Source organism: Ornithodoros turicata, chromosome 6, assembly GCF_037126465.1.
Source record: "Ornithodoros turicata isolate Travis chromosome 6, ASM3712646v1, whole genome shotgun sequence".
NCBI classification, from domain to species: domain Eukaryota; kingdom Metazoa; phylum Arthropoda; class Arachnida; order Ixodida; family Argasidae; genus Ornithodoros; species Ornithodoros turicata.
In genome coordinates, this window is record NC_088206.1 from 40,783,027 (window position 1) to 40,855,115 (window position 72,089).

The window sequence follows — 72,089 nt, forward strand, 5'->3', positions numbered from 1 at the left end:
TTATGTGACTTGTCGTCCTGGGTGACATCACTGACCAGCCTCGGAATTAATTCCGTGCTCAGGAATTATTGTACAAATCACTTTGTATGTAGGACATGATAAGCAATATGTAAGTTGCAACCCTGTCTGCAGCATTCTCGATTACCTCTTACCTTTACAGTTAGAGACACGTTACCAAACCATTTGCAGAGGGCACTTTTACAGGGGCCATGTAACTTGAGTTTTTAATTTAAAAAATTTATAAAAATAGAAGTATACAATATGTAATATGAAATTTATATAAAATAAAAAATAACATTTATAAAAAGAATTTATAAAAAAAATAAAAAGGCTTCATGGAAGCAATCCATTAGCATACCCATTGCACAATTATATATGCTTGGACATCATCTAATTAATCTTCTGAACCATATGTGTGGCTGCATACGAAATTTTTTATGCGCATGCTCTACCTTCCTATTCCTAGATGTGCACACGAATAACAGTGAATATATGTGAAGTGGCAAACAGCAACGCTAGACTCTACCATCATTGTGCCCCTTTAACTTTTCCCCATTTATGTCTAGTGAACAGGAAATATCTCAATAGAAAAGAAGACATTTGTGCATTGTTTGGCAAGCAAATAAATATATTTATTTACATTTTCCATCAATCAACAATGTTGTGACCTGGTGCAAATATTAATGTCAACAAGGAAAGTACTTACAAATTATTCCTATGTACTCAAATGCAGATATGACAATTCTCTTTTTGTACTCAGCACAGTACAGTTTCAAAATTAACAAACTGCACAGCATCAACAGTCTTAAAGTATCTCAAGAGGGGAATCACATAAATCTCCAATGATAGACTGTGCAAACAAAGCTAAAAAAAAAAACAAATTACTTCAAGAAAAATCTGAATAATTGGTTGCCGTTGTGATATGTACTACTATGCACAGTTCATGAATGGAACATGTTACCTCATTGCGTTGCCTCCATGTGAGCACTAGAACAGGCAGCTTTTTAGGTCGCTCTTTTCGTGTTTTTCTATTGTCTTTTTTTTCTGTTTTTGCAATAGCAAGCATGGCCATAGTGAAACACAAGCAGCCAAGGACAGGATGAGACATTACAATGCGACTGCTAGCTCTAAACTGATATATTTATTAGCAGACTCTGGAATATACACATATATGCTGCTAAGCAAATGACAATTTAACCAATAGAATAACAGACAAGAAAAAAGGGTTATATATCTTCCCCTCTCCTCATTCTATTTCACAGGCAGCCCTAGTATCATTCTGAGTGTGTCCGTGCGTTCCCTTTGGGATAACGTATCCCGGACAGAAGCAAATCCAACAGCGGACTGCTTACACATGCAACTGTCTTGGATTTCTCTAACCACTTGTTATTTAACCTCTGCCTTGACCTGTGTATTCTGGAAATTTAGGCAGCATCCAGAGTCCCTGCAATGTGTTGCCATGTTTGTGTTGCCAGGGCATCAAAAGTCTGTCCTTGGCTGCCTGTGTTTCACTATGGCTTTCAGATACAAAAAAAAAAACCATTTCAACACAGTAGGAAACACAGATCTGTAAATAGTATATGTTGATTTCACTGTATATATCCCCATATAAAGGATCATAGTGGATACTACATCTTGTGTGATAATGTCAGGAACACAAAAAAGGTAGATATAAAACCACTCTTACGTCGTAGTAGTTGTGTGAAGCTACGCAATTCCTGTCCTGCAAATAATTTGAACCATATGTTTCATCTGCCAGCGTGATGATCCCCTGAAAAGCAATTCACACTTGGCTGGAACTACCGGTTCTGAAACCTATCCCTGACATGTGTAGCCATCAGGGAGGAAACCCAAGGCCTGCGGTGGAAAAGACAAACACACACGGGCTATGTTCTCACTGTGTATCAGCTGCTCTGGGTACTAAGAACAACATGTCCCAAATTAATATAACATGGCTTGACATGATACGCCGGCGAAAGCTAACCAATAAAATTAGTAGTTAAATGTACAATACGTAAACACTTGCCATAACATGACAGTTTCCTTCCTGCATTCATGTGCTACCATTCAACCCACATAAACAGTGTACTGAATTTTTTTATAGCATTACACGTCGTTTGACAGAACTTGAACAAGATTATATAGCACACGATAAAAGTAGAGTGAACATAATGTGCAGAAAAAATGGCTAGGAAGCAAGCGAGCTGGTGAAGATGATGCATATGTAAAACCCCGAAACTAGGGAACACAACGGGACGTGTTTGTGTCTGTCCCTTCGTGTTCCCTAGTCTTGGGGTTTTACATCATGCATAATGTGCAGCTTTCCATTCATGCTTAATGGCCGTAGCAGTAATGCATGCATGCCACTGCTAAGTTGTGTTGAGAAACACCACTTTATGTTTGCCATGTCTAAATGAAACGTACCTGACCTGGGGCTAGATTTTGAACTTTTCGCTATCTCGTAACGCTTGCTAAACGCTCGTGCTCCCCGGTTGACGGCCAATGCGCGTGACGGAATGAGCGCGCAAATTTTGAAAAATAGCTATAACTATCGCTATGTGCTGATCAAGATTGAGCCCCTGATCCCAATTAACCGTTCTGAGTCTGGAACACACAAAGAGAAAAACGCAACACACGTCACAACATTAACAGATAGGCAAATGAGCTGTGGCGAGCTCCACCTTGGGACAAAGTCAACAAGTAATTCACCAAAAGTCAATGAGCGCCTGAAATGTAACATCTCTGACTGGTAGCAGGATGGTCCACGTTCAATTCCTGGTGCTAGCACTGACTGGCTTTTTCATGAATTATTTGTTGAAGTTTCGATGTGCTTGAGAACCATTCGTCAACCATTGTATCCTCATGAGGTGATGAGGGTTTGTCATCCCAAAGAGACTCCCTTTCTGGCATGTGTCCTTATGGATGCTCATCACTGCAGAAAAAAAGAAAAAAGAAAAAGCATTTAATGACAAGAAATGGATAGTCATATTTACTGTATAATGATCGTGCACAACAGAAAGAAGACTTTCGCACAGAAGGCTGTACTTCTTGAGGTCTAACAACTAAGTTACAAAATTGCAGAATATATGAGACATGTTGTAAGGTAGAGAATAAGTAGAGTTATTGAGTTGTCGAGATGAGTTGAGGGGGGAGTTGTATCCCCGTTTTATTTTATAATATATGATTGTATAATTATTTTTATGTCTGTACCAACCCTCGCTCTCTACATTACAACATGTTTTATATATTCTGGGATTTTGTAACTTTATGTTAGACATTAACAAGAGCAGCCTTGTGCACGAAAGCCTCGTCTCATTAAAATTTAGATGCTTCAACAGTCTTCTTTCTGTTTTGAATCTCTATCGGAGCATACCTGCACATTGCTGTTCTACGTACTGTGACTTTGCAGTAAGAGTATGGACTTTGGGTAAAAAGACTACACAGCACTGGTCAGGTATTTTTGCCTATCGAACAGTATGTATGTATGCAGTATGCACACAGTTTTGTGCACCGGACCCACTAAAAATGTAATGAATGTGGCATTGCCCACGGTAATGCACCAAGTTCAACCCAATTATTGTCGAATCCAGGTATGTTAGCTTACATGTCAATCCAGCACCACATCCAGTGCGAAGTTGTGACAAATAAATAGTTTCCATTTTCCTTAGCTCTCAGAACACAGACAGTGAATTAATAAGAGTAGACAATGTTAACATGAATTCTGTGCTATTCTTCAATTAAAGATTCACAGATAGTAAAGACACCTTCCTCAATAGACGTTGATGACACTGAAAATTCTAAAACGTTATCAGAGGCGACATCAGCTTCTGTGTGTCAAAGGATTGTATGTCCAACAGTAATCCAGCTAACAGTAACAAAAATGTGCAAAAGACAAATTAGCTGAACTAATTTAACGTACCTTCTATATCAGACAGTGAAGCTTGTAACACCCCATCCACAGGAACCAGTGTCCAGACAGCAAAAGTGCTTGAACTGGGAGATAGCAGCTAATCGGAATGGCGACCTTTGTTTTCCACCCTCAAAGAACAGGTTGTAACTTTGACGGCAGATTTAAAAGTGGTGTAAAGATGTCTGCATGCGAGCGCACATGAAAAGTTTAACATAGGTGAATACTCAAATTATAACATCACATTGTTATACCTGTTGCTGTTACTGCAACTAACGTGTCAGCAATTTCTTCATGCACCAGATGCAAGCAGATCCTGCTTCATTTCCGCCTTCAGCGTGCACCTGTGATAATTCAAAAGTTAGATTATCAATACTATTGTGTTGTTAGTCGTGGTTATATCAGAGTAAACCCAGTGGGACTGCTGCACAATCGATTCATTAGGCTTGCTATTTTTTATATCTGAACCTCGACTTACCTTTTTTGCTCTCGTTTCTTGACTTGATCCTCCGTGGCACGTTCAAAATGTTGTACGTCGGGCACCTCAGATTTTCATCAGACGATTTCGTGCCGAGATTCCAAATTGCCTCTAGAGTCGCGCGTAACCTATGATAACATTCGTGGACGAAATCCTTGAAGTGGAAATTAGCAGGCACCACAGTCAGCCAAGAGCTTCGCACTGCTTGGTCCTTTGGCAGCTTATAATAGGTAACACTTGAATGCTCCGATGAATTGTTCTAACAGCGTAGCACCGTCGCATCTTCAAGAACTTCGCCGTGGCATATCACGTATCATATCGCTCCAGCCCATAAAAGGCAAGGTCAGAACAAGGAAGTGCACTTTCCAAACGACGCCGTGCCAATATATATATATATATATTCACATGCTTTGTTTCCGGCTTAGCAACAACGTAACAGCTGTTCGCTTATGTACGATGCACATAGGACGAAACGAAAGAAGCCAAGCGGCCAAGCCAAGAGTCCATGCCAAGCCAAAGACAGATAAACCGAGAGCAGTGACGTCGGTGCGTCCGTGCGCAGGGTTTGCCGACGGTCTGACGGCCGGGCGTGGGAACTAAAAAAAACTGTTTTGTAAAAGACTACGAACAGTTGGAGCAAGATATTTCGCACACATATTCAGTGTTCAGTAACAAACACACAGCGCGAGTATCGCTCAGTTCTGCGGCACTTCAAAATCGGCATATCCGACCTTTAAACCCAGCCCCCGGTGCCTGCCTATACTTCGAACTTGCCTCCTCAATGGTTGCGGTAGAGGTTCCCCATAGAATACTAGCGATACGGGTAATGATCAGGGTCACATGACCCAGTGCGTCAATGATTCATGAACGAATCTTTCGAACCAGCCCCTACTGATATGAACGAACACATGACATATTCGGACTTCACCACTGCGCGCTGAGCTTCGCCTTGGCCTGGCTAACTCCTGCGCATGCGTTCAACACTGATTTGCAGCGGCGAACATAGATGGCGACACGCGACATCGTCGGCTGGGGGAGGGTGGAGAAATGGTGAAACGAACGCAGAGAAACCTCAAAACGGGCACGTCTAAGTGAACTGGTGAACAAGTCCCAGGCGAAAATCTGGACTGGTCTCAGAATGGTCCCAGTTGAATCTGGACTGGTTCCAGTTGGATGTTTGATGGTCCCGGAATGGTTCCAGTTGAATGTGGATGGTCCCAGCTGGATTGCCAAGTGGGGTGGCTGGTTCCACTTTGCTGACATCAGTGGTACCACTCTGGTCTCAGATGGTTCCAGAAGTTCCAACTGGAGCCTCACAGGTACCATTTTGTTCCCAGAATGGTCACTTGAGACTCCAAGTTGGGCAGCTTCCCCCTTTGAGATTTCATCTTGTCCACACTTGCCATATATCCTTCTGGTTTTGTTTGATCTATTACTCTGATGTATTTAGCACATGTGTGACCTCTTTCTATTGCTGATTATCCAGGTGCATGCGTCAGCGATGAAATATACTATATCCCTGTAACTCCAATTCGTGCACACATTCCCATCTGAAGGTGCATCAATATCATAATCTATTAAGTACCAGAGAAATGTCAAAAAATACATCTCAACAACAACAAAAATTAAACTAAATAACTAGAAGAAAGACAACGAAAAAAAGAAGAAAAGGTAATTGCAGAGGCTGATGCAATGTGAAGACGCCACGGCGTCTCGGCGAGAGCCGAGAGAGAGAGGAGAGGGCGAGAGGCGAGACCAGCTCTCCACAACTCCCCATAGAGCCCATAGTATAGCTAAATTCACACAACACTGGGCACACGACCAATGAGAGTGCAGCGATTGCTTCCTCAATCCTCCAATCAGAAGTCTTCCGTCCGGCTCGCAGCCCGACCGGTTCTGGCTGTTGCTGACTTCTGCTTTCCATACTGCCTGTACCGGCTACCCCTCGCCTCTAAGTCTACTAGCTTTCATGCACGTCGTAAAGTTATTCCGTGATTCCCAAACAACTGTGAAAAGTGTCGTAATGAACAAATTTATTTATACTGACACAATCGGCAGGTTGACACATATACATGCACTGAGCGTACCGAGTCCATTGCGTAGCGCTTCCTAGCACACTGGACAAAGTTCAAACTTGCAAAATACGCATATCGACACAGCTTATTCCCGGCAACGAACAACTGTCACATACTTGCGCACAATCGCTTGATCATCATGTCCTTTCCTGCTACACGTCAAACATAAAATGCTGCTTCATGAATCGTATTTTCTTGTCACCGCTATGCAGATCTGACGGCGCTCGAACATGTTCATCGAGCCAGAATTCACGACAACACTTCAGTTTGAAATCCGATTGGCTCTTCGTAGACCGATGCTTGTGGCGAGAAACAGTACAACACGATCAAAGGCACCATAATACACGGATAAAACGGACGATCGGCGAACGCACTTGCCTCCCAACGAAAGACACCGCCAACGCGGCGCCCACCGTTCAGATTTCAAATGAAACCGCCGAAGGAGAACGCAGCACGCAGGCGAGGAAGCGCGAAGTGCCGTTTTCAAATTCTGGCAACCAATCCGACCACGCTTGTGGCGTCCGACCAATAGAGAGGCACGGATTGCTTCTTGCGCAGTAGCACGCATTTTGATACAGATTTTGCGAGAGCTGTGGGGGGCTGGCGAGACTGGCAGGTGGCAGTTGAAACTTGGACGCGTCGCGGCAAGTTGGTTTTGTCTTCCGTTGCAGTCGCAAGGATGGTGTACCTCCCTCCTGTGCAGTATTTGCGTGTGTTTTAGTGCGCTTTGTAAGACAATGCGATGACAGTGGTTTCTGTGCAACACATTGTCAATTTCCTGGAAGAGGTCTGACGCCAAGAAGACGTAAACGGCGTAGGTGCAAGAACGCACTGTGAAACGCCAATCGGACTGCACGTCGCGAATGTTTTCAGGTATGAGTGATGACCGTGATGTTTTGATTATTATTAATTAGATGTTTCATTTAAGAAACTTAGTAGGAACTTGAAGAGAAACAGGATAAGAAGATTCCGAACGTACGGTGGGAAGGGGGTGTATGTCGCGACCTGCATGGAAAACAGGAGTGTCATGTGTCATCTTCTCTGAGAAAATACAAGATGTGAGGTGGCCAACGAACGAAAGCTCCCTGTGGTCCGTGAGTGCATCGCACAGTCAGGCATATGTTTTGCCTAGACACAGTGAGTGATCAGACTTATACTACGTAGTATGTACGTGTAGAGATGTATTGATTATTTCTTTCTGCTCAGTGTATGCTTTTAGCAAAATAAACTGTATTTACTTGAGTAATATGTGCATTTCTACGCATTATTTTCGTTCATGCATCAGTGATCCCAGCTGCTAAGTGGCCGGATCCCGGACCACTTAGCAGAGGGGACCACTGGATCAATTCCACTGGTTCCACTTCAAGTGGGACCATCGTGAAGCTGGTTCCAGTTTCTAGTGGTTGCAGTCACTAAGTGGTCCCACTCCAGATTTTTGCCTGGGTTGGGATCGGGGCCTAGACAGGTCCCACTGAAATCCCATCCGTCAAGTGGTCCCACTTCCTGACTGCTTCCAGATCCCAAGCAGTCCCCATCCCAGAGTGGTTCCCTACTGGGACCACCTGGATGTGGGGACCAGCATGAGACCTGTCTCAAAAACCACTTTGGGCTGGTCCCACTCTAGATTTTTGCCTAGGGTACGATCGACGATAGTGAATGAGTTCATTCAGTTTGTGCCCGTGATTCGTTCATTCTGAACTGTTCATTCACGAACAACACATCACTAGTTGAAAGCTGGTTGATGTGGAACGCAGGAGTAGACGCGGCTGTTGGACTGCTTTATTGCGACGCCAAGGCAAAGGTTTCTTCTTTCGTGAAAGTAAGTATGCCATACTATATCGTATACATGACGCACAGATAGAGAGCCTTAGAAAGCAAATGCAGCGTTTGTTTACATAATGGCGTAACCACATTGTTCAGAGTGCCAATTTTTAAACAATCTTCTGTCGCTTGCATTGCTTATAGGAATGCTAGCGAAGAAATACTGTGTCATAATGAGGCCGAATTAGTGCGAGTTTACTGCTGGGTGATAACGTAGTAACTAACACAGTGATAATGCGTTCCGCGATTGAAGGCGATCGGTGTGGATTCGAGACGCACTATGAACGCAAGCGCGGTTTCCACTACACACGCGCTTGCTGTTGTGAGGTTTGTGTGGCTACAACAACAAGTTAATTCTCAAATATACATCTCTTGTAGGCGTTTCTGGGTGCGGTCCTTTATGCGATTGAATGCGATAGGGAGACGCACTATGAACGCACACACTATGCATGACCGCAAGCGCTGTTTCCTTTTCAGACCTCCAGTACACACTGACGCTTGTTGTGGTTTGTGTGGCTACAACAGCAAGTTAATTCTCAAATATACCTCTCTTGTAGGCGTTTCTGGGTGCGGTCCTTACTGCAACAAGTGGCGGCGGCGTTATTAAGCGTAAGCATTGCCGTCTGTGCTTCCCATATGAACTTGTGCCGAAACGCACGACAGCTGATAGTCGGAGGGCTTCCAGGGCCACAAATAGGGTTCTTGAGCTGCTCAATGGGCCTTCACCTTCTAAAACACCTTGTCAGCACAATGTTGTCATACAGAGCCAGGATGATGCCTCCGCAGTACCTGGATGCAGTGATGCATTGCCACCAGTTTCTACTAGCTCCACAGATGGAGAAAGCAGTGACACCCCAGGAGCTTCAACACGGGATAGTGGTCCTACAAGCCCTTCACATATCCTCATGACAGGAACGTATGAACACGACGACTTAAACGTTCCCCCCGCTACTACGGCAGGCTATTTAAGTACAGAAGATGCCACAAATGACGATTCAGCAAGTTTTAGAGAAAGGTTCAGGGCTGGGGGAGAGTGAGTGAAAGGCATGCTCCAGTTCACCACAATATTCCGCAGTCTGCTGTAACTGCCCTGCTCAAGTTGCTTAAGACTCACTCCTGCCTTTCGGATTTGCCAGGGGATACAAGGACACTCCTGAACACACCACGGGCAAGCTTAAAGTGTAGCAAAGTGACTGATGTGCCCCTTGGGCAGTACTGTCACCTAGGGCTAGCTGCTGGACTTGTGTCACAGTTGAGACGTGTCACCGTTATTCGCACCGTATCACACGTCTCAGGGTAAGACTTTCTTGCATGCGCATTTCACTTGCACAGTGAATATGCTGTTATGTATGCTACAATTCCCGAAAGACGGTGTTCTTTCAGCAACTTATTTGAAATACTCTATCGCGGTCTGTGTGCTCTGCTCTTTGCAGTATGCGATAGTTTTGCCATGTACCCGCATTTTCATGATCTTTTATCACATTATAACATGGAATAATTTGCTTCTCCTTAGCACTGCACCGATACGACACGCCTACGTCAGCCTGCTCTGCCTCTGCAGCTAGTGCCTTTCATATGCTCCCACATGCAGATGAATGCATCGAGAGCTTAACTAACCATGAAAAACTAAATTACCCTTCTTCAAGAAAAAAATCAACACGGAGTGTTTGTTATAGAGGCATTAGATTTGCCCACGTAATACACGTAACACAATTTCCAGGTGACAAACAATTAAAAATTCCTGAAATTGTTTTCTTTATTACTTGTCTTCGAGAATCGTGTGTCAGCATTGTTCGGGCCAATCCTTGTTTGGAGTATCATCATTAGAAAATATGAAAAAGCTGTAATACTTGGAGTAAACAATCTCCAAGCCGAAACTACTTGTACCGAACACAGGAAGCACATCAATCACCTCTATGGCACAATTTGTGGCAAAACTCCAAACTGCAGTGAGATCGAGCCTAGATTTTCCTCTTGTGTCCGCATGACAGTTCGGCATCATCTGCAATACACAGTCAACCAGCGGTTTGGAGTGGTACAGAGTGTGGTCACAAACTATCATAGCAGATGTTCTTCCCACGGTGGTGGTTGTACTTGTTGCGCTTAAGTTACACGCGTACCTGCCGAGTTTTAGCCTCACTTTTGCAAGAAGCCTCGCTCTCAGTAGAACCCATTTTGGGCATCTCCTAAAATGAGTCTACGTTACACGTGGGTATCCGTCGATTCTGCTATACGTTTTTCAGGAACCCTAATTAAATTAGTTCATGAGTCGTAATTTGGCAGGTGCATAATTTCTCGCGTTAAAATGATTGCCTCAGCATGTAAACCGTCTGCAAAACGGAAACCCTGCAGCTCTCATAGTTTTGTTAAACTTTCAACCTGAGATTAAAAAAAAAAGAAAAAACTAATAGGTATGGAGACAAGGAGCAGGTACTCTGCTATACATACCACTTTATCAAAATTTTAAAAGCTCTAATGCCATCCACTCACAGCTAGTCGCGTAGCCAGACCTCCAGGGCAGGGGCGGGTGGCTTGATGACTATAGGCTGTGCTCTATTTGGTGTTAGTAGACAAGCAGGTAACTTACACAATAATTGTCCTTTTCAGGTGCTGACGTTGGTGTAACAAATAGCGACTGTGCTAGTCACACAGAAAGCGGCAACAGCACTCAGCATGTACAGGAGCTGCCATCACTTCGTGAGTATGCATGATTGGTCAGGGGTACTCCGTTTTCATGTTTTTTGTTGATTTTTATTTTAGGCCCTGTTTCAGGAACAGGTCTGCGACCAAACATTGCCTCTGAAGCCAACGCACCGTATCCTCTTGGTACCCTGTTATTTTCCTCGTATGCGTTTTTAATCTAAACGTTATATCACGGTCACGGTGCTGCAGTAATACGATAGTTTCACGCAGCATCATATCCCACATTCTGTGCTTTGGTTGGATTTTCTCACAAAAGATTTTCCTTGTTTTCGCTCAGCACTGGACCGGTGCAACACGTCTACATCTTCAAGCCCTTCAAATGTGACATCAGCCTGCTCTGCTCCTGCTCCTGCTACTGCTACTGGTGTCCATCATGTGCTCCCACATGCAGGCGAGTGTATCATACAGCTTGGTTGACATAGTAAGGATGCTTATGCCTCCTAAGGGTGCTGTAATATGGGTAACACCAAGCTACGTTTGCTTTTGTGCTGCAGGGTTTCAGCGTCAAGTTATCCGCCAGCTGCATGTTATCCGCCTCATACTGCAGCAGCAGACTGACTTTAATCAGCACCCATGTGGAAACCCTCGAACATCCTTGCTTTTGAAACCTCAAGAAAACATTATTAAGAAGCCATTTGATAGCCTCGAAGAGTTCAAGGCCTTTGATGCATCCCTAACCCCTGAAAAGGAAGAGAAGCTTGTAAGTTTTTATTTATCTGTTCTTGCTGTTATACATGCATATGTTTCCGGACTTTAAATGTCGAACCAATAGCGTTCTTGGGACGCAGAACAACAGCGTTCATTTGCTTCCCCTCGTCTATTTCCGGAGCCAGTTAGCGACGCACTGCTGAATGCAGTGTGCAGCCAGAGTTCTGGGAGCAGTGCGAAAATGTGTTGGCGATTCATTCTTTGTATTGAATTGGGCTATTAGGAGCATATGCTCTACTAGTTTACTTCCGCCATACGTACATCGCGTTCAGTAGACGTTACTTGCTTGCGATACAGTACACTCGTCAGCAACAGCACAGTCAAGTCTACTCCTTCTTGTGCTAGTGTCCTTGTGCAGGGTTTATTCAAGTGTGTACGAACTAGAACAGCACGACATTCCTGATGTGTAGGCACCTAAAAAATAAGTTACAAAATTGCATCACAAGTAAACTGCTGTCATGACAGGCACCGCGGTCATTGGTCTCGGACTCAAATGGAAAGAAATACATACTGCCACATTTCAGCCAGTGCTTCAATCTTTCACCAGTGAATCTCTCCCTTTGCTATAGCGACTGGGGCACTAGACACTAGTGTAGAACCAGGGACATAATCTTTGGGTCTTTTTAATGCAGACACGAGCGCTACAATACCTGGGTGGGAAAAACATCAAGGACTCAAATGGAAAGAAATACATACTGCCTCATTTCAGCCAGTGCTTCAATCTTTCACCAGTGAATCTCTCCCTTTGCTATAGCGACCGGTGCACTAGACACTAGTGTAGAACCAGGGACATAATCTTTCGGTCTTTTTAATGCAGACACGAGAGCTACAATACCTGGGTGGGAAAAACATCAAGACAACAACTCGTCGCATTCTGTGCTACGTCATGACTAAGAGAGTGGCTAAGAACTACGGCTGGGTAGGCCACAAGTGAAAAGACAAGCTTTGCCTTCTCAAGACGTGCAGTGTAATCATGAGTGAGTGGTACAATACTCCGACTAGCTTAGCATTCATACAACCAAGCTAGTGGTTCCATGATTCAAGAACGAGACAGCCTGTGCTTGTACGATCAAGAAAAATGACACACAGACGACAATTCCAAAAAGCAGGATGTCCAGGGAACACATGGTAGTCTAGCAGACGTACAGACCTGTTCTAACCCTAGACTTTAGAGATAGTGCCCAAACTAGACGTTGACTAGACGTCTAAAAGTCTTACTATTATTTAGACGTCTAAAATTAGTGATTTACTAGACATCTGGTAGACATTTAGTAATTGACGTCTAATTGTAGACGTCTTGTAGCTGGCCTTGTACATACCACGTATTAGAAATCATCAAGATTTTGTCTTATTAGGTTTTTAAGAGGTGTGAACACATTCACACATCAAATAGAGTCACTAAATTATAAGAGGTAGTTCTAAGCTTAGCCTTCAGGCTTACAAAACTGAAGCTCAATTGTTACAAAACATATGCAGGAAACTGAATTACTTGATGGCAGAGTTAACATAATTGTGTTGTTCAAGTTGTCGTGAACCGGCCTTGGTGGCTGAGTGTGTAGTGTGTTCACCTTCTGATCCCGAGATCGCCGGTTCGAACCCGGCCAAAAACACCAGCAACTTAGTGCCAGGATACAAGTTGCTTAGACATGCCATCTTCCGCAAGGGACATTAAATACGGTGTGTTGTGTGGTGAGCTTTCATTGCACATTTAAGGACACTCAGGTGGGCTATCCACAGACCGACTGCTGTGGCGTCGCTCATTATCTTAGTTGTCTCGCAATTTAAGCCCCAATTATTATTAAGTCTTCCATGCTGCTATCTGTCCACAAGAGTCATCACAAGAAATCTAAATAATGTAGCCACATGCAGAAAGAGAACTGGAATTAGGAGGGTCATCCAAAAACAAGTTTCCCGATATTTGTTATTCAAAGGAAACACCACTTAGGACAAACTGAATGGTGTAGTAGTTGGGTGTGACATCCCGGCACTGCAGACGTTGGTTAATGGAGTGCCGTTCACCTATGTGTCAGGCATTCAAGCATGGATGTAATATTTCCGAGTACGTCTGACTATCCTAGTAAGTAAGAGTTATCCATAATTTTCGATTAAAGAAAAAAGAGTGCTTTAAAGAATATCCACTGACGGTTAACACCTGTTTATACAAAACACTTTACAGGCATCGAAATCGTGTGTCCTCTATACAGGGTCGTGAAAATCTGCACAACGAACAGTACAGTGGGAGATCAGCTATAACACCACGAAACAACGTTTCTTTTCTGAAATTCCGAGAATTGTTAACGGAGACTGGCGGGTCACTGGTACTGCACTCTGATACTAATGGGAACAAATTTCCTTCAGCTTGGTCAACGAAAGTTATGCGAGATGGGGGTCACATTTGCTCGGCAACGTTCGTAAACAGCAACCAATGAATGCAGCTTGCATTTTCCTTCAATGGTACCAAGACGGTCAAGATGAATTTCTTGGAACAATTATTATTAATGAAACGTGGGTGCATTATACAAGTGCTGAGACAAAATACCATAGGAAGTCATGGTGGGTGCCCGGTGAAAGCATTCTGGAGGAGGTCAAACTCGCGTTTTCGTCTGGAAAGGCTATGCCGACAGTGTTTTAAGACTATCGTTGTGTACAACTTGTAGATTATCTCACACGCACAATCTCAGTAAATGCAGATGTACTGCGAGATCCTGGGAAAGCTTCAAACTACAATGAAACAAAAACGCACAGGACTTGGAAGGGTGTAGCGTACCACGTCAACGCTGTCTGCACTCGTCTTGAAAGACTCGGGATTTGTTCCAGAAATTCATCTGGAAATTTGCCAAAGAGAGAAAAAGTACACAAACGAGCTGGTACAACGTTGAAGTAGGAAGCATCATCTTGAGCATGAGGAGAATGAATGAAGTATACAGGAGACACACAAACGTGAGTTTCCTTTTCGTGAGCTTCCTGTATACTTCGTTCTCCTCATGCTCAAGGTGATGATTCCTACTTCAATGAAAATTTGCCCAATTTGTTGTTTCATCTTCCTCTCAAAGCGCCGCTCGGCAGTCACCAATTCGCAAGCGATCATGAAACACAAATTGATCAGGTGAAATGCCTCACTTTGTAAACAGGACATAGCAATGCACAGACAATACAGTATTGAATACTTGATATCACAGTACCAAAAATGTTCAGCTAAATAAAGTGACTATATTAGGCAGTAACGTTGAGCTCTAATCCGTACATAATTTTTTTCAATGTTATGCTATAGATTTATTATTTTGTTCACAGCAGAGGAACTTTTGTTGGATGATCCTCATCCACGAAGGAAATTCCTTATTCTGTTACTTTCCATCACACATGTGTGAAGCAGCAAGTACAATCTGTTTGCAAATGATCATACTGAGATAATAAAACTGGACTCTGTAACAACTTTCAGAAACCATGCAGGAATGGACCACATTAACTTTGTCCAATTATATTATGACCAAATGGAGAGTATGTAGTCTTTCATGCTATGTGAGTTGTATGCCCATATATTGTAACAAAAGATCAGTCAGATGAAGGCAGTCTGACTGAGGTACGTAGATAATTTAAATAATGTCCATACATATGATGATCCGAGTGTTTTTGGCTCACTGACATGCATATACACTGACAGCATCCACAACTAGAAGACATTACCAGAATCTAAGTGCTGTGAAGTAATATTTTATTTTTCTGAATGTATATCTTTTTTTTCTTAACGAAAGCCCGCATTTGTTCGGGGCAATGTCTCTTGAACTAGCGTTCCTGATGGCGTTACCGTTGCTGGTAAATGTAAATTTTGTACGTTAGTGACTCCCCTGCACAATACTACGTTACACCAACTTAAAGAAATCAGCAACTAAATTATTGAATCACTGAAACGTCAATAAAAAAGTCGACGACTCCGACGAATTGTGCAGCGCAGCACTATAAACCATAGCTCCACAAACACAGAAGCACTTTGCACGTACTGTGGGCAGCAGATAGCAGATGTTTGTTTACTGCACATAACATTTTCCCACAAGCTACACAGCAGCAGTAAAATGGAATCTGACGTGACTCAGGGATTTCAGGACACTTCAAAAAATCTTGAAACTGCCCATGGTATCTCTTTGAAACCGCTGAACAGGCAATGCGCTACATATTAGGCACACCTGTAGCTCAGTAGCAAAGGCACTGATAAAATGTTTGCAAAAAGAACAGCGATTTTCAACGCACACATCACAAAATACGACACTCGTCGCTGCAACAACGATGGCGATGGCATGATGATGATGATGTTGGTGTCACTTCCGCTGGATTGGCATATGTGTTATTTAACATTTAACCTCCACCACCCAATTATAATGAACGGCCACGGAAATTAAAGTATTACAAAAAATAAGTACTCAAAAAGCACGAGCTAAAGCAATGGCAATGACGTCTGCCCGTCTACCCAATCACCATCCATCATCCATCCATCCAACCAGTTCGAACCAGTTCAGTTTCAACGGTTGAAACTTCAAACTTTCCGGACGGGTAACGGGTAGCAGTTGGGGTCTTCGCGGCTGCATTCCACTGGTTGTTATACGAAAATCTTTCGAAGTTCTAATCTCCCGCGCGTTTTGTCTTGCAATTTTTGAGCATAGCGAGAACGTACGCCGTGCTGTCCAGTGATAAAAGCTGTTGAGCGCAGCAGAGCCCGCAGAGTACTGTGGTGGACAACGTTTCTTTGTTCTCTGGCTTTCAAGTTTAAGGGGTGAGTTCACCCTTCATTAAAGCATGTGCCTGTTTCTGTACACCAAATCGCATGTAGTAGATATGCGTGGCATAATATCGGAATATCGTTTCCTCTATTTCGGCTTCGTATCACCGATTGAAGCATATTGGAAGTGTGGGTTGACCTGACTGCACTTGCATTCAAAGTAGTGATTAACGTTGCATGTTCGGCAGTACAACGTTTCATTAAGTGCCTTGGTTCGTCTTGGTGCTAAAACAAATACGGTATCACTAATTAATCATCGAGATTCACGAGTTTTCGATGACTGTTAGAGTCTTGAGTAAACGAAAGTCGACAGTTACGGTTTGCAGGGCGGACATGCCGGAACATTTTTATTTTTATTTATAATACTTCTGGCGCAAGCGCCATAGAAGGAGGGACATACAAATACAACACTAAACTACATCTCTAAATTACAAAAACAACCGAGGGCTGTGCACTGCCCATATACTAAATAGGTACCAAGAGGAAATAAATGCACTGAAAATAAAATAAATACAAGACGAAAGGATGGACATAATCATGGCTCCCGAAGGAGTTCAGTGATGCATGCTACAAAAGAGGTGAGAGTGCCGCAGTCAATAGCTACCTGTGGCAAGCTATTCCAGTCATCAATGGTTTTGGGGAAAAAAGAATGCCGCAAGCAGTTGGTCCTAAAGCGGTATTGCACCAAGTGTTTAGTGTGCTTAGTGCGACGACTGCCAACGTTAGATAATGTTAGATACTTGCGTTTTGCAATACAAGTCTCGTCATTAAGTATGGACCAAAGGAGTTTAAGACGTTGTATTTTGTTCCTAGCATGGAGGCTCAAGATTCCTGCCTCTTGGAGCATACGAGTTGGAGAATCGAAACGAGAATATTTGTTATTTACAAACCGGATTGCTTTCCTTTGAATTAGCTCAAGTTCTTTTATCTTTGCTCCTATCTCTGGGAACCAGACGAGAGACCCATAGTCAATAATGGAACGTACTAGTGTTTCATAAGCAGTAAGCTTTACCTGCCGATCGGCATTACTAAGATTTCTCCTCAGCATGTAAAGCTTTCTACTGGCCCTACTAATGACTTCAGCTATGTGTTGATCCCATTTCAGATCCTCGCTAATTGTAAGGCCTAGGTACTTGTGTTTACCGACCTTCTGTAGAGGCCGCCCACTGACGGAATACGTGAAGGGAAAGACATTTTTCTTTTTCGCTGTTATCTTCATGTGGACGCTTTTTTGTGTGTTAATGGACATCTGCCAAGAATCGCACCAATTTTTTACAGAGTCAAGAGAAGATTGTAGGCATTCTTGGTCTTGATGTGAGCTTATCTCTTTATACAGCACGCAATCGTCTGCGAAAAGCTTGATATCAACGGAAACTACGTTTGGCAAATCATTTATATATAGGAGGAAGAACAAGGGCCCAAGGACTGATCCTTGAGGGACTCCGGAACTTACAGTAGACGTACGAGAACGTGAACCTTCAAAATATACGAATTGCCGCCTTTCAGTGAGGTATGATTCTAGGCATGATATGAGTTTACTATTTTTAAAAACGGAGCGAAGTTTGAGGAGTAGCTTTGAGTGCGACACTCTGTCGAACGCTTTCTCCAGGTCTAGAAAAATCACGTCCATCTCTTTAGAGGAATTAATAGACATCGCAATATCATGTACAAACTCGATGAGTTGGTAAGTTGTTGAAGAACGCTTTCGAAAACCATACTGAAGTCTGCTTAACACAGAATGTTCTTCTAAGAAACCAGACAAATGACAGTATACTATGTGCTCAAAAATCTTCGAACAACTAGACAGCAATGAAATAGGCCGATAATCATTGACTGATAACGCTTCAGATTTTTTTGGAACTGGTATTATCTTTGCTAACTTCCAAGCACGAGGAATTTGTCCTGAATCGTATACCTTCCGGAATATTAACTCTAAATAAAGTGATATCCACTCCGCATAGCGCTTTAAAAAGGCATTTGGGATACCGTCAGGCCCTTCGCTCTTTTTCGTATCTAGGCTGAGCAGGAGGGACAAAATACCAGGCGAATTAAAAGACACATCAGGGATTTGAGGGATTTCTTTGTCGTTGACATGCGATGGGCTACTGTTGTCGTCAACAGAGTACACTGAGACGAAGTGGTCATTGAAGGAATCTGCAGTGAGGGTCCTACTCGCAGGTATTTGATTCATGCTTCTCCTGTTAGGAGTGAGATAACGCCAGAACTTTTGTGGGGAACTAACCATAAAGTCCCGCAAGGTACTGTTAAGGAATGTATGTCTATTAGCCCTAAGCGTGTTGCGGAGCTTTTTCCTCAGCTCTCGTATAACTACGGTATCAGCGTGACCCCTTTTAGTACGCCTATTTATGCGACGCTTAAGATGGATAATCTCACGCGTAACCCATGGCCTCCTTCTGCCTGTTCGCTTCCTCTTCAAAGGAACATAAGACTGCAAACAGAACTTCACTATACCAATGAATATCGACCAAACCTCATCGCTGTCGAGTACAACTACCATTGTAGAAAATCTGTCAAATTCTAAGGCTAGATGGTCAATAATTGCAGTGTCGTCGGCTGTTCCAAAATCATGAAAAGTTACATACTTATCTGGCCTCCTATGTAATACCAAAGAACAATTAAGCAGGACAGCCTTGTGATCAGATATGCCTTCGATAATGTCACATCGGAAATCCATCATGGTTGGATTAACGAACATCAGGTCAAGCAAGGAAGATGTGGCTGATGTAACTCTCGTAGGGTCAGACACTACTTGTTGCAGATTATGTTTGAAAGCAATGTCAATTAATACATCAGCACTGTGTCTGTCCCTACAAGTACCTGAAGTTGTTACAAGAAGTACATAAGTACATACAAGAAGTACTTAACATAAATGCTGGTTAGTTCATTGTCATGTCAACCCAACTTCGGTTGTTGCATTTTTCGCTGGTAGTGAAACTACACACTGAAAATTTTGCGCAAGTACTTTTGTTTGCATATCATGGTTTTATAGCAACTGAATTTTTCTCTTTATAGGTGCTTGGACTATCTTGCATCGGTGGATATGAAAATAGTGGTAACCTACCCTACAAAACAGCTATTTGCACATAAGCTTAACAGTTCCCTGTCAGGTGAGGGGAAGCAGTTGTCTCTGACGTGTGACTGTGTTGTCCTCCAATGTTCCTGATGTTCGATGTGCCCCCGAATCTTACTCTGGAGGGAGCCTCTTTAAATTTTTTGCAAATACAGTTGGTGGAAGACTCTAACTGCTTTCCATTCACACGGTTTCGAACTTTTTTTCAGATGCTGTGAAAGTCAGCAGGGAAGTGCGATGTAGAAGAAACGACTGCCAGAAGCTTGCTAAAGAACCGCACAACATGTGTGAGCAGCAGACAAAATATTCATCAAACGGTACAAAACTAGTATTTTTGTGCTTTGTCGTTTTGAGACATCCTTGGTATTGTATGGAGAACAGCGTGACTATGTCATTCCGTCTTACTTCACCCAAACAGCTATCTGGTAGTAGTGCAAGATTTGAGTTCCTAAAAGGTTTATTCACTGAAGTCACCTCAGTGCCATACTATAGGTCCCTCAATGGTTAGTCCTTGCATTTGTTCGCTGCATTATGCTTTTTAGGTGACTATTAACATAAAAAAATATGGAAATTGCTTGGATATTCTACAAATCACAGAGCAACAAGTTTTAAACACCAGATATGCGGTGAGTGTAATATGGGTAACAGCTTGACTGAAATCTACAATAGGGCCGAGATCTACCAAGGCCGATGGCAGCAAATCTGCCTGCTGGCGACAGTGGCGGTCTCCTGCGGATGACGTCATGTGAATAAACTTGTATACTACTTGTACGTACTTATAATATTTGACGTGGTGATACAGGTTTTGCTTTGTATTGTCTTTTATAATATACACAGTGTTTATTTTTATCCTGTACAGAATTTTTGCACCAAAGTTATGAGAGCAGCACAGATGTTGTTTTAGCGTAATGCAGTGATGGAAGTGCTGCGCCAATCATGGAGTGCTTAGCAGTCGCCTGCTCGACCAGGTAAGGTTGTGTGTCACGAGAAAACGCCTGTCACGTTGGTGTACTTTAACAGCGACTGTTACATCCTCATTTCCCTGAGATCCTGGCAGCGTCCGCTAGAGCCCTGCGCAGATAAGATTTTTAGCATCTGCGTGCACATTATCCGATCCGCACCGTTGCATACGCAACCGTTTAGATCCGCAAGTTTCGAAGGACGCGTAAACACAGCCGGAAGAATGTTGGTATAATTTCGGATGCCTCCATGCTCTCATGGAAGGACTCACGCCAAAATGCCTTCTCTCCTGTCTTGGCCGTGCATGGTCAAAGGTGAACCCGGGCATGCGCTCGCTGTCGGTGCGCAATACAAATAAATTGCTAGTAGAAAAATTACAGCATGCGGTACATCCGCATCTGACCTCGAGCCATCCGATCCGCACACTGCAGAAAGTGATAAATTCTTGTCCGAATCCGCAAGTATCTTACGGATATCCGCTTCCATCCGCAGATGGTGCAGGGCTCTAGGTCCACATCAGGTGGTGACGCGCAAACAGATTTTCAGCTGTTGCTGCAATTTGTGTTGTGTAGCTGTAACAGTTCTGTGATTTTTGTACGTGCAGCTTCTTTTCTTTGTGTCTCTCAGATCAGTGTTGATACAGCTTTTACTCTTATGTGGCCAGACAAGCATCCCGTGAAAGAGTGCGCATAGCCACTAAACAAACTAGTTAGAACTAGCAGGCTACATGATGCTTTCTGATATGTTTTGTTCTATTTTCTAGCCACAGTGAGTCATTGGAGGCAGTGCTGCAGCGCCAACAGTCACTCATTGGAAGAAAGGAATGAGGTGGCCATCAACACCCTGCTGCCAGTTCAACACTCCTCAGTAAAAAAACACAAGACGCCTGCTTGGCGGCAAAGTCAATCCAGTTTTAGACAGAGTTTTGTACCGTAGACTTCGTGTGTGGTTTACTGCAAATAAATGTTTATGCTGAGATCAGTGTTGCTATCAATTATATCACATTTCTGCATGAATGGATGCCAAGACGGTAGCAGGACTAGTCATGGTCTAAAATAGGTCTAAAGGTGGCTAAAGTAAGGTACAGGAAATGTATAACCCTAGACCTGTCGCCCGAATGGAGGGATAAAATTGGTCTAGCTGTAGACTTCATGTCTAATACATGGTTAAGTGTCTGACCCTGTTCCAGACATGCAGGTCAAAAGAATGTCTAAATCACGGCTAGGTACATAGACATCGGATGTCTAGGGCTAGATGGCTAGGTGGCGTAACGTTAGACGTGTTATTTGACGTCTAGTGGACGGATACTAGACATTTGGTCTAATTGCCTAGACATTCTATAGACATTCCTTATCTCTTTTTTTAGACGTCATTTAGACGTTTACTAGCCCACCTTGTGCTCCCTGGGTGGCTTTCAAGTTTAAGGGTGAGTTCACTCTTCATTAAAAGTATGTGCCTGTTTCTGTGTACCAAATCGCATGTAGTAGAGATGCGTGGCATAATATCGGAATATCGTTTCTTTATCTATTTCGGCTTCGTATCGCCGATTGAAGCACAGTGGAAGTGTGGGTTGACCTGACTGCACTTGCATTCAAAGTAGTGATTAACGTTGTATGTTCGGCAATACAATGTTTCAGTAAGTGCCTTGGTTCATCTTGGTGCTAAAACAAATACGGTATCACTAATTAACCATCGAGATTCACAAGTTTTCGATAACTGTTGAAGTCTTGAGTAAACGAAAGTCGAGAGTTACGGTTTTCAGGGCGGACACGCCGGAACATAAATGCTGGTTCGTTCATTGTCATGTCAGCCCGACTTCGGTTGTTGCATTTTTCGCTGGTAGTGAAACCACACACTGAAAATTTTGCGCAAGTACTTTTGTTTGCATATCATGGTTTCATAGCAACTGCATTTTTCTTTTTATAGGTGCTTGGACTACCTTGCATCGGTGGATATGAAAATAGTGGTAACCTACCCTCTGAAACATCTATTTGCACAAAAGCTTAACAGATCCCTTTGAGGCGAGGGGAAGCAGTTGTCTCTGGCGTGTGACTGTGTTCCTGATGTTCGATGTGCCCCCTAAACTTACTCTAGAGGGAGCCTCTTTAAATTTTTGTAAACAAAGTATTGCAAATACAGTTGGTGGAAGGCTCTAACTGCTTTCCATTTACATGGTTGTTGTGTGGTTAACGAAATCGAACTTTTTTTTCAGATGCTGTGAAAGTCAGTAGGGAAGTGCGATGTAGAAGAAAGGACTGCCAGAAGCTTGCTAAAGAACCGCACAACATGTATGGGCAGCAGACAAAATATTCATCAAACGGTACAAAACTAGTATTTCTGTGCTTAGTCATTGTGAAACATCCTTGCTATTGTATGGAGAACAGCGTGACTATGTCATTCCGTCTTACTTCACCCAAACAGCTATCTGGCAGTAGTGCAAGATTTGAGTTCCTAAAGGGTTTATTCACTGAAGTCACCTCAGCGCCATACTATAGGTCCCTCAATGTTACGTCCTTGCATTTGTTATTTGACGTCTAGTGGACGGATACTTGACATTCTATAGACATTCCTTATCTCTTTTTTTAGACGTCATTTAGACGTCTACTAGCCCACCATGTGCTCCCTGGGTGGTTAACCTTAGAGAAACAAAGGTTAAATGTTGCTCAGAAACGCCTCATACCAAAAGACAAAGCACGAGCTGTTAGCATTTGTTTCCAACTATTAACAAGCTGGCCGTGGAGACGTTTGGTTTGGGCTGACTGTCGCCTTTCATTGCCCAAGCACAGACTGTTTTCTTCATGGTTCATGCTTCATGCTTCATAGTTACATAGGAGTCTTATATCGACTGTGCAACCTCATTCGTTACGGCGGCTCTTGCTGGCCTCCTATGAAGCCAGTAGTGGTGGCATTGCATTGTCAGTAATATTTCTTTCTGTTTTATTGTTATTGTTTGTTGGTATCATTTTCGCTTTCAGAACTTCCTGCTCCTTTCCGTCAGGATGTTAGAAAGCTAAGCAATAGCACGATTCTGCTAAATATTGAAAGTAGGTTGCATTCTCTTTTACACAATAATATCGAATCTGTATGAAACAGGTACGAAAACTGCACAGGCATGGTTTTTGTAGTCGGGCTGTATAATTGGGCGGAAACAATTTTATTTACTCCCGGATGACAAACGTTTATGAACACACCTCATCGCTTTCTGGAAGGAACCTGTATAGCAGTATTGGAAGCAATCCTCAATTAGTATTCTCATTTTTCTAAATTTTGGGCAATGTTCACATGTGGAATTAACCCTGTTCCACATGTCGCCGAAATGACACCGAACCAAGGCATGTATTGACTGCAAGGAACTCAGTCGTCACTGACGGAGATTTGCATGATATGGCAGGTACTTGATGATAATTAACTTTATACATGTACTCTTAGCAGTAGCGCGACGGAGCCACACTCAGCTGTTACCTACACACCACAACAGATTATCGCCCAGGTCTCACACTGCCGTTTCGGGTACGGGCGCGAATTATTGCGTCACAGCATATGATCGTTCGAGGCAGTTCTCCCTGCACTCAACACGGGTAGTTTTGCCTTAGGTTTGCCCCAATTTGACGTAATTTGGCAGATGGCGTATTTCATGTGTGAAGAAACTGCAAGAAACGGTACCTGTGCAGCTATGTGTTTAAAAATCGGATAAAAAAAGACAACCCACATGTATACGTATGTCCAGACATGCTTTCATTTTTTTTTCTTTTCATATCTCAGATGCGGTGAGGGGAAACAGAAGGGTCCGAGAAGTAAACGCTTTCGAGACAGAGAGTGTCATCCAGTCCTACCTACGACATGCAAACTGAGTGTAATTGAAAGTTGGACGTAGTAAATAAAATTTGCCAGAGCGCTACACACTGACTCAGGATTTGGCTGGCGCTTTTTTTATATTAAACTCATCATTTGTCCTCATATGTGTGCACTTCTGCGTGGCGATCGAGAAATGCAGCGTAATTTCACATGGTTGTACAAAGCGCCGGGCACTTGTGCACCGTACAGTATATATGTAATGTTTTGGCGCACTGTCTGGTGTTGCGGACACATCAAACAACGGTAGGTACATTAAGGGCTATTAACATCCACGTGACACATTCTTGGGATATTCCTGGGAATTTCCAAAGGGCTACCACGGGGACATGCATGTACCTACCCAGAGACATTTCTGGAATGCAGGGGGGATATTGAATATGCATAGAGGAATATCCCTGGGCTGTTTGTGGGATGACATTTTGTTGTCTGGGAAAGTACAATTTCCAACGGGTATCAATCATGCCAGCTAGAAACCTTCCAGCGGGGAATTCTAGCTCCAGGCGGAAAAACATTTTTTTCCGGCTGGAATAGATTTGCATTCCAGCCGGAAAGTAAAATTTCCAGCTGGTATCAAGATGTCCAGCTGGAAATGCGGCTGGAAATGATCATTTCTGGCTGGAAATTTGGAATCTTTTTCATGTGGGCAGAGAGGCTTAGCCTTGGCGGTGGTGCTCGACAGGTGCCTTACACATCCGTCCCGCGTTTATTTCGAGGCATCGCACACTTCCGAACACCCGGCGTGCGCATTAGTGCATTATTCTCTAGGATGCGCCACCACGTGGTTAATTGAGAGCCCTAGGTTTCGGCCTAGGTCCGGAGTCCTGCCTCATCAATACAGTGACTGTGTTGATGTTGTAAAACGTTTACGACTCCAGCTTCCTGACCCTGACATCCAGTTATGGGCTGTCAGCGATTGTTATACAGCTATCAGGCAGTTGCCGTCCGGTCCCGCAGTCCCTTCGGTGCCGATGAAGCTGTCTTGGCGTCGAATCACTGCGGGCTGGCTAGATGCCCGCCGTGCCAGTCTTCAGTGGAATCTAGCCCACGATGTTCTTCCTCTTCGCGAGCGATTGCGCCGTTTTCGTATTTCTCGTTCTGACGGTTGCCCGCCTTGCGGGATGTGTAAAACGGCGGAGCACTATTTTAGGCGTTGTCGCGTTCCTCTTTAGCTGTGGTGCAGGTTAACGCAAGTATTTCAGCTCTCGACTGTCTCCTGGGCCACCATGCGGTTCCTAGGACCGTTGCCGGTTACGCGCACTCAGCGTAAACAATTGGCTTTGTTAATTACGAAGATAAACTTTCAAATTTGGATCTGTCGTTGCCGGCTGGCTTTCGATGGCCCAGACTTCGGAGACGCAGCTATATTTCAGGCTGTCAGGGCAGGTCTTCGTAGTCACATCGCCCGTGAAGAAGCACTGTACGGCCTTCTTGAGTGCTCTCACCGCTGGCTGACGTCTACTCGACTTTTCCGTCACGTTCAGGGTGAGTGGCAAGTCATGTTCTAGCCAGCTTGCTAGGACTGTGCTCTCCTCCGCAGCGACTCTCCCGTGTTTGGATTGTTCGCATGGTGTGGGCAGTACGAAAAGCAAACTCTCCTAGAGAGTGTTGTTATCTAGCTTGTGGAATTGTAACGTGCAGCTAGTGTCAGTGCAAAGGGGACTACCTCCATAGGTAGTTCGCCTGCTTGATGGCAATACACACACTGAATGTACACAGTGGCCCGTTATCCTTGTTTCATTTTTTGACATGTTGTTCTTACGCATTGTGATTTTAACCCCTGTCAGTCGGGCACGATATATGGGAGTTATGAGACTGGCAGTTAGTATAAATGGCGTTCGGTCCGGCTTACGGCTCTTCGCACGCGTTTTTCCCTCTTGCAGTACGGAGATATATATGCAACGCTTTCTGCTCCAATATGTACAGGAGCTTCTAATTGAAGTTGTAGTTGAATTGAATTGAAACTTCATTTCACATTGTAGCAAGTACAATGTGGGGGGGGGGCAGTGCAAGAAGCTGCAAGAAGCTTCTTGACAAGGCTCTGGGTTCCCACTCTGACCATGACAGCTATCAATGAAAAATACACACAAGGCTATGTTCACTATGCCACTTATCGAATTCATCCTATCTACGCTAATGACTAGCACAAATGGAACAGTAGTTAACATAATAAACACACTTAAACAAGTAACATTTGACGAATTTGTTTGTTGGAAGTTTTTTGTAAAAAATGTAATGAAATTGAAATTTAAAAATTTGAAATTGAAATTTGAAATTTGTAATTTATTTAAAATTACAGGCCCTTGAGAGGATACTTGTTGATTACCATAGTTCGTTCTTGAGAACGAAATTTTCCAGGTCTCTTTGTGACGTGTGTTAGCACTGGAGGAGGGGGCTGCAAGCTTTAATAAGTAAAGAAAAGTGCTGTTATGGGTTTTCACCGCATTTTTATACATTGTGAGTAGTTGATAGTGATATAACTTCGAAGCAGGTATGATAATAAACTTGGTGAAGAGACTGTCTACAGAGTGTAAAGCGATAAATTGGCTATACTCCTGAGGCTCTTTTTCTGTAACCTTAATAGAGAGTGTAAATTACCATATGTCGTGGTCCCCCAAGTTTGGCTGCAATAATTTAAGTACGAATGAAATAAAGCATTGTAGATCATTAACTTTATCTTAGTAGGTAATATGTAGCGATTTCTGCAGAGGACTCCCACAGATTTAGATATTTTACTTTTTATGTGCTCAACGTGACCGTCCCAGGTGATGTTGCTCTGAAAGTAGACGCCGAGTAACTTTTGACTATTATTAAGTTCTATGTTATCATCACCTATTCTTAGCGACATATTTAAGAGATCTGCTTATTTTTCGGCCTAAATAGAATCGCCTTGGTTTTACTCGCGTTAATCTTAAGTGAATTGTTTGCCGTCCATTGGTAGAGATTGTACAGATCCTCGTTTGCCATAGTTACAAGGGAGTCAGCATTTAGGCCAGAGAACAACAGAGTGGTGTCATCTGCATAAATAACCAATTTACCATATTTACAGGTTTGAACTATGTCGTTAAATTCACATTAAATAACAGTGGCCCAAGGATGCTACCCTGGGGGACGGCAGTTTTAATATCCGTAGAGTCCGAAATAAATTGGCCTATAGCTACATTTTGTTTCCTGCCCTGAAGGTATGATGTAATGAGCCGTAATGGAGTTCCACGTATACCGTAACTCTGAAGCTTACAAGAAAGAATGTCATGATTTAGCATTTCAAAAGCCTACATAGGTCAAGAAAAATACCTAATATTATTTTGTTACACTCAAAATCCTACAGGATTTGCTCCTTAACAGTTAACAGCGCAGTTTCTGTAGATCGCATTTTACGAAAACCGTGTTGGAAATTAGATATTATGTTGTGCTTATCGAAAAATGATATCAGCCTATTCAATACGATGCTTTCCAGACCTTTCGATAATACGGGAAGAACTGATATCGGCCGATAGTTAGATAAGATATTTCTGCCATCTCCTTTAAAAATTTCGGCCATCTTCGCTATCTTCAGCCGAGAAGGAAACGTGCCCGACGACAAGGCTGAGTTGTAAATATAAACCAAGTGGGGGACGATTAAGTCTAACACATACTTGATAGGTAGGACTTGAAACCAATCGATGTCAGAACCTTTAGAATTTTTCATATTGGCAAATACGGACATCGCTTCAGCTTCATATGTTGGAAAAAAATAAACAGAATTTGTCGTTATGAATTGACAGGATTGAGGGCACGGCACTGGGCCCAATATTACTAAAATGTTGATTAAAGACGCCTGCCAATGTTTTTCTCCATTAATTGTTACCTCATCAGTTGAGTGATTCCCACCAGAACGATTCATAACAAGATTAAGATTACGTCACACCATTCGGAGATCATATCTGGAATCGAACAGCGAATTTACTTTAGCATATTAGCTTATTCGTAAAATTCCTACATACTTTAAACTGATCATAATCCTGCTGCCTTCGAGATTTAAGGAACGTGTGAAATAATTTGTTGGGTTTAGAGATCATACTAATTATTTCTGCTGCCACCCATGGTTCACGAGCTCTTCGGCAGCGTTTTCTATTTATTACTGGAAAACTCGTTTCATATGCTCCCTTTAACAGACTGAGAAAGCCATCATAAACTACATTTACATCAAGAGAAGAATATAGAAAATCCCAGTTGATTTCTTCGATGGACCTCCTGAAGTTTGTTAGGCCATCTTGAGTAATTGGTTGAGAAGAATATTCATTTCCCTTTACATTTCCGCTAACAGAGACACCAAGATCCACAAACATAAATATCGGTAAGTGATAAACTGATGTTCTGAGGCTGGAACAGTGATCTGCTGTTCGTACTTCTAACCGGGTTAACCTTTCATTCGTCACCCATATTGCACATAATTAGACAAAAAATCACTGAACAGTAGATTGAGGAGAGCAAGGATATCAAACAAGCAAACATCTCTAGCAACATCTCTAATAGCGCTGCCACCACCTAACAATATGTCAAAATAGAAGCTTTCGAGGTGCAACTTTGTCGCATGCCATTCTTCGGTGTCAAGCCTCACCTTCTCGACAAATATGAAGCTGTGTCTGAATACACAACAAAGTCACCCCACGTAAGATCATACAGTCCCATTTGTCCCATCACCTGGTAATAGTTTTTGTGGTCAACACTGAAATGAAATCTGTCCTTTTCATCCTTGATTCTGTAGTCCAAGTTTGCAATATCTTTGGCAGAAGCGCTGCACAGTGAATAAGGGCATTTGACATCTACAAACCCAAGGGGGATGTCCTCTGTAGGGTCGAAAACAATCCTGTCAGGCGCTGCACCTAGCCAGGGTGTTGCTGGGTCCATGAATAGACCACACCCGAACAACTGTACATCAATTCCAAGACTCATTCGAAGCTCCTGGTATCGTTGGGTGGTCAGGGCCTTGTTTGCTCGACCGTACCTGAAAAATTTAACCCGGGGTCCAGTCAGGTCACTTCGCACCTTTAAGTGAAAACATTTACCTTATAGCAGGTAACTGTGACAGGCCCCCAGGAGAAAGTAGGGCTCTAAGCCCTTCTTGCGTAACTCCATCCTCCTCGTCACCACACCAAAATTCGAAGCCGAGAGACGGTTCACCCTTTCTGCTTTCCATCTTTCGCTGTCGTGCTGACGTCTGGTGCTTCTTTCCAGGTCTACAGCTTGAACAGCTGTTACGCACTGTGCCTGAAAGAGGAAGTGAAGGCAGTGACGAATGTTAGTGAAGAGGCATGAAGCTATACGATATCGATACGAAGCTATACTATGAACTTGTAACGCTTCGGTTACCATAAGTATGGGATCATGCTCATGTTGTAATGATGGCTTCCAGGCTGAATAACTTCTAAAGAACTGCGGTTCCTGGACCTCCACGGCGCCCTGGCTTGAAACTTTGCCAACTCCAGTCAGCACCGCCTCAAAGCCAAACGGCACAAGAGGCTGGTGATAGGCAATAGATGAGAGCACGGATCTTTTGTTCGTATTTTGCTTCGTATGTTTTGTTGCTGACCTGGATGATCTTGCTTGGAGGAGCGCGTCACCAAATCCACCCGGCTCAAAGAGACCTTGCGCAAATTTCACTATGGCATTTTCTTGCTGAAGTACGCTTCGAGCATCCTTTCTGCACTCATACAGCCTAGCACTTAGGCGCGACTCGAAGCTGCCCTCATACACGCCCCTCCAATTTATGTTGTGTATCGACGTTCCGTTGATATTATCAGACCGAGGAAGTTGCCACTGCTGGGGAAGGTCCGTGCACGAAAGGTGCTCTGGTGCCTCAGAGTACATTTTTCTTTGTAATGTCGTAAGGGACCGCATAACCCCTAGGAAGTGATTGCAGCACACTAGACCATTTTGGCAACCACAGTCCGCATCAACAATTTTACCGCTGGCAACAATGGCAGCAGTGATAATATACGGTCGAGACCCCTTCTTCTTGCTTCGGTGGCAATTGCATGTCACAAGGAACAAGCCTCGCCTGGAACATTAAATACATACACCGGTTCAGTTAATGCAATTTTCAAATGAGCGCACTTGCACACTGCGTCTCTGACCAACTATAAGGAGGACAAATTTGTAATTGATAGCTGGCTGATTTTTTATTCTCACATGTTTTCTTCTCACATTCTCACATCTCATTCTCTCAAATTTTTGCCTTCTAAACACGCGCTGCAAAAGCCGGATTTGCCGGAAAAGAAAATGATTTGCCGGAGAGCAATTCCGCGAAATATTTTCCGAGAAAAAAAAATATCTTGCGGCACTGAAACCTCACTACGTACTCCCGAAGCTTCATCGACACACTCCGAGACGAACGAATGCAGTGCGTCGTTGCAGTGACCGGCTGGTTAATTCCAGCAAATAAAAATCAAGTGCACTAACCGTTTCTTTGTAGGCTAAGGTGGGGCAAGATGAGACAGGAATTTGCAATTGAATAAAAGATTTTCATTTTTTGTGTTTTTCAAGAAAGCTAGCCATAGGCACATTCTCAGGGATTTACAGCTTCTGACCTGTAAATGCACAACGGACGTGGCCGGTCTAAAATAAGGACAAAACGAGAAATTTAAAAATGAAGATTGTCTCATCTTACCCCAACCTCCGGGGCACGACGAGACATCGCGTGGGTCAAGATGAGACACGCCGTGGTAATGAACTATACAAATTAGTTTTTGTAAGCCAAGCAGACAAAGTAAAGCCCGTAGGCGCCTACGCAACCCCCTTGAGCCCATCGCCCACATGATGTACAATAAAATCACACAGAACCCGGTACTATTTTGGTCCACCGTTCTTTGCGAACAAGGCACCGCCAGTCTGGTCGCTCGCTTTTGCGTGCGCTTCTGCTTTGCTGGAAATATCGTAGGAAACAGGAAAATTTGCTGGAAAATCCTAGGCAATATACAAAAAATAAATATCTGAGGAAGAAGAATAAAGCCCCCTAAGAGCTGACTAAACAGTTTCTAAATTACATGAAATTTAGATTGCACACCGGTTCAACACCGGATAGCCAAGGGTGCCCATATTATCAATATATCTAGATGAATGAAGAAAGAAATAAGATGTGGACTTACATTGACAGAATAAGCCTGCGAAACGCTGCTGCACAGATGGCAAGAAAAAAGACTACAGACAATTTCGCCTTTTTTTACGGGTCTTTACAGTCGAGGCAGAAGTAAAAGTTTTTTTTTCTCCTCAACGCAAACAGCAATCCGGACAATTCTCACGTGCAATAAGGCGGATATGTAGAGCCGCCTATGAGTAAAGTTTCAAGCGCATGGACCCTCGCGTCTCTGAGATAGGCGGCGTCGAGCGAAAAATGTGGCGTCTTGCCCCGTGTCTCATCTTGTCCCACTTTACCCTATAGTTTGCCCGGAACGAACGGACTTCGACGTATGACTCGACGTGAAAGTTGTACCTTTTGTGAACTGCACGTTCCGTTGACGTGTGGCCCATGCGGAACGCTCACCAACAGCCGGCAATTCAGGAAGGTCATGAACCCATCCCGCAATAGACCTCTACCATGACGTTGGTAGACAGGCTGAAACCGAAACACATCGGAAGAGGAGGGCTGGGTTCCACGAATGGACACTTATTCGTTGCCTCCTATTGAAAGAAAAGTAGGACCGAAAGTCGCGTTCCTTTCAGGGACCATCGTAATCCCCTCAGGACCGTGGCTTTCGGGCGCGACCTTTTCGCCCCTAGCTTTGAGCGTAGTTCAACTCTACCAAATTGGTGGCGCTGTCGAGCACTTTGACGTCATTTGTTTACAAACAGGGAGAGGTCTATTGGAAAAATAACTCGTTCCATCACTTGAAAAGAGCGGCTCGCTTATTTAGTACAGCTACATCACATTCAACACGGCTAGCACAGCCATGCCTACGTGAGCTACCCTTCACTATAGCGGACGCAGTTTTTGAACAGCATGATACCCAGGGTTGCCGGAACACATGGAATGGGTCTATTATTATACAGTTTCAGATAGACCGACAAATTTGAATCTCAGCTGTTTTTATGCTAGCCTAACCTCTGGTTTACGCATTGGGACGTTTGTCCCAATTTTGAATTTGAATTTTTTGGTGAAGGATTACAACCCCAACCCACCTCTTAGAATTGTTCGTAATGAAAATAGCACATGGAAGAGGCTTCTATCAGTGTTCATTCAGAAATCCCCGTCAGTTTTAAATACACCCAACTCCTTGTCTCTGATGAAGTCTCAAGAATCTCTGCATGCTCTTGCCATTTCACGGCTCTGAAATGTTCGCAATGTCTTTGGATGTCGAAGATCTGTACTATCCCAGTAAACCCCAGTAATGTCCCAAGGAAGAACTGAATTTGACATCTGGATATTCCAGGAATGTTCGTGAACGTCCCGTTTACGTCCGTGGGTCGTCCAAGGGAACATACTTTCTTCCTCATTTTGCAGTCCCGGGGACGTCCCGTGAATGTTTGTGTTGGATATCTGGACGTGAATGGGACGTCTACCTTTCATATCAAATTAGGTTGTATACTGGGCCATTATATGCATTATTATTGAGTTTTTCTCATCTGTCCATGTCTTAGTAACAGTTTTTGATAAATAGTCTACATCTTTTATTTGGAGAACGGTATGCGACCGCTGTATACAACACTTATCGGCAACACCACGTGACCTGCGTATCCCATAGAGTGTGGGGGAGACAGCTTGAACTCGCACACACACATATGTGATCATCGAGTAAGGCCTACGGTAGCCTGCTCATAGGAGATTGTAGTTGAGACATGTTTCGGGTCATTTGAACCCCAATTTGGTAGTTTCCAGTCTCATGCTGGTATAGCCATAAGTGATCCCTTGTAGTTGCTGAATTTGTACCTTAAAGTCTACCCAGGCAAAAATCTGGAGTGGGACCACTTCGAAGTGGATTATCGGACAGGAACCACTTGGAATGTGGAACCATTCAATGGCTGGAACCAGTTAAAAGTGGAACCAGTTTCACGGTGGTACCACTTGTAGTGGAACCAATGGAAATTATCTAGTGGTCCCTTCTGCTAAGTGGTCTCGGATCCGACCACTTAGCAGATGGGACCACTAAATGCATGTAAGAACCGAAAGTAATGCGTAGAAAAGCACATACTGTTGAAGTAAATATTGTTTATTCTGCTATGAGCATACATTAAGGATAAAGAAATTATCGATACATCTCTCACGTACTAAGTCGCACACGGGTAATCACTCACTGCGTTCAGACGAGGCATGTGCTTGTGTTGAAGTTGCGATGCACTCACGGACAACAGGGAACATGGCGTTTTGTTGACCACCTCACACCTGTATTTTCTCAAAGATGACACCTCCGTCCATGTAGGTCGCGGCATGTACCATTTTCCTCTTCACCAAACGATCCTAATGTTTATACTCGTCTTAACCATGTTTCTCAGGTTCCTCTAGCTCCTAAAATAAAACACATAATCAGTAGTAATCGAAGCACCACGGTAAGCACTTATACCTCTTAAAATCGGAAGAAGCGTTCTGTGCAGTCCGTTTGGCGTTTCATCGTCCGGTTCTTCTCCGGACGCTGTGTCTTCCTAGCGTCGAAACTTCTCCGAGATATCGCCAATATGTTTCACATGACTCATTGTCATCACGTTGTCTTAGAAAACGCACTAAAACCACGTAAATAGTGCACAGGCGATGCCCGATATCTGCCACGGCAACCGAAGAGAAAAAACGACCTCGCAACGACGCTTCAAGTTCCAACTTCCAACTAACGCGCTCTCTCTGCTCCATAGAGATAATATAGGAAGACTCTAGAGAACGGCCGTGGCGCGCGGCCAATGCTTTCTCCCTACCGCGGGGTGTGCCCACCTGCGCGCGGCCAGCGGAGGCATAGACAGCGTTGCCAGACCTCTTTTTGCACGCTAAATGTTAGCGAAGTACTCGTTTTTGAGGGCAACAATGCGGATCTCTATGGCAACGTAAGTGAGAACGCCTCGGGCGTGGCGTTCGTCTGCTCTCATGGCCTCCGCATTGCTCACCGAGCCGAGCAGGAAATATGTAAGCATACACCTATCAGTTGTTGTTTGCATGCATGATGCAGACGTTTGTCGTCGTACCTTTGGGCAATTGCGTTGAACGGCTTCTTTTAGAATAATAGCTTGTATCGTGGCGTAAAAGGATAACATGTGTCTTGTTGCACACAGTGAGGCCTAGCGAATAGCATGTAATGTGGATATATGACCGTTTAAGTGTTCGAACAAAGAAAGGTGTGTTTCCGAACTGTGCGTTTCCTCGAAAGGCCTTTATTTGCCGTGGTTGTTGGTCATTAACAGGGACAACAGGCGAAATTCGTGATACATGTTACTGCCTGTGTATCACTCCTACCTTGTTCCGTCGTTTGCGCGTTATAACAATGCAACAATGTAGGAAAGCGTCGTAAACTGTTAGTGTTTTCATCAAGGCACACAGGTATATGTAAGAAGAAAAAATAAATTTTGGGTCGCAGGTCCACTTGGGGCGAGCGAAGACGACGACGATTTAGGGCATCTACTGATTGCGGAACAAGATTTGTTTCGTGAGCATCTGCCTCACTTGGGCACCACGACTTGCTTCTGTAATTCTTCTACTATGTTCTCTTAATCTGATGCCACCATACTTTTGCAGGATCACTTTTGCCAGTGAAATTATGTGATCAGGCTCCTCTGCATAGTGCTGGCACAGTGGTAGCTTGTCACCGTGTGTTAGGATGAAGAGATTAAACGATTTCAAAACGATCGCCCGCACTACAAGCTTCACAGACCTCAATTTCTCTAGACGAAAGGTCTGCTGTGTAACAAAGGAGGATGGTTTAACCAGCCCTCCATTGTCCCTGAGCATGATGAGAACACTTGATGTCTCGTCATCTAGGAGTGTGTCCAAACAACCATTACAGGTGAGTTTTGAGGAGACAATTCTAACAACATATCCTCCAATATAGGCAACAATGTCCTCGCTGAACCTGCTGAGTGTGGATGATTCCCCGTAGTCATGGTCAGCACACTGTAGAAGGGCACAGATGTTGTCCTCTGCAGGAACTTCTGCAGTGGGAGTCTCCTCACCTGCACTTTCCTCCCTTCGCGGCTTGCCCTGGTGACCGAGTGTCTCTATGCCTTCCACTGTAGGCGCAACATTCGCAGAGCTTGGGGCCTGAACTTCAGCGTGTATCAGAAGCTTCCTGTAGGCATGACGGAATTGGGAAGCTGATGGGTTATTATTCCATCCTCCTCTTTGCCTGATGCAGCTGAAGAACAGTTCCAAGTGGTCCTGGCTGAGGCGGTACGTAGTGATGTAATTAGGGGAGTGCAAGGGAGTAATATAGTTTGTTCAAACATACTGTTTTCTTATTCTAGACCTCTACATGTTACCTGCATGCGCCCGCCTGGAACAGCGCTTCTGCCAGCTGTGCAACACTTTTTAGCGTAAAGGCCACGCTGATGACTGACATGCGTGTCCCATGCTGAGCAGCTAGCTCCCCGGATGGAAGTCGCAGTGTCATCATTCTTGACGACAATGTAAGCATCCTTTTTCCTTGCTGGGAAATTGTTCCATTGCGAAGTGGTGCCTTAAATCCTTTGCCAATGGGACTGTGCGAATTAAGCAAATCAAATGCTCTGTAAAAGATGTTCATGCTTTAGCTTTAGTGGCCACAGTCATGAAAATGAAAGGCCTACTCATCTACGTCGGCAATGAACGAAGCGGTTGCGTCACTTCCTTCAAATTCGGTCAATCCCAGGAGCCGTGCGTGGGTCAGGGCTTTGCTCACGGATGAACTTAGAGTCTGCGCTACAAGGCGGACCTTCATGATCTGGCGGCCAAACTCAATATGGGATCTGGTGAGCTTGTTTGCTGCTCTGAGGCCCTCCTTCTCTTGGAGTTGCTGCAGCCTTTCAATAAAGGCCCACCTGATTGTCTAAGAAGGGTGAAAGTATACTTAAATTTGTTGGCAGGCAAGAGAGAAACTGAAATGGAAGCTAGGTGTACTGCATTCAAATGCAGAAAAGTGAGCTCAACTTATGCATAATGCTGGAACGTGGAGGGACCAGAAAAAAACTCGTCCATCCTTGTTCCCACATTATTCACAAGGGACAGTTGGTAGTATTGTCATCCTATTTGCTTACTCCATAGTGGCTGCTCTGTAACACCTTGTGGTCCCCAAACAGGTTCCTGAGCAGTTTAAGACTGTGTGCAGCATCAAAAATTAGGTGTATGCTCTTGTCAGCATCAGCAGGATGGGAGAAAAATGTCCGAAAGTCCTCTGTGTTGTTGGCATGGATATGGCACCCCAGCAGTCGCCCCATCATAACATTAGACGATAGCCCGTCACAGACGACTGCCACGACTTCGAGCCCACAATTTGTTAGCACCATGATGGCTTCTGTCAGTAGTGTCTTCAGTACTTCCCCAGATAGCCCCTTATTTAGAAAATAGCCGAAGGGTATTTTCCATGGTGATGCCACGCCCACAGCCATAAATACCAAAGAGTCACCTGCTAGGGGCGCATCATCCGTGTCATGAGGTGTGTGGTCCTCCCCAAAATCAACGTAACCAATTAGCCGTCCAGTGGCCTTGTCTACTTCACATTTTTTGCGTATGCTCATTCCATCAAGCATGATTGAGCACAGCTTCTCTCTCCTCTCAGTTGTTTCATGCTTTTTCTTCAGGTGGTCTAAGACTTCCTGCGTGAAGCCAGGCCAAGCACCAATAACCTTTGACCATTCGTGGAGTGTGTCTACAGCTGGCATTGGGAATAGTTTTGAGACATATTTGTAGGCACGAGGTGAATAAAAGTGGAGTGTCATTGCAAATCTCCTAGTTTCTGGGGAATATCTACGGCCTGGCGTTTTCTTTCTCACGTTCTTTGCCCATTCCTTAAGTATCTCTTGTGGCAGTTCCCCAAAGGCTTTGTTTGAGCCTCCTCTGCCAACAAGTTCTTTTCCTTCAGTTCAGCAATGAGGCTTTTTAGATTTTTACTTTTCTTTTCTCTCCTTTTCAGGGTCAGTTGCAGCCGTCGACGGACACCACGCAGGTACTGGTTCTTCTCTCGAAGTTGTCTCATTCCTGTTCTTGGCGTTGTTTTGCTGTGGTAGGTGTGCTCCTTGTGACCCTTGGGTGTGATCGGGCTGCCCCCAGTATCTGTGTTGCTCACAGACACCTGCAAAGTTGCCTGTTGGTTAAGGACAGCATTCCCCAATATTTTGCATTTTAAAATTACCGGTTGTCGTGTAGGCGTGGTTTCATTGCATGTTTCCGGTTGTTGCTGCCCTGCTCTGGGGTCAGGGGACAAAACATCTAGAGAAATGTCCTCAAGTCGTTGTGTTTTGGGATCTGGGCTTTCCTGCTGACACTCTTGAAATGGTAGTAGGAACTGTCGCTGCTCACAGGAATTGGAATGCATTGTTTCGCAGTGGGCTATAGTCACAAAAGCAATTTGTCTGTGTTTTCATGTTTTTCAGCAGCAGAAGAACCTGACAGCAGAAAGCAGCAGGAATAAGAAATGACATACAGACATATACTCACTGCATTCCGCTTTTGTGGCAGCTTACAGTAGGGATGGTCCTCATGGTCAAACAGGTTAGCCTAAAAAATGTTTGCATTTATTTCTACAGCTCGGGTTACATGACGTTACACTGCATAGAATTCACGCTTTGAGAATAGTTATTGGAGCCTTAGGCCCACAAATAGGTATTACATTCTTGAGCACTAGTGAGGCATCATCATCATTATTATTATTAAGAAAGCTCATGTGCTCACAGGCAGTAGGATAGCCGGACTAGGGCTGGGGGTCTGGGCCCGTGGAATACTGCTTTCAGGCCCTTCCTTAGAAAAGAATGAAAAAAATCCTACATGGAAGCAGATGTATGACTTATTGACCAAGCCATTCTTACAAGCAGTGAAACAGGTTGAGGGGGCTGGTAGTCTCTGCTTCCACAGCACTTGCCTCGGGCATCTCCTTGATAGAAAATTAAGACCATTAAAAAGGGAAGGAATCGCACAATCTATAGGCCAAGCCGTCCTACAGGTCTAGTTGTAAAAGCACGTAAGCAAGAATTCATGTCCTTACAGGCAGTGGAACAGCTGGAGAAGGGACGGCGGGCTCTGCTTGCTCAGCACTGGCTTCAAGCATTTCCTGGAAAACATGCAGTGAAGGCAGTCATACAGGGGGGTGGCTGCACAAACTACTATGTACTTACCAGGGAAACTGTGTCAGCACCACTTTCATCTCTTTCATCTGGCTGGATGGCTGTTACTTGGCTCTAAAAAAGTTCTTCCATTATTATCTCCTTTTGTATCATTTTAAAAGTAATAAAGAATAACCGGATACCTCAGCAGTTCCTGGCCTCACTGTCATAGGGACCGCGTTTGCCTTCAGTTTTGCTGTCTGATGACCAGCGATGAAGCTAGAAGTGTGGAAGTGCCTAGAGCATACTCTCTGACCGCGTGTAGGAACGAGCGATTGCATGTCAAGTGCTTCCAGCCATCGGGAAAGCAGGTGTGGATCCCGCGGAAAACTGCGATAATATGTATCTCAAGATCGTGCCGTAAGTTTCGACAATATTCGTTTAGAGTGAACAACGTTTACAGGCGACTGGGCACGCCACAGAAAATACTTGTGCATGGACCCAGTGGACACTTACTTGTGAAATGACACCCCGCAGGATTTACTCTGCCTCATTTTACATTTCACACAACAGCTGGGCATCTTTCAAGCTGTGTAACTGCAGCGTCCGCGTCTGACAAGTACAGAGCGATGCGAAAGCGAAACTACATGCCAGTTCCCTGCTGGTGCTCGATTGAGCCAGAGAACGTTGAGATCGCAATTTGAGAGCACTCAGGAACTGAACTTGCAGACTTTTATTGACTTTTATCAACACTTTATTTCTCAATTTTGCACATTTCACCAAAACAGTCACAGATTTGTGACATTTAAACGAGTTTTGAAACAAGAGACGAGGAAGTCAAACTTAGCGGTGAAGCGCGCAGCCAAAGGCAACCCTGTTCATGCCTCCCAAAATGTCAGCACCCTCGGGGGCACACTTTTGTTGTCGAGTCCGACCCCCCTGCTCTGCTCCCTCTCGCGGCCAGCCGGTAGAATTTGAATTGAAAGCCTCCCGCCGCACCGGAGCGCCCTCATAATTATTGCATCTGCTTTGGGTCAGCCCGTGCAATTACCTCTTTGTTTTTAGTTCTTCTAATTATTTGGCGGAGTGTGTCATCTTTGGATTGTGTCTTTTGGCAGTTTGCTAGTACATTTTATGACATTTGCCTTTAGATGAGAATATGAGCACGAATTGAAGTTACAGCATATGTTTTATCGAAGACGTAAACGGATAAAAAACCCAGAAATATAGATCATACGCGTGCTAAAATACATAAAAATAATGGCTAAAAAGCAAAAAAAAACAGAAGGGTGTATGGCAAGAGTGGACTCTTCTTCCCCTAACGGATCTCAAAGGGGGAAGCTGCCCAGCTTGGAATCTAAAGTGGTTCAATTGACCATTGTGGGAACAAAATGGTACCTGTGAGGCTCCCACTGTAAGTTCTGGAACCATTTGAGGCCAGAGTGGTACCACTGATTTCACCAATGTGGAACCAGCCACCCCACTTGCGAATCCAGCTGGGACCACCAAGATTCAACTGGAACCATTCCGGAACCATCCACATTCAAATGGAACCAGTCCAGATTCAAATGGAACCATTCTGGAACCAGTCCAGATTTTTGCCTGGGTACTGTAGCTAGGGTTGTCAATCTCGAGCCATTTTTGCAGTCCCGGGATTTCGGGATTTTTTGCTTTCAATCCCGGGATAGCAGAACGGGATTTCGGGATTGTGACGAGTTCAGATGGTGCTTCCAAGTATAGTCCAGCGCGCGTCAGAATTATCTGATGCGCATCCGAACCGTACCCGCAGGTGCAAATACGCACCCGACACGCAACCCGCGCCCTGTTACAAATTGAGACCACCATCCGCGCGGAGCCCACATATTTTTTCAAGGAAGCTCCAAACAATATTGAACAGCAAATGCACCACACGTTACATACGTGAAAACCAAACAAATACACATCCTACACTGGGATAACCGAGTTATCACTCAAAACGGCCACACAGGTACTACTCCAACCAACTTAAAACGGCCACACAAGTAATACTCGCAGTAACTCTTACAATGGCCACACAGGCAGCACTCGCAGTCACTCCTTCAACGGCCACACAGGCAACACTCGCGGTAACTCTTACAACGGCCACACAGGCAACACTCGCGGTAACGGTTACAACGGCCACACTGGTAACACTCGTGGTAACTCTTACAACGGCCACACAGGCAACACTCGCGGTAACTCTTACAACGGCCACACAGGCAACACTCGCGGTAAATCTTACAACGGCCACACAGGCAACACTCGCGGTAACTCATACAACGGACACACAGGCAACGCTCGCGGTAACTCTTACAACGGCCACAGAGGCAACACTCGCGGTAATCTTACAACGGCCACACAGGCAACACTCGCGGTAATCTTACAACGGCCACACGGGCAACACTCGTGGTAACTCTTACAACGGCCACACAGGCAACACTCGCGGTAACTGTTACAACGGCCACACACGCAACACTCGCGGTTACCCTTACAACGGCCACACAGGCAACACTCGCGGTAACTCTTACAACGGCCACACAGGCAACACTCGCGGTAACTCTTACAACGGCCACACAGGCAACACTCGCGGTAACTCTTACAACAGCCACATAGGCAACACTCGCGGTAACTCTAACAACGGCCACACAGGCAACACTCGCGGTAACTCTTACACCGGCCACACAGGCAACACTCGTGGTAACTCTTACAACGGCCACACAGGCAACACTCGCGGTAACTCTAACAACGGCCACACACGCAACACTCGCGGTAACCCTTACAACGGCCACACAGGCAACACTCGCGGTAACTCTTACAACGGCCACACAGGCAACATTTCGCGGTAACTCTTACAACGACCACATAGGCAACAGTCGCGGTAACTCTTACAACGGCCACACAGGCAGCACTCGCGGTAACTTTTACAACTGCCACAAGGCAACACTAGCGGTAACTCTTACAACGGCCACAGAGGCAACAGTCGTGGTGTGTCTTACAACGGCCACACAGGCAACACTCGCAGTAACTCTTACAACGGCCACAAAGGCCACACTGGCGGTAACTCTTACAATGGCCACACAGGCAACACTCGCGGTAGCTCTTACAACGGCCACACAGGCAACACTCGCGGTAACTCTTACAACGGCCACACGGGCAACACTCGCGGTAACTCTTACAAAGGCCACACAGACAACACTCGCGGTAACTCTTACAACGGCCACACAGGCAGCACTCACAGTAACTCTTACAACGGCCACAAGGCAACACTCGCGGTAACTCTTACAACGGCCACACGGGCAACACTCGCGATAACTCTTACAACGGCCACACGGGCAACCCTGGCGGTAACTCTAACAACGGCCACACAGGCAACAGTCGCAGTAACTGTTACAACGGCCACACGGGCAACACTGGCGGTGACTCTTACAACGGCCACACAGGCAGCACTCGCGGTAACTCTTGCAACGGCCACACAGGCAGCACTCGCGGTAACTCTTACAACAGCCACATAGGCAACACTCGCGGTAACTCTTACTCCGGCCACACAGGCAACACTCGTGTTAACTCTTACAACGGCCGCATAGGCAACACTCGCGGTAACTCTTACAACGGCCACACATGCAACACTCGCGGTAACCCTTACAACGGCCACACAGGCAGCACTCGCGGTAACTCTTGCAACGGCCACAAGGCAACACTCGCGGTAACTCTTACAACGGCCACACAGGCAACATTCGTGGTGTGTCATACAACGGCCACACAGACAACACTCGAGGTAACTCTTACAACGGCCACACGGGCAACACTCGCGGTGACTCTTACAACGGCCGCACAGGCAGCACTCGCGGTAACTCTTACAACTGCCACAAGGCAACACTCGCGGGAACTCTTACAACGGCCACACAGGCAACACTCGTGGTGTGTCTTACAACGGCCACACGGGCAACACTCACGGTAACTCCTTCAACGGTGACACGGGCAACACTCGCGGTAACTCTAAGAACGGCCACACAGGCAACACTCGCGGTAACTCTTACACCGGCCACACAGGCAACATGTCGCGGTAACTCTTACAACGACCACATAGGCAACACTCGCGGTAACTCTTACAACGGCCACACCGCCAACACTCGCGGTAACTCTTACAACGGCCACACAGGCAGCACTCGCGGTAACTCTTACAACATCCACATAAGCAACACTCGCGGTAACTCTAACAACGGCCACACAGGCAGCACTCGCGGTAACTCTTACACCGACCACACAGGCAACACTCGCGGTAACTCTTACAACGGGCACACGGGCAACACTCGCGATAACTCTTACAACGGCCACACGGGCAACACTCGCGGTAACTATTACAACGGGCAACACTGGCGGTAACTCTTACAACGGCCACACAGGCAGCACTCGCGGTAACTCTTACAACTGCCACAAGGCAACACTAGCGGTAACTCTTACAACGGCCACACAGGCAACGCTCGTGGTGTGTCTTACAATGGCCACACAGGCAACACTCGCGGTAACTCTTACAACGGCCACACGGGCAACACTCGCGGTAACTCTTACAAAGGCCACACAGACAACACTCGCGGTAACTCTTACAACGGCCACACAGGCAGCACTCACAGTAACTCTTACAACGGCCACAAGGCAACACTCGCGGTAACTCTTACAACGGCCACACGGGCAACACTCGCGGTAACTCTTACAACGGCCGCACGGGCAACCCTGGCGGTAACTCTAACAACGGCCACACAGGCAACAGTCGCGGTTACTCTTACAACGGGCTCACGCGCAACATTCCCGGTAATTCTTACAACGGCCACACGGGCATTACTCGCGATAACTCTTACAACGGCTACACGGGCAACACTGGCGGTAACTCTAACAACGGCCACACAGGCAACACTCGCAGTAACTGTTACAACGGCCACACGGGCAACACTGGCGGTGACTCTTACAACGGCCACACAGGCAGCACTCGCGGTAACTCTTGCAACGGCCACACAGGCAGCACTCGCGGTAACTCTTACAACAGCCACATAGGCAACACTCGCGGTAACTCTTACTCCGGCCACACAGGCAACACTCGTGGTAACTCTTACAACGGCCGCATAGGCAACACTCGCGGTAACTCTTAGAACGGCCACACATGCAACACTCGCGGTAACTCTTACAACGGCCACACAGGCAGCACTCGCGGTAACTCTTACAACTGCCACAAGGCAACACTAGCGGTAACTCTTACAACGGCCACACAGGCAACGCTCGTGGTGTGTCTTACAATGGCCACACAGGCAACACTCGCGGTAACTCTTACAACGGCCACACGGGCAACACTCGCGGTAACTCTTACAAAGGCCACACAGACAACACTCGCGGTAACTCTTACAACGGCCACACAGGCAGCACTCACAGTAACTCTTACAACGGCCACAAGGCAACACTCGCGGTAACTCTTACAACGGCCACACGGGCAACACTCGCGGTAACTCTTACAACGGCCGCACGGGCAACCCTGGCGGTAACTCTAACAACGGCCACACAGGCAACAGTCGCGGTTACTCTTACAACGGGCTCACACGCAACATTCCCGGTAATTCTTACAACGGCCACACGGGCAATACTCGCGATAACTCTTACAACGGCTACACGGGCAACACTGGCGGTAACTCTAACAACGGCCACACAGGCAACACTCGCAGTAACTGTTACAACGGCCACACGGGCAACACTGGCGGTGACTCTTACAACGGCCACACAGGCAGCACTCGCGGTAACTCTTGCAACGGCCACACAGGCAGCACTCGCGGTAACTCTTACAACAGCCACATAGGCAACACTCGCGGTAACTCTTACTCCGGCCACACAGGCAACACTCGTGGTAACTCTTACAACGGCCGCATAGGCAACACTCGCGGTAACTCTTAGAACGGCCACACATGCAACACTCGCGGTAACCCTTACAACGGCCACACAGGCAGCACTCGCGGTAACTCTTGCAACGGCCACAAGGCAACACTCGCGGTAACTCTTACAACGGCCACACAGGCAACATTCGTGGTGTGTCATACAACGGCCACACAGACAACACTCGAGGTAACTCTTACAACGGCCACACGGGCAACACTCGCGGTGACTCTTACAACGGCCGCACAGGCAGCACTCGCGGTAACTCTTACAACTGCCACAAGGCAACACTCGCGGGAACTCTTACAACGGCCACAAAGGCAACACTCGTGGTGTGTCTTACAACGGCCACACGGGCAACACTCGCGGTAACTCCTTCAACGGTGACACGGGCAACACTCGCGGTAACTCTAAGAACGGCCACACAGGCAACACTCGCGGTAACTCTTACACCGGCCACACAGGCAACATGTCGCGGTAACTCTTACAACGACCACATAGGCAACACTCGCGGTAACTCTTACAACGGCCACACAGCCAACACTCGCGGTAACTCTTACAACGGCCACACAGGCAGCACTCGCGGTAACTCTTACAACATCCACATAAGCAACACTCGCGGTAACTCTAACAACGGCCACACAGGCAGCACTCGCGGTAACTCTTACACCGACCACACAGGCAACACTCGCGGTAACTCTTACAACGGGCACACGGGCAACACTCGCGATAACTCTTACAACGGCCACACGGGCAACACTCGCGGTAACTATTACAACGGGCAACACTGGCGGTAACTCTTACAACGGCCACACAGGCAGCACTCGCGGTAACTCTTACAACTGCCACAAGGCAACACTAGCGGTAACTCTTACAACGGCCACACAGGCAACACTCGTGGTGTGTCTTGCAACGGCCACACAGGCAACACTCGCAGTAACTCTTACAACGGCCACAAAGGCCACACTGGCGGTAACTCTTACAACGGCGACACAGGCAGCACTCACGGTAACTCTTACAACGGCCACAAGGCAACACTCGCGGTAACTCTTACAACGGCCACACGGGCAACACTCGCGGTAACTCCTTCAACGGTCACACGGGCAACAATCGCGGTAACTCTTACTACGGCCACACGGGCAACACTCGCGGTAACTCTTACAACGGCCGCACGGGCAACCCTGGCGGTAACTCTAACAACGGCCACACAGGCAACAGTCGCGGTTACTCTTACAACGGGCTCACACGCAACACTACCGGAAATTCTTACAACGGCCACACGGGCAACACTGGCGGTAACTCTTACAACGGCCACACGGGCAGCACTCGCGGTAACTCTTACAACGGCCACACAGGCAGCACTCACGGTAACTCTTACAACGGCCAGAAGGCAACACTCGCGGTAAGTCTTACAACGGCCACACGGGCAACACTCGCGGTAACTCCTTCAACGGTCACACGGGCAACAATCGCGGTAACTCTTACAACGGCCACACGGGCAACACTCGCGGTAACTCTTACTACGGCCACACGGGCAACCCTGGCGGTAACTCTAACAACGGCCACACAGGCAACAGTCGCGGTTACTCTTACAAAGGGCTCACACGCAACACTCCCGGTAATTCTTACAACGGCCACACGAGCAACCCTCGCGATAACTCTTACAACGGCCACACGGGCAACACTGGCGGTAACTCTTACAACGGCCACACAGGCAGCACTCGCGATAACTCTCGCAACGGCCACACAGGCAACACTCGTGGTGTGTCTTACAACGGCCACACAGACAACACTCGCGGTAACTCTTACAACGGCCGTACAAATCTCACGGTAACTCTTACAACGGCCACACAGGCAACACTTGCGGTAACTCTTACAACGGCTACAGAGGCAACACTCGCGGTAACTCTTACAATGGCCACACGGGCAACACTCGCGGTAACTATTACAACGGGCAACACTGGCGGTAACTCTTACAACGGCCACACAGGCAGCACTCGCGGTAACTCTTACAACTGCCACAAGGCAACACTAGCGGTAACTCTTACAACGGCCACACAGGCAACACTCGTGGTGTGTCTTACAACGGCCACACAGGCAACACTCGCAGTAACTCTTACAACGGCCACAAAGGCCACACTGGCGGTAACTCTTACAACGGCCACACAGGCAGCACTCACGGTAACTCTTACAACGGCCACAAGGCAACACTCGCGGTAACTCTTACAACGGCCACACGGGCAACACTCGCGGTAACTCCTTCAACGGTCACACGGGCAACAATCGCGGTAACTCTTGCTACGGCCACACAGGCAACACTCGTGGTGTGTCTTACAACGGCCACACAGACAACACTCGCGGTAACTCTTACAACGGCCGTACAACACTCGCGGTAACTCTTACAACGGCCACACAGGCAACACTTGCGGTAACTCTTACAACGGCTACAGAGGCAACACTCGCGGTAACTCTTACAATGGCCACACGGGCAACACTCGCGGCAACTCCTTCAACGGTCACACGGGCAACAATCGTGGTGACTCTTACAACGGCCACAAAGCCAACACTCGCGGTAACTCTTAGAACGGCCACACAGGCAACACTCGCGGTAACTCCTTCAACGGTCACACGGGCAAGAATCGCGATAACTCTTACAAAGGCCACACGGGCAACACTCGCGGTAACTCTTACAACGACCACACTGGCAACACTCGCGGTAACTCTTACAACGGCCGCACAGGCAGCACTCGCGGTAACTCTTACAACCGCCACAAGGCAATACTCGCGGTAACTCTTACAACGGCCGCACAGGCAGCACTCGCGGTAACTCTTACAACCGCCACAAGGCAACACTCGCGGTAACTCTTACAACGGCTACACAGGCAACACTCGCGGTAACTCTTACTACGGCCACACGGGCAACACTCGCGGTAACTCTTACAACGGCCGCACGGGCAACCCTGGCGGTAACTCTAACAACGGCCACACAGGCAACAGTCACGGTTACTGTTACAACGGGCTCACACGCAACACTCCCGTTAATTCTTACAACGGCCACACGGGCAACACTCGCGATAACTCTTACAACGGGTACACAGGCAACATTTCGCGGTAACTCTTACAACGACCACATAGGCAACAGTCGCGGTAACTCTTACAACGGCCACACAGGCAGCACTCGCGGTAACTTTTACAACTGCCACAAGGCAACACTAGCGGTAACTCTTACAACGGCCACAGAGGCAACAGTCGTGGTGTGTCTTACAACGGCCACACAGGCAACACTCGCAGTAACTCTTACAACGGCCACAAAGGCCACACTGGCGGTAACTCTTACAATGGCCACACAGGCAACACTCGCGGTAGCTCTTACAACGGCCACACAGGCAACACTCGCGGTAACTCTTACAACGGCCACACGGGCAACACTCGCGGTAACTCTTACAAAGGCCACACAGACAACACTCGCGGTAACTCTTACAACGGCCACACAGGCAGCACTCACAGTAACTCTTACAACGGCCACAAGGCAACACTCGCGGTAACTCTTACAACGGCCACACGGGCAACACTCGCGATAACTCTTACAACGGCCACACGGGCAACCCTGGCGGTAACTCTAACAACGGCCACACAGGCAACAGTCGCAGTAACTGTTACAACGGCCACACGGGCAACACTGGCGGTGACTCTTACAACGGCCACACAGGCAGCACTCGCGGTAACTCTTGCAACGGCCACACAGGCAGCACTCGCGGTAACTCTTACAACAGCCACATAGGCAACACTCGCGGTAACTCTTACTCCGGCCACACAGGCAACACTCGTGTTAACTCTTACAACGGCCGCATAGGCAACACTCGCGGTAACTCTTACAACGGCCACACATGCAACACTCGCGGTAACCCTTACAACGGCCACACAGGCAGCACTCGCGGTAACTCTTGCAACGGCCACAAGGCAACACTCGCGGTAACTCTTACAACGGCCACACAGGCAACATTCGTGGTGTGTCATACAACGGCCACACAGACAACACTCGAGGTAACTCTTACAACGGCCACACGGGCAACACTAGCGGTGACTCTTACAACGGCCGCACAGGCAGCACTCGCGGTAACTCTTACAACTGCCACAAGGCAACACTCGCGGGAACTCTTACAACGGCCACACAGGCAACACTCGTGGTGTGTCTTACAACGGCCACACGGGCAACACTCACGGTAACTCCTTCAACGGTGACACGGGCAACACTCGCGGTAACTCTAAGAACGGCCACACAGGCAACACTCGCGGTAACTCTTACACCGGCCACACAGGCAACATGTCGCGGTAACTCTTACAACGACCACATAGGCAACACTCGCGGTAACTCTTACAACGGCCACACCGCCAACACTCGCGGTAACTCTTACAACGGCCACACAGGCAGCACTCGCGGTAACTCTTACAACATCCACATAAGCAACACTCGCGGTAACTCTAACAACGGCCACACAGGCAGCACTCGCGGTAACTCTTACACCGACCACACAGGCAACACTCGCGGTAACTCTTACAACGGGCACACGGGCAACACTCGCGATAACTCTTACAACGGCCACACGGGCAACACTCGCGGTAACTATTACAACGGGCAACACTGGCGGTAACTCTTACAACGGCCACACAGGCAGCACTCGCGGTAACTCTTACAACTGCCACAAGGCAACACTAGCGGTAACTCTTACAACGGCCACACAGGCAACGCTCGTGGTGTGTCTTACAATGGCCACACAGGCAACACTCGCGGTAACTCTTACAACGGCCACACGGGCAACACTCGCGGTAACTCTTACAAAGGCCACACAGACAACACTCGCGGTAACTCTTACAACGGCCACACAGGCAGCACTCACAGTAACTCTTACAACGGCCACAAGGCAACACTCGCGGTAACTCTTACAACGGCCACACGGGCAACACTCGCGGTAACTCTTACAACGGCCGCACGGGCAACCCTGGCGGTAACTCTAACAACGGCCACACAGGCAACAGTCGCGGTTACTCTTACAACGGGCTCACACGCAACATTCCCGGTAATTCTTACAACGGCCACACGGGCAATACTCGCGATAACTCTTACAACGGCTACACGGGCAACACTGGCGGTAACTCTAACAACGGCCACACAGGCAACACTCGCAGTAACTGTTACAACGGCCACACGGGCAACACTGGCGGTGACTCTTACAACGGCCACACAGGCAGCACTCGCGGTAACTCTTGCAACGGCCACACAGGCAGCACTCGCGGTAACTCTTACAACAGCCACATAGGCAACACTCGCGGTAACTCTTACTCCGGCCACACAGGCAACACTCGTGGTAACTCTTACAACGGCCGCATAGGCAACACTCGCGGTAACTCTTAGAACGGCCACACATGCAACACTCGCGGTAACCCTTACAACGGCCACACAGGCAGCACTCGCGGTAACTCTTGCAACGGCCACAAGGCAACACTCGCGGTAACTCTTACAACGGCCACACAGGCAACATTCGTGGTGTGTCATACAACGGCCACACAGACAACACTCGAGGTAACTCTTACAACGGCCACACGGGCAACACTCGCGGTGACTCTTACAACGGCCGCACAGGCAGCACTCGCGGTAACTCTTACAACTGCCACAAGGCAACACTCGCGGGAACTCTTACAACGGCCACAAAGGCAACACTCGTGGTGTGTCTTACAACGGCCACACGGGCAACACTCGCGGTAACTCCTTCAACGGTGACACGGGCAACACTCGCGGTAACTCTAAGAACGGCCACACAGGCAACACTCGCGGTAACTCTTACACCGGCCACACAGGCAACATGTCGCGGTAACTCTTACAACGACCACATAGGCAACACTCGCGGTAACTCTTACAACGGCCACACAGCCAACACTCGCGGTAACTCTTACAACGGCCACACAGGCAGCACTCGCGGTAACTCTTACAACATCCACATAAGCAACACTCGCGGTAACTCTAACAACGGCCACACAGGCAGCACTCGCGGTAACTCTTACACCGACCACACAGGCAACACTCGCGGTAACTCTTACAACGGGCACACGGGCAACACTCGCGATAACTCTTACAACGGCCACACGGGCAACACTCGCGGTAACTATTACAACGGGCAACACTGGCGGTAACTCTTACAACGGCCACACAGGCAGCACTCGCGGTAACTCTTACAACTGCTACAAGGCAACACTAGCGGTAACTCTTACAACGGCCACACAGGCAACACTCGTGGTGTGTCTTGCAACGGCCACACAGGCAACACTCGCAGTAACTCTTACAACGGCCACAAAGGCCACACTGGCGGTAACTCTTACAACGGCGACACAGGCAGCACTCACGGTAACTCTTACAACGGCCACAAGGCAACACTCGCGGTAACTCTTACAACGGCCACACGGGCAACACTCGCGGTAACTCCTTCAACGGTCACACGGGCAACAATCGCGGTAACTCTTACTACGGCCACACGGGCAACACTCGCGGTAACTCTTACAACGGCCGCACGGGCAACCCTGGCGGTAACTCTAACAACGGCCACACAGGCAACAGTCGCGGTTACTCTTACAACGGGCTCACACGCAACACTACCGGAAATTCTTACAACGGCCACACGGGCAACACTGGCGGTAACTCTTACAACGGCCACACGGGCAGCACTCGCGGTAACTCTTACAACGGCCACACAGGCAGCACTCACGGTAACTCTTACAACGGCCAGAAGGCAACACTCGCGGTAAGTCTTACAACGGCCACACGGGCAACACTCGCGGTAACTCCTTCAACGGTCACACGGGCAACAATCGCGGTAACTCTTACAACGGCCACACGGGCAACACTCGCGGTAACTCTTACTACGGCCACACGGGCAACCCTGGCGGTAACTCTAACAACGGCCACACAGGCAACAGTCGCGGTTACTCTTACAAAGGGCTCACACGCAACACTCCCGGTAATTCTTACAACGGCCACACGAGCAACCCTCGCGATAACTCTTACAACGGCCACACGGGCAACACTGGCGGTAACTCTTACAACGGCCACACAGGCAGCACTCGCGATAACTCTCGCAACGGCCACAAGGCAACACTCGCGGTAACTCTTACAACGGCCACACAGGCAACACTCGTGGTGTGTCTTACAACGGCCACACAGACAACACTCGCGGTAACTCTTACAACGGCCGTACAACACTCGCGGTAACTCTTACAACGGCCACACAGGCAACACTTGCGGTAACTCTTACAACGGCTACAGAGGCAACACTCGCGGTAACTCTTACAATGGCCACACGGGCAACACTCGCGGTAACTATTACAACGGGCAACACTGGCGGTAACTCTTACAACGGCCACACAGGCAGCACTCGCGGTAACTCTTACAACTGCCACAAGGCAACACTAGCGGTAACTCTTACAACGGCCACACAGGCAACACTCGTGGTGTGTCTTACAACGGCCACACAGGCAACACTCGCAGTAACTCTTACAACGGCCACAAAGGCCACACTGGCGGTAACTCTTACAACGGCCACACAGGCAGCACTCACGGTAACTCTTACAACGGCCACAAGGCAACACTCGCGGTAACTCTTACAACGGCCACACGGGCAACACTCGCGGTAACTCCTTCAACGGTAACACGGGCAACAATCGCGGTAACTCTTGCTACGGCCACACAGGCAACACTCGTGGTGTGTCTTACAACGGCCACACAGACAACACTCGCGGTAACTCTTACAACGGCCGTACAACACTCGCGGTAACTCTTACAACGGCCACACAGGCAACACTTGCGGTAACTCTTACAACGGCTACAGAGGCAACACTCGCGGTAACTCTTACAATGGCCACACGGGCAACACTCGCGGCAACTCCTTCAACGGTCACACGGGCAACAATCGTGGTGACTCTTACAACGGCCACAAAGCCAACACTCGCGGTAACTCTTAGAACGGCCACACAGGCAACACTCGCGGTAACTCCTTCAACGGTCACACGGGCAAGAATCGCGATAACTCTTACAAAGGCCACACGGGCAACACTCGCGGTAACTCTTACAACGACCACACTGGCAACACTCGCGGTAACTCTTACAACGGCCGCACAGGCAGCACTCGCGGTAACTCTTACAACCGCCACAAGGCAATACTCGCGGTAACTCTTACAACGGCCGCACAGGCAGCACTTGCGGTAACTCTTACAACCGCCACAAGGCAACACTCGCGGTAACTCTTACAACGGCTACACAGGCAACACTCGCGGTAACTCTTACTACGGCCACACGGGCAACACTCGCGGTAACTCTTACAACGGCCGCACGGGCAACCCTGGCGGTAACTCTAACAACGGCCACACAGGCAACAGTCACGGTTACTGTTACAACGGGCTCACACGCAACACTCCCGTTAATTCTTACAACGGCCACACGGGCAACACTCGCGATAACTCTTACAACGGGTACACGGGCAACACTGGCGGTAATTCTTACAACGGCCACACAGGCAACACTCGCGGTAACTCTTACAACGGCCACGCAGGCAACACTCGTGGTGTGTCTTACAACGGCCACACAGACAACACTCGCGGTAACTCTTGCAACGGCTACACAGGCAACACGCGGTAACTCTTACCAAGGCCACACAGACAACACTCGCGGAAACTCTTACAACGGCCACACGGCTGACACTCGCGGTAACTCTTACAACGGCCACACGGGAAACACTCGCGGTAACTCTTACAACGGCCACACGGGCAACACTCGCGGTAACTCTTACAACAGCCACACAGGCAACACTTGCGGTAACTCTTGCAGTGACAGTCAGTCAAAACCAAAAGTTCTTATCTGGCAGAGCGGGAAGTCCTCGGAGTTGGGGAGTTGCTCGATGGTCGATGCTCACAAAAGTTTGGGTACGGCGGAGAGACCCGACGAATCTCACGTCGATACCAGGTCTGTTCTACACAGAACACGACATTTCACGCACAGGTGAAACTGAAGATGACCTTCTTTTTCCTTAACTGGACGAACATGCATCGTTGATCTTAACTGTACTAACTCATAGCTTAGACCCCATACCCGCCGGCACTTCCCTGACGGATTGCCGCCAAAACCCTCCGGCCACGACCCCGAGGGGCCGTGATCCGGCTCACGGACTGCTCGATTTGTCTCTCTATCCGAGCTCTGAACGCAGACTGTCCCAAAAACATAGCACGCTCCACCGTGGAACAAACAGCCATCGTAAACTGTTATCCTAAAAATATGAAACACATTTCGCTTGGCCCAGTGTCTGCTCGCTCACAGAACACTCCTGTTCGCAGCTGCAGCTGCGTTAATTAGTATATAACCGATCGGGACACGGAAAAACGTGGCACGTTCTGAGAAATGCCACCCCCCCCCCCTTACACGTTGCACGTGTCCTCTGTCTTCGACACCTTCTTTATTGCCTTTCTCCCCTACTTTTCTTTTACAGAAATGGTCAATTCTGAGCCTTGATGCTTTCTCCTGTCTAACTTCTTTTCCCACCAAACCACAGCTCCAAACGACCAAATTCTAGGAAACGACAGTCTAAAAAAAGTGAAAACGCATGCAAATGTTTGTCGTACAGTGACAGTATGTATTTGTCCTTTCTATGTGTTCCAGCCTCTGAATATCAATTGCCATCATGTTCAACAGATGCCGCTTGCGTCGATCCCGTCGTATGAATGTGTGTATGAGTGAGAGGAGGGGGGGTCGAAGTAGCTTGCCGTTGTTGGCCGCACTCAAATGGGCATGGTCACGACTATAGCCAAAAAAGAAAAAAAAACAGGGGGAAGAGAGTTGACGATTTCAAAGTGAGGCATACGCAGGATGACCGATACTGATGGGACGGAGGCACACTGTAGATGAGAGGTGCGAGTGAGAAAACATGTAAGAGTGGAAGTTGGACGAGTGAGAGAGTGGTTGGTTTGTCCCTTCAGATGACGCAACCTTGGAAGTCGCTGGGGAGGTGTGTTAGCTTAGCTCAATTGGTAAGAGCCGTGGACCGGTAATTCAGAATATACGGGTTCGAGTCCTACAGCTGGCTAACCTTTCAGTGACTTCCTTCTTTCATCATTAATTTCTTAGGCACTTGAGGGTTTGTATGTATTTGTCATTTCTATGTGTTCCAGCCTCAGAACATCAATTGCCATCAAGCTTTTGTAGTTTCGTTTTCGAGCTCCATACTTCACCACTTACACACATCTTCTTGGATGTTCGGCGTAACCGTTTCTCTAGAGCTAAATTCCGTGGAGGTCTCAGTCACTAGAGGAAGAAAAACAGAACTAATCATGTCCACAAATGGCTATTCGTATAGAAGAGCACCAGCAGCACATGGTTTCGCTTCTTTGGAACCCTCCTTACGTGGGACGGATGTCTACATACCTGCATTGTTCTGGGTAAGCGACATCAACATGCTGTACACCTCAGGCGTCACCACAACCCGTTGCGCCATTCTTTATGCCCTTTAGTTGTCCACAGGTGAAGTATTCGCGGCCACGAAAGTCGTCGAAATTCGAAAACTCAGAGAGACCCGGCGGAAGTTTACGGAGAGACGGAGCAAGATCACGCATTACGTAGCGCCTCTAGTGGCAAGAGCGCCTTATGAATTCAGGTGATGACTGCCCCAGGCCGGCTCCTGTGCGGAAAGCGATCCCGACTGGGGTGCCCTCGGAATGCATCACCCGAAATCGCTAATACTTAACCGTCATCTTCATGCTGCTCTGCGAACCAACGGGAACCGGAAATGGCAGAATCAAAACTACCCGCCATTCCATGCTCTGGTCTGTCGAGTTAATAACTGACGAACAATAATAAACTGACGAACCAACGACACCCAGGCGAAAATCTGGACTGGTCCCACAATGGTTCCAGTTGAGTCTCGACTGGTTCCAGTTGGATGTTTGACGGTCCCGCAATGGTTCCAGCTGGATTCCCAAGTGGGGTGGCTGGTTCCACTTTGGTGACATCAGTGGTACCACTCTGGTCTCAGATGGCTCCAGAAGTTTCAGCTGGAGTCTCACAGGTACCATTTTGTTCCCAGCATGGTCAATTAATTCCCACACGAGATTCCAAGCTGGGCGGCTGCCCGACTTCACCCTTTGAGATTTCATCTTGTCCACACTTGCCATATATCATTATGGTTTTGTTTGATCTACTACTCTGATCTGTTCTAACACGTGCATGATCTCTTTTTATTGCTCGTTATCCAGGAGCGCGCGTCTGCGATAAAATATAAGCCGTAACTTATTCGTGCTCATATTCTCATCTGAAGGTGAGCACCACAATCCAGTTAAACTTATCTTATCTATCTTATCTGAAGGTGAATATCTTCACAAGATATGAAGTACCAGCGAAATGTCGAAAAATGTATCTCAACAACGACAAAAACTAAGCAAAATCATTAGAAGAAAGAAAACGAAAAAACGAAGAAAAGGTAATTCCAGAGGCTTATGCAATGCAGATGCATTAACCATGAAGACGCCACGGCGGCTACAAATTCAAACTTCAAACGGCGAGAGAGCGAGAGGATGAGAAGGGAGAGTGGCAGTTGGAACAAGGGCCCGAAAGCAGACCTGTAAGAATTACTTTTCCAGAGTAATTGAATTACGATTACAATTACATGTTCGCAAAAGTAATTAAATTACAGTTACAATTACTCATTTTCTATTGTAATTCAATTACGATTACAATTTCTGAAAAAAGTAATTGCATTACACTGAATTACATTCACAAAGTTGACTGCAACGGGCAAACGACGTGCAAACTGCAAGATTTGATATACTCGTTTATTGCACATGTTCTGAAAGATGGTGGTAGTTGCATAGGTGGGCATTTTGGTAAAACCTCACTCGCCCTCACCCTCACGGCCCTCATGGGCACATGCCCTCACTCACCCTCACCCTGACGGCCCTCACGGGCACATGCTCTCACTCGCCCTCACCGTCCTCACGAGCACAGGCCCTCACTCGCCCACACCCTCACGGCCCTCATGGGCACATGCCCTCACTCGCCCTCAGCCTCACGGCACTCGCAAACGAAAGCCCTCACCCATGAGGGTCTTACCCTCATAAGGTCCCCTCTGAGTGCACTCATGAGGTTATGCCCCTCATGAGACCTCCTGTGAATGCACTCATGAGGTCCGAGGGGCGCCAGGTCTCTGTGAGTGAGAATATCACACATATTCAAGATAGGGCAAGCCGCCATCTTGACCCTGGGAACGAGGTCAACCGGAAGTCGCACGTACGCTAGTAATAAATTGCGCTGTCAGTAGTAGGTGCTGGACTCTCACAGTGCACAACGCTCAACTGGCCTGAACACGATTTAATTAGCAATTAGAGCTAATTAGGACCCCCACATTAACCAGCACCCTCCAGGAAGCCACCACACTAATTGGGGAGCGTCTAACTCGTGTTCAGGCCAGCTGAGCGTTGTGCACTACGAGAGTCCATAAAAAAGAAAAAAAATAGATATAGAGTGGAGAGAAGAAGTTTAATTGAAGATCAACGACGCCATCTTGAAGAAAGCGGCCCGGAAAGGCCGCTTACCAATCGCCGGAGCACAGAGGCAGGTTGCAAAGCATCGCAGCTATGACCACAAGTTCCGGACATCCTGTGACGTCATCATGACATGTCTGGGCGGGTTCGGACAGCTCTGGACATGCGAGGACAAAAACACTCGTAATACAGAGGCTGTGAAAGCAAGAGTAAATATGCAAACCATCAATAGCTAACAAGAAAAAGAATTAGTTACACAACAAATGATCCCACCACAACAGGAGCGGAGAACCATGCGACTGCTCCATCCGATAGGCAGGCAGAGAACTGACTCGTAATGGTTTTTTTCTCCTGTATAAAGCCCGGCAGCTGCACCCCCTAGCGGTTACTTTCTCAACTAATCTCACAACAAAATTATTAAGAATCACACCAGCGCTACTGCCATTCCCAAGGCAGAAGAAGATAGAAAAAGGCGGGGATGCCCGGACAACAGCAACCAGCACCCGACGTGCACTGACACGAAAATCGCAAACAAAGCGGGAAGAAAGTTGGCGAAAGCATTAGTTACACAACAAATCACCTCACCACAGCAGGAGCGCAGACCGACGCGACTGCTCTCCGTGACAGCCAGCCAGAAACTGAGCGAGCGCGGGGAGCGCACGTCTGCTTTCCGCGACAGCCGGAGAGAAACTGACTGGAGCGCCGCTCCGCGGCCGCTACGCATACGCGCTCCTAGCGCCCTCTGGGGCGACCACCTCTGAGAGGCTAAGAGTGAAGAGCATTCCTGCGCCCCCTGCTGGCCCTTCTCATTGGTCGTGACGTCATCCTTTTGTCTCAGGGCTGCCCTGTTTTTTTCCACTAATGCTCCTTTGGTCAATCTACAATGAAGCCACAGTATGACGTCATCATGCACCTGCGTGGCTCAAGGACGCGTACGCTCTAGACAGGGGACCTATTATTTATTGAATCACTATCCCATGATTATTTCCTTTATTCTTCTATAACGATTGAATAGGAAACTATTGCAGAACAGCACCATGCATGAAAGCTGATCGTAGGAATTTCAAAGTCTTACTAAATGAGACTTGCAAAACAACAAAATATCGTAACACGTAACTCCATCAACGGCAAATAGGAGGACTAGGCACTCAACAAATCAACACAGAGTACGGGTAACCAGAAGCGCAGAACTCAGGGCAGCACTATCGTCAAACAACAACAACAACTTTATTTTCGGCCTTGGAGAGTGGGGAGTTTCATCGCAACAGGCGATACTCTACCCCATTGCTTGGTGGAATGGGGGGAATAAAATAACGAGCCCCTTTACAATAGCGATCGAAGTCCGATGGTGTCCAGAAATGTCAAAAGAGCTTTGAGCGCAGAGCGTTGCTGGGCTGGATTGGGCCAGGGACCAAGCAATTTCAGTAGGGAGAAAGGGCGAGAGTCCAGCTCACGAAGAGACTCGGAGAGTGTGGTTCGGGAAGGTTCGTAGTGAGGGCAATGAAGAAGAATGTGCTCCAGATCCTCAAGAGCACCACAGTGGCAGCAGGTGGGAGAATCAATTTGTCTCAAGCGGTAACGCCACTGAGCTGTAAAGGCCACATCGAGGCGCATGCGGTGGATTAATGCAGCATCCTGACGAGATGTGTTTCGTGGCATGCGGAAAGCGAGCGTGGGATCAACTCTGTTCAACATAGAGGGGGGAAGAATGTCGGTTGTCCGTTGGCGGGAAGCCAGGGGTGTCACTAGACGTCGCAGAATTGAACGGCGGTCTCCTCTGAGCAGAACAATACGGGTCCGGTTCCGATACGAGAGTGCTGCTTCTGCGGCGCTGTCGGCCTGCTCGTTCCCCACGACACCACAATGGGCTGGAACCCACTGGAGAACTAGCCTGTGGCCTGCGGCGTAGATAGTGTGGTAAGCCATTAACACATCTGTGACTAGGGGTGCGGATGGGCCTCGTATGCCGGAATTTTCAATTGCTTGAAGTGCAGATTTGGAGTCTGTAAAGACTACCCATTCCCGGGGTGGAAAATCAGCGATGTGTTGTAGAAAGAAAAGGATGGCATAGAGTTCCGCAGCTGTGGAGGAGGTTGGATGTGAAAGGCGTCTTCCGTGCACGACGCCTTCGGATGGAATGGCGAAGGCTGAGGCGGACTTGTTGTTTCGGGATGCGCCATCAGTATATGCTGCCGTAAACGTAGAAAACTTCTCGTCTACCAGAGCATGAAAATGGGCTCGGAGGACTTGAGGGGAGACCTGATCTCTTCTTTGCAGAAGGTTTGGGAGGCGTACAAAAGTGGGCGGTACCGGTAGAGACCAGGGGGCTTCCGGCGGTATAGTGTCCTTAGTTATGAAGCCAGTGAGAGTCTGGCGTGTCCTCTGCGCTACTCGATAGAAGTCGCTTCCATGGCGGTATCGAATTTTCCTGAGTAGCGGGTGGCGGGGAATGTGAGCACGCAAACGGAAGTAGTGCCGAGCCGTTTCCCGTTCACGGAGAACTTCAATCGGGAGCTCACCAGCTTCAGCCAGTACTTGTCGTGTTTCAGCCATTCTTGGAACTCCGAAAGTCGGCGGTACCGGTAGAGACCAGGGGGCTTCCGGCGGTATAATGTCCTTATCTAAGAAGCCAGTGAGAGTCGGGGGTGTCCTCTGCGCTACTCGAGAGAAGTCGCTTTCAGGGCGGTATCGAATTTTTCTGAGGAGCAGGTGAGGGGGAATGTGAGCATGCAAACGTAGGGAGTGCCGAGCCGTTTCACGCTTACGTAGAACCTCAACCGGGAGTTCACCAGCTTCAGCCAGTACTTGCCGTGTTTCAGCCATTCTTGGAACTCCGAGGCAGCGACGAAGGCTTTGAGCAAACAGGGACCGAAGGGTATTTAATGAAGTTGTTGATATCCTGTGCAGAATAGGAAGGCTGTAAAGCACAGTTGCCCTCACCAATGCCGCGTGAACTGCGAGCAGGGAACGCTGATCACAGCCCCATCCTGAGCCGGAAAGATGTTGGATTGCGGGGAGCCATCGCTGCACTCTAGTTTCAAGGTGTTTAACGTGCCGAGCCCAGCGCAAGTCCGAGTCGATTACCACGCCAAGGAAGCGGTGAAAGCGTACTGGTTCTAGCTTCTTTAAACCAAGCCAAAGTGGGAAATTGGTCATAGCTTTACGCGTGAAAGGGAGCTCGACACACTTTTCGGGTGAAAGGTCCATCCCGAGGTGCGTCAGGTACGTATGGATATTGTTTAAAGCGAGCTGCAGGCGGCGCTGGAGAGCCGGGCGTGATTTTCCTACTGTCCAAAGGGCGACGTCATCTGCCTACACTGAAAACGACACTTTGCGAGGAATTACTGATTGTAGGCCGGCCATCACCACGTTAAAGAGTGTCGGGCTGAGAATGCTTCCTTGGGGGACTCCTTGGGGAACAGGATGCTGAGGGCTTTGGCCTTGGGACGTACGGACAGCGACAGTTCGGTCCGTAAGGAAGTCTTGGAGCCAGATGAAGAGCCGACCGGATACTCCAAACGAGCGCAAGGCATGCAGCACACAAATGTGCGAGACGGTATCATAGGCGCGCTTGATGTCGAGGAAGACCGATCGGACGATCCGTCGATGGGCTCGAGCATGTTGAACTGTAGAGACTAGGTCGAGAACTGGATCCATGGAGCTTCGGTGGCGACGGAATCCAGCCATTTCGTGAGGGAACGCACGTTGTTTTTCGAGCCACCAGTCGAGGCGATGCAAAACCATTCTCTCCATCAGATTCCCCACACAGCTTGTCAGGCTCACCGGGCGAAAGGAGGATAGGGCATTTGGGGGCTTGCCTGGTTTCAGGATGGGAACAACCAAGGCCTCCTTCCATGTATGTGGTAAAGATCCTTGTTGCCAAGACGTATTATAGACATGAAGGAGAGCTTGGAGTGACCGCCCGTCAAGGTTTCGTAGGGCGGCATAGGTGATTTTATCGGGCCCAGGGGACGAGCTGGCGTTCACAAGATTCAACGCTGCCTTTAGCTCGATTAGTGTGAAGTCGCGGTCCATAACTTCCGGGGGACGGGGCCAGTCGTGGTGAAGTTCAGCCGTCAAAATGTGGACAAAACTGCGGTGTAGGGGCGTGGTCGAGGCAGCCGCCGGAGTCGTTAGTACCACACAGAAGTCCGTCGCAAGCGTGTTCTCGTCTACACGCTGAACGATAGCCAAGGCCGCGAGAGGATTCTTTTGAGGGGGCGCCTCCTTCAGAGATCGGATTGTCCTCCAGATCTTCGTGGCCGGATCGAACGGTGAAAGGTGGTGGCAAAACTTACGCCAACGCTTCCTGTCCTCGTTTTTAAATTCTCGTGTTACTTTAGCTTTCATCCGGCGGTATTCCACAATGTCCGTAAGTTGCCCTGTCCGACGAGCCGTTCTTTCTGCTCGGCGACGTAATGCTCTAAGGTGATTAATAGCGGGGGAATGGCCGATATGGCCTGTTACCCTTTTAGACATGACCATCGCGTCCTGAATACCGCGGGTAATTGCTTGAGAGAGAGCCTCTGGGGACATACCGGTGTACACAGATGTTCTGTCGTGCGAAATATATAGAGGAAAATGATCGCTACCTCTAGTGTCGACGTCCGTAGCGCACGACAAGTGGCGAATTATGTCGGTTGAGGACCACGAGAGGTTCAATACATCAAGTGACAATGTAAGTGGGCTCGCGGTTGTTCAGCAGGCACATGTTATTATTCTCCATTGCCTCTAACAACCTCCTTCCCCTACTGTCCGTCCTTCGGCTTCCCCAGGCCGAGTGATGTGCATTGAAGTCCCCTAGCACAAGCGCCGGGGCTTCCAGAGAACCAAGTAAGCGTTCGAGGTCACTCCACGGGACCTGTACCGCGGGACGGATATAGATACTGACGACCGTTAACAGCATGGGGCCAAGGCGGATCCTGCATGTGACGTAATCATAAGAGCGATGACAAACTGAGCCGATGGGTGCAGCAACGAGGTCATTGCGAACGTATAGCGCTGATCTACTCTCAGGGGAATGATGAGAGCGATAGATTTTGTATCCATTAACACGAAGTGTACAATCCATGCCGTGTTCGCATATAGCTATGAAAGGGAACTTGTACTGTTGGAGATGTAATTTAAAATCTGGGAGCTTGTTACGCAGGCTTCGAGGATTCCACTGCATGGCCAGGGCTTTTTTATTATAATATATATAATTCCGTCATGCTGATGCGAAGATAATGCCTCCAATGCCAGAAGCGCTTGAACCTCGGGCAGTTGCGACGCACCAGGAAAAGCAGAGACAATGGCCTTAAGGGCAGCGAGTACCGCTGAGAAGAGTCCCAGAGGAGGCATATATTTGGGGGTTGATTGTCTTGACTATCGTCAAGACAACAATGTTCCTTGTCAAAAGAGAAAAAATACAAAGCGTCAACAAAGGAAAGCAAATCCTACGACTACTGGGTAACAGAGGAAAACAAACAAACACTTGAACAGAGTGAAAAAGACACTCACCATCATTTTTCCCGTTCACAGCATTCCCTCATTGTAAATCCGCTCGTCACAAAATCCACCTGCATCGTCGAACACCATTCACCAGTGACGAACCACACATCCGCACCCCATCAGAGGCAGACAGAACCCCACCGAAGCTACGCTCTTCCACTGACGACCAACGCAATTACCAGGAGCAGAATTTGCGTGTCCAGACCCGTCAGTGTCCAAGAGAGAAGTGAATCCTTGTGCCCCTTGCAGGCCGTTGTCATTGGTCGTGACGTCATCCTATTGTTTCAGGGCTACCCTGTTTTTTTCCGCTAATTCTCCTCTAGGCAAGGTCAACCTGAAACAATGGTCTCGCGGTATGACGTCATCATGCAGGTGGGTGGCTCAAGGACGCGTACGCTCTAGACATGGGACCTGTTATTTATTGAATCACTATCCCAAGATTATTTCCTTCATTCTACTATGATTATTTCATAGGGAACTATTGCAGAAGAGCACCATAGACAAGAGGAGATTGTAGCATTTCATTCCCAAAGTCTTACTGTACAGGGAAAAAATAATGGTTCAGCAAGACATGTCCATCCCAGCCGAGAGCCATGCAGCTAAGTGAATAATGACGCTTTGTTCGTCCTGAATAAAGTCACACACCTGTCCCCCTCGCGGTTACTCTCTGAACTAAATGAATCGCAAAATTATTAAGAATAACTCTACTCCCATTCAAGGCAGCACTATCGTCAAGAATATTTCTTGTACAAAAAGAAAAAAGCTACATGTAGAAGGAAAGCATGTCAGAACAAGCCCAGGTGTCACATGAAAAGGCACACACAAAGAACTTACCTGTCAAGTGGGATCCCTGGTTCAGAAAAGCGTCCGCGCGCACACACACAGACGCACACTCACAAACACAAAGTCTATACTCACAACCACATAAATCCACATTATTCCTCAGGTCAATAATTATCCTACCATCGTCAAGAGATGGCTCACTCCTGTATGATGATCGCTGCGTAGAAGCACGGTAGCGTTTTCTTCGTGGAGGTATAGCGAACGTGCATTCCTTTCTTTCTTTCTTTTTTGGTTCGCTTCGGACGAGTGGCGATATCCTATTACATCCGGAACGAGGACCTATCGCTTTGCGATCGCATGCAAGAGTGAGCCATCTTTTGACGATGGTAGGATAATTATTGACCTGAGGAATAATGTGGATTTATGTGGTTGTGAGAATAGACTTTGTGTTTGTGAGTGTGAAAATGTGAGTGTGCGTCTGTGTCTGTGCGCGCGGACGCTTTTCTGAACCAGGGATCCCACTTGACAAGTAAGTTCTTTGTGTGTGCCTTTTCATGTGACACGAGTGATACATTTATGTACTATTGCGTGGAATAGTGGTTTAAAAAATAAGGGTAGCAGCGCTTGCATTGCTATCTGTAGGATAGATCGAGAGCGTTTTTAATGGAATTGCCTCGCGAACCTGGTGAAGTCTTTGTTTTGGGTAGGCTATTTTATGAGAGCCGGTCCTGTTGCGTTGCATTTGATGCGCTCTCCTGAAGCAGTGTGCTTTGGCTTTGTAGTGTGGTTTACGCCTTTATCAATCAGTATGTGTCTGTCACCTTCGTAGTGCTGTTCAAGCTTTATTTTCTTTGCAAAAATTCAGACTTTATGGTATTAAGCTGTTCGAGTAGAAGTGACTTTCCCTGCTCGCTTAAGATAAATTGTGTATCCCTGTCCTGTGCTTTCTTCACGCAGGGCCAATGCAAATGAGTATTTAGCATTATGCAATAATTATCTGATAGCAGAAATGGGTGTCTTTGTCACAGTTTATTAGCGTGTGCGTCGTTATTTTTTTCTCTCCTATAGCTATGCGAGCAAAAGTGCGTGCAATATTTCGCTGCTCTTTTCTTATTTTCTCTACTTTTTATGTAGAAGAAAGCCTCCTGCGTAAAAGCTGAATAGTGTTCTACCAGTGGAAGTGGGGTTGTTTGTTTGATTTTGTTGGGTGTTCGATATCTTGTCGAAGTAAGCAGTGCTTAATTTTGCAGGTTTTTGAGCAGAAATGCTGGTATCTGAGCACGGAGTAGAAATTTCTATATTTCTCTGCTCCTTAAGAAAATTTGTACGTCGTTTTCCAAGCAGACCGCGTTTAGTTTACGCGAAGTAGAAAAATGAAGTTGTGTATGCTCTATGATGATCCGCCGCGGGCTTAGGCATTTTCCCCGATGAGCAGTGTTTTGTATGCGATGTCGCATGTCTGGACTTGTTCAGTAGTGTTGCAATTTTTACCCTTCGCTAATATCTTGTTGCTGCCGTCTTGTGTTAGACGTTGAGCTTGGTAGCGATGTGCGGTAACGCTTCGATTATTCCTGAGCGCTCCGTGTGTTTAATGCGTTGTCCTCTGTGCGTGCATGCGTGTGCTTTTTTTCCTGATTTGTGACGTCATCGTGGCATGTCTGGACTTGATTAGCAGTGTTGCAATTCTTCCCGCTGCTAGTATGTTGTTGGTGACATGTTGTGCTAGTCGCGTGGCGATGTGTGGTGACCTGAGGTTTTAAGCCTTTTCCCTGCTCACCTAAGGAAATTTGTGTATCCCTGTCCTGTGCTTTCTTTACGCAAGGGTAATGCGTCTGTGTATGTGGCACTATCAGATACCAGACATGAGTGTCTTTTTCTTGGTTTATTGGCATATGCTTCAGGTTTTTTAAGTCAAGCAAAAGTGCGTGTAATTTTTCGCTGCTCTTTTCTTATTTTCTCTACTTTTTATGTAGAAGAAAGCCTCCTGCGTAAAAGCTGAATAGTGTTCTACCAGTGGAAGTGGGGTTGTTTGTTTGATTTTGTTGGGTGTTCGATATCTTGACGAAGTAAGCAGTCCTTAATTTTGCAGGTTTTTGAGCAGAAATGCTGGTGTCTGAGCACGGAGTAGAAATTGCTATATTTCTCTGCTTCCTGAGAAACTTTATACGTGGTTTTCCAAGCAGACCGCGTTTAGTTTACGCGAAGTAGAAAAATGAAGTTGTATATGCTCTATGATGATCCGCCGCAAGCTTAGCCCTTTTCCCCGATCACCAGTGTTTTCGCATTCGATGTCGCATGTCTAGACTTGTTCAGTAGTGTTGCAATTTTTACCCTTCGCTAATATCTTGTTGCTGTCGCCTTGTGTTAGACGTTGAGCTTCGTAGCGACGTGCGGTAACGCTACGATTATTCCTGAGCGCTCCGTGTGTTTAACGCGTTGTCCTCTGTGCGTGCGTGCGTGCGTGCATGTGCTTTTTTCATGATTTGTGACGTCATCGTGGCATGTCTGGACTTGTTTTGCAGTGTTGCAATTTTAACTGATGCTAGTATGTTGTTGGTGTCATGTTGTGCTAGCCGCGTGGCGATGTGAGGTGACCTGAGGTCTTAAGCCTTTTCCCTGCTCACCTAAGGAAATTTGTGTATCCCTGTCCTGTGCTTTCTTTACGCCAGGGCAATGCGTCTGTGTATGTGGCACTATCAGATACCAGACATGAGTGTCTTTTTCTCGGTTTATCGGCATATGCTTCAGTTTTTTGAAGGCAAGCACAAGTGCGCGCAATTTTTCGCTGCTCTCTTCCTCAGATCACCGATTTTACGAAGAAGACAGTCGCATGGTACAGCTGAGAAGAGGGTTTCTCTGATTGTTTGTTAGATGTTGTTAGGAACTCGGTATGTTGAGGAAGTCAGCTGTTAAAGGTATCCGTGAAGAAATGCTTGCATCTGAGCGCAGGATAGGAATTCCTGAAGTGCGGCACCCTCAGTGTAAATTAATTATTTTGGATGTGAATCTGCTTCCCTGCATGACAAGGCTGAAATGGGAAGAGAGAAAAAATTGGAGCGCTTCATTAATAGCGATCCAAGTAATAGGGCAATTATAGTTTCCATAGAAAGTAGAATTTTAATGGGCTCCTAAAATTATAGTTTTGTAGTAGTTTTTCTAAACTGCAATGCAATAATCATTAATATAGCATACGAATGCCATCGTGTTCCCGTAAAGGCGTTCTGTCTTGTGCTTTGGCGTGCGCGAATGGAACTTTGCTCCCGGCTTTCGCGCCTTTTTGCTCGCAATGCGCGAATGGAACTTTGCCCCCCAGCTTCCGCGCCTTTTTGCTCGCAGGTGTAGCCTCAGACGACGAATGTATGAGCATAGAAAGGGTCATGTATTACATAAGCCTGGAGGTGATGTTGAGTGGTCTCACTTATTATTTTAAAAGAGCAGTGGTAGTTTACTGTAATTCTAATGACCATGATGAGCCTTTGGGGTGAAAATCGTTAATATGTAGGGTGCTTTTTTGTTGAATTTTAATGAGGGAATCAATGTCATTAAGAGTAGGACAAAGGAAATAATCTTGCGATTCAATGAATGATAGGAGTCTTTGCCGCTGTCTTCTTCAGACAGGATGTGATGACGTCACGCAGTCTGTAGCAATGCATTGACCGTCACTGAAAAAAAAAGTGTAGCAATAGAAAAAAGATGTGTATTGCCCTGGACGGATTTATGATGAGCACTGTTTTTGAATAAGAGGAGTGCGTGTGCTTAGAAATAGTTTGATGCTGGTTTCCTTCTTTGTTTCTTTTCGCTTTTTTCCCCTTGTTGTCTGACAAACATGCACTGACATGCCTGGGCTTGTTCTGACATGCTTTCCTTCTACATGTAGCTTTTTTCTTTTTGTACAAGAAATATTATTGACGATAGTGCTGCCTTGAATGGGAGTAGAGTTATTCTTAATAATTTTGCGATTCATTTAGTTCAGAGCGTAACCGCAAGGGGGACAGGTGTGTGACTTTATTCAGGAGGAACAAAGCGTCATTATTCACTTAGCTGCATGGCTCTCGGCTGGGATGGACATGTCTTGCTGAACCATTATTTTTTCCCTGTACAGTAAGACTTTGGGAATGAAATGCTACAATTTCCTCTTGTCTATGGTGCTCTTCTGCAATAGTTCCCTATGGAATCATTATAGTAGAATGAAGGAAATAATCTTGGGATAGTGATTCAATAAATAACAGGTCCCATGTCTAGAGCGTAGCGTCCTTGAGCCACCCACCTGCATGATGACGTCATACCGCGAGACCATTGTTTCAGGTTGACCTTGCCTAGACGAGAATTAGCGGAAAAAACAGGGTAGCCCTGAAACAATAGGATGACGTCACGACCAATGACAACGGCCTGCAGGGGGCGCAAGGATTGACTTCTCTCTTGGACACTGACGGGTCTGGACACGCAAATTCTCGTAGCTTCGGTAGGTTCTGTCTGCCTCTGATGGGGTGCGGATGTGTGGTTCGTCACTGGTGAATGGTGTTCGACGATGCAGGTGGATTTTGTGACGAGCGGATTTACAATGAGGGAATGCTGTGAACGGGAAAAATGATGGTGAGTGTCTTTTTCACTCTGTTCAAATGTTTGTTTGTTTTCCTCTGTTACCCAGTAGTCGTAGGATTTGCTTTCCTTTGTTGACGCTTTGTATTTTTTCTCTTTTGACAAGGAACATTGTTGTCTTGACGATACTGCTGCCTGAGTTCTGTGCTTCTGGTTACCCGTACTCTGTGTTGATTTGTTGAGTGCCTAGTCCTCCTATTTGCCGTTGATGGAGTTACGTGTTAGGATATTTTGTTCTTTTGCAAGTCTCATTTAGTAAGACTTTGGAATTCCTACGATCAGCTTTCATGCATGGTGCTCTTCTGCAATAGTTTCCTATTCAATCATTATAGAAGAATAAAGGAAATAATCATCGGATAGTGATTCAATAAATAATAGGTCCCCTGTCTAGAGCGTACGCGTCCTTGAGCCACGCAGGTGCATGATGACGTCATACTGTGGCTTCATTGTAGATTGACCAAAGGAGCATTAGTGGAAAAAAACAGGGTAGCCCTGAGACAAAAGGATGACGTCACGACCAATGAGAAGGGCCAGCAGGGGGCGCAGGAATGCTCTTCACTCTTAGCCTCTCGGAGGTGGTCGCCCCAGAGGGCGCTAGGAGCGCGTATGCGTAGCGGCCGCGGAGCGGCGCTCCAGTCAGTTTCTCTCCGGCTGTCGCGGAAAGCAGACGTGCGCTCCCCGCGCTCGCTCAGTTTCTGGCTGGCTGTCACGGAGAGCAGTCGCATCGGTCTGCGCTCCTGCTGTGGTGAGGTGATTTGTTGTGCAACTAATGCTTTCGCCAACTTTCTTCCCGCTTTGTTTGTGATTTTCGTGTCAGTGCACGTCGGGTGCTGGTTGCTGTTTTCCGGGCATCCCCGCCTTTTTCTATCTTCTTCTGCCTTGGGAATGGCAGTAGCGCTGGTGTGATTCTTAATAATTTTGTTGTGAGATTAGTTGAGAAAGTAACCGCTAGGGGGTGCAGCTGCCGGGCTTTATACAGGAGAAAAAAACCATTACGAGTCAGTTCTCTGCCTGCCTCTCGGATGGAGCAGTCGCATGGTTCTGTGCTCCTGTTGTGGTGGGATCATTTGTTGTGTAACTAATTCTTTTTCTTGTTAGCTATTGATGGTTTTATGGAAGATGGAGCATATTTACTCTTGCTTTCACAGCCTCTGTATTACGAGTGTTTTTCTCCTCGCATGTCCAGAGCTGTCCTAACCTGCCCAGATATGTCATGATGACATCACAGCTGACGTCACAGGATGTCCGGAACTTGTGGTCATAGCTGCGATGCTTTGCAACCTGCCTCTGTGCTCCGTCGACCGGCGATTGGTAAGCGGCCTTTCCGGGCCGCTTTCTTCAAGATGGCGTCGTTGATCTTCAATTAAACTTCTTCTCTCCACTCTATCTCTATCTATTTTTTTTCTTTTTTATGGACTCTCGTAGTGCACAACGCTCAGCTGGCCTGAACACGAGTTAGACGCTCCCCAATTAGTGTGGTGGCTTCCTGGAGGGTGCTGGTTAATGTGGGGGTCCTAATTAGCTCTAATTGCTAATTAAATTGTGTTCAGGCCAGTTGAGCGTTGTGCACTGTGAGAGTCCAGTACCTACTACTGGTGTGATTTCCAAATTTCTTAGTGAGGTTAGGTCAGTACATATTACATGCAGGGGGGGGGGGTCTGGGGGGTATCCCCATCGCAGTTGTTCGAGACTGTGCTCACTTCCGTCTAAGCCTCGTTCCCAGGGTTAGATCTGAGCGTGCCCTATCTTGAAAATGTGTTCCACCCCTGTGAGTGAAGTAACTGGTGAGGCCTGAGGTGTGTGAGGTCAGTGTGTGCACTATAAAGGGCTGGTGTGCCGGTTTTTAGCAATTTCGTCTACGTCTCGCTGGGAACACAGCAAAGCGTCCTGAGCTGACTCATTACTTGGTGATGGTTCCAGTGGCCCAACTACCGGCAGGGTGCACTTTAAAGGGTTGGTGTGACGGTTTTTAGCAATTTCGTCTACGTCTCGCTGGGAACAGAGCAAAGCGTCCTGAGCTGACTCATTAGTTGGTGATATGGTTCCAGTGACCCAACTACCGGCAGGGTGCACTTTACAGGGCTGGTGTGCCGGTTTTTAGCAATTTCGTCTACGTCGTTCTGGGAACACAGGAAACCCTCCGGAGCTGACTGATCACTTCGTGCTATGGTTCCAGCGACCCAACTACCGGCAGGGTGTACTTAAGAGGGCTGGTGTGCCCGTTTTTAGGAATTTCGTCTACGTCTCGCTGGGAACACAGCAAAGCGTCCTGAGCTGACTGACTACTTCGTGATATGGTTCCAGCGACCCAACTACCGGCAGGGTGTACTTTAAAGGGCAGGTGTGCCCGTTTTCAGCAATTTTTGTCTACGTCGCGCTGGGAACACAGGAAACCCTCCGGAGCTGACTGATCACTTCGTGCTATGGTTCCAGCGACCCAACTACCGGCAGGGTGTACTTAAGAGGGCTGGTGTGCCCGTTTTTAGCAATTTCGTCTACGTCTCGCTGGGAACACAGCAAAGCGTCCTGAGCCGACTCATTACTTGATGATATGGTTCCAGTGACCCAACTACCGGCAGGGTACACACTGCGTGTAGTTGTGTCGCTGGAACCATATCACCAAGTAATCCGTCAGCTCACGACGCTTGGCTGTGTTCCCAGCGCGACGTAGACGAAATTGCTAAAAACGGGCACACCAGCCCTTTAAAGTGCACACTGCGTGTAGTTGGGTCGCTGGAACCATATCACCAACTAATCCGTCAGCTCAGGACACGTTGCTGTGTTTCCAGCGCGACGTCGACGAAATTGCTAAAAACGGGCACACCAGCCCTTTAAAGTGCACACTGCGTGTAGTTGATCGCTGGAACCATATCTCCAACTAATCCGTCAGCTCAGGACGCTTGGCTGTGCTCCCAGCGCGACGTAGACGAAATTGCTAAAAACGGGCACACCAGCCCTTTAAAGTACACCCTGCCGGTAGTTGGGTCGCTGGAACCATAGCACGAAGTGATCAGTCAGCTCCGGAGGGTTTCCTGTGTTCCCAGCGCGACTTAGACGAAATTGCTAAAAACCGGCACACCAGCCCTGTAAAGTGCACCCTGCCGGTAGTTGGGTCACTGGAACCATATCACCAAGTAATGAGTCGGCTCAGGACGCTTTGCTGTGTCCCCAGCGCGACGTAGACGAAATTGCTAAAAACGGGAACACCAGCCATTTAAAGTGCACCCTGCTGTTAGCTGGATCGCTGGAACCATATCACTAGTGCCTTCACAATTTGCCCACGTCTCGTAAGCGTCATTTGACCTCATTTCTGAATGCACTCATACTGACCTCACACCCCTCAGGCCTCACCAGTGACTTCACTCACACAGACCTGGCGGCCCTCAGACCTCATGAGTGCTCTCACAGGAGGTCTCATGAGGGGCAAAACCTCACGACTGCACTCACAGGAGACTTCGTTAGGATAAGAACCTCATGAGTGCACTCACGGATGGCCTGATCGCGGGCTTGCCCTCACTCACCCTCACCTCAAAGGCGTGAGGTGAGGGTGAGGGGCACTCATGAGGACCCTCATGAGTGAGTTCGCCCAGCTATGGGTAGTTGTGCTTGTGGTAGAAAAACAAGTTAGAGAAGTCTTACACAAGGACAAGTCTCTTGTCATGTTAAAGAAACACCGAACATCACAGTCAAAAGGCTTTCTTCCTTCAGGTATGTGAACAAAGTGCAGATCATGAGTGCAGCTTGTAACATCCACTGGCTTTCAAGAGTAAGGTATTTTCAAAGTTCTTGTCTGTAAGGCTGCCACGTCTCCTTGTCATAACAAGACCACCAACCGAGAACAGACGCTCCACTGTTGGACTGCTGGCCAGCCCGACATTGTACTTCATGAACACCTCGAGCACACAAGGAAGATCTTTCAAGCACTCCAACGACTCTGAAGTGCTTGTCGATACCCACAATTCGTACTCCTTTTCCCATGGCGCAAGAGTTTTTCTCCTTCCACATTCAAATGTAAAAAATGTACCGATCTGAATCGAGTCTTTGGGTAATCACTGTGAAAAAAAGACAAAAACGGTCTCGAACTGACCCAAACTTTAAACATTGGGCCTTCCCAGATAGCGTTCAAAGCAATTCCAAAAGTAATTCAAAATGCGTTACGCGTTACT

General features: G+C 47.1%; 2 protein-coding genes across 12 annotated transcripts; both read left to right on the top strand.

Annotated features, from left to right (window-relative positions):
* Positions 1-34,592: 34,592 nt before the first annotated feature.
* Positions 34,593-38,752, top strand: LOC135397896 (uncharacterized). Of its 11 annotated transcripts, none has more exons than XR_010423844.1 (8): positions 34,593-35,324; positions 35,554-35,608; positions 35,673-35,707; positions 35,782-35,943; positions 36,067-36,264; positions 37,425-37,514; positions 37,885-38,002; positions 38,495-38,752. XR_010423844.1 is itself a non-coding variant. In XM_064629409.1 (6 exons), the coding sequence occupies exons 3-6, from the start codon at positions 35,909-35,911 to the stop codon at positions 38,687-38,689; spliced, it is 420 nt and encodes a 139-aa protein (XP_064485479.1). In that variant the 5' UTR covers positions 34,593-35,324; positions 35,554-35,707; positions 35,782-35,908; the 3' UTR covers positions 38,690-38,752. The 11 variants fall into 11 exon arrangements, 1 of the variants encoding a protein (XP_064485479.1); XR_010423845.1 differs by having other exon boundaries at positions 37,888-38,002; XR_010423846.1 differs by having other exon boundaries at positions 37,425-37,457.
* Positions 38,753-40,595: 1,843 nt separating this feature from the next.
* Positions 40,596-53,164, top strand: LOC135398527 (uncharacterized transmembrane protein DDB_G0289901-like). The gene is made up of 16 exons (XM_064629930.1): positions 40,596-40,799; positions 41,290-41,482; positions 41,829-42,020; positions 43,222-43,557; positions 44,012-44,347; positions 45,513-45,812; positions 45,869-46,662; positions 47,065-47,233; positions 47,364-47,579; positions 48,011-48,202; positions 49,404-49,739; positions 50,905-51,204; positions 51,261-51,706; positions 51,763-52,089; positions 52,492-52,660; positions 52,755-53,164. The coding sequence occupies exons 1-16, from the start codon at positions 40,596-40,598 to the stop codon at positions 53,162-53,164; spliced, it is 4,920 nt and encodes a 1,639-aa protein (XP_064486000.1).
* Positions 53,165-72,089: the final 18,925 nt, after the last annotated feature.

What these genes read in the sequence shown, in the direction of transcription:
- LOC135397896 (XM_064629409.1), top strand. Translation starts at nt 35,909, where the DNA reads ATGGAAGTCGCAGTGTCATCATTCTTGACGACAAT. An exon ending in TCATCATTCTTGACGACAAT is followed by an intron (nt 35,944 to 36,164) that starts GTAAGCATCCTT and finishes GGTCAATCCCAG; the next exon opens with GAGCCGTGCGTGGGTCAGGG. An exon ending in CTTGGCGTTGTTTTGCTGTG is followed by an intron (nt 37,515 to 38,494) that starts GTAGGTGTGCTC and finishes ATGTCCTTACAG; the next exon opens with GCAGTGGAACAGCTGGAGAA.
- LOC135398527 (XM_064629930.1), top strand. Translation starts at nt 40,596, where the DNA reads ATGGCCACACAGGCAGCACTCGCAGTCACTCCTTCAACGGCCACACAG. An exon ending in CCACACAGGCAGCACTCGCG is followed by an intron (nt 42,021 to 43,221) that starts GTAACTCTTGCA and finishes AACGGCCACAAG; the next exon opens with GCAACACTCGCGGTAACTCT. An exon ending in CTCTTACAACGGGTACACAG is followed by an intron (nt 47,580 to 48,010) that starts GCAACATTTCGC and finishes AACGGCCACAAG; the next exon opens with GCAACACTCGCGGTAACTCT.